General features: G+C 32.3%; 9 protein-coding genes across 15 annotated transcripts; 2 read left to right on the top strand and 7 right to left on the bottom strand.

The window, feature by feature from the left end:
• Positions 1–3583: 3583 nt before the first annotated feature.
• LOC122602436 (uncharacterized protein At2g29880-like) lies at positions 3584–5332 on the bottom strand. Its single transcript, XM_043775116.1, has 2 exons — positions 5055–5332; positions 3584–4219 (listed from the first exon to the last, which is right to left on the bottom strand). Exons 1-2 carry the CDS (start codon positions 5298–5300, stop codon positions 3680–3682), a joined length of 786 nt encoding a protein of 261 aa, XP_043631051.1. The 5' UTR covers positions 5301–5332; the 3' UTR covers positions 3584–3679.
• A 6061-nt stretch (positions 5333–11393) lies between these two features.
• On the bottom strand, positions 11394–13933 carry LOC122601674 (pentatricopeptide repeat-containing protein At1g31430). Its single transcript, XM_043774415.1, has 2 exons — positions 12161–13933; positions 11394–11936 (listed from the first exon to the last, which is right to left on the bottom strand). Exons 1-2 carry the CDS (start codon positions 13931–13933, stop codon positions 11928–11930), a joined length of 1782 nt encoding a protein of 593 aa, XP_043630350.1. The 3' UTR covers positions 11394–11927.
• A 4637-nt stretch (positions 13934–18570) lies between these two features.
• LOC122599069 (bifunctional 3-dehydroquinate dehydratase/shikimate dehydrogenase, chloroplastic) lies at positions 18571–27632 on the top strand. 5 transcript variants are annotated; one of them, XR_006323858.1, is made up of 15 exons: positions 18571–18683; positions 18893–19134; positions 19778–19883; positions 21433–21660; positions 21971–22317; positions 22439–22502; positions 22613–22721; positions 22989–23132; positions 23988–24136; positions 24256–24418; positions 24525–24586; positions 25272–25414; positions 26050–26148; positions 26737–26824; positions 27373–27632. XR_006323858.1 is itself a non-coding variant. In XM_043771519.1 (12 exons), the coding sequence occupies exons 1-11, from the start codon at positions 18675–18677 to the stop codon at positions 24563–24565; spliced, it is 1602 nt and encodes a 533-aa protein (XP_043627454.1). In that variant the 5' UTR covers positions 18571–18674; the 3' UTR covers positions 24566–24586; positions 25272–25551. The 5 variants fall into 5 exon arrangements, 2 of the variants coding, with proteins under 2 accessions (XP_043627454.1, XP_043627455.1); XR_006323857.1 differs by lacking the exon at positions 26737–26824; XR_006323859.1 differs by lacking the exons at positions 26050–26148; positions 26737–26824.
• A 5001-nt stretch (positions 27633–32633) lies between these two features.
• On the top strand, positions 32634–36291 carry LOC122599073 (E3 ubiquitin-protein ligase MIEL1-like). Of its 3 annotated transcripts, XM_043771526.1 has the most exons (13): positions 33020–33130; positions 33218–33308; positions 34019–34106; positions 34208–34264; positions 34356–34388; positions 34473–34550; positions 34631–34674; positions 34769–34809; positions 35157–35239; positions 35323–35414; positions 35504–35573; positions 35666–35707; positions 35898–36291. In XM_043771526.1, the coding sequence occupies exons 3-13, from the start codon at positions 34044–34046 to the stop codon at positions 36024–36026; spliced, it is 732 nt and encodes a 243-aa protein (XP_043627461.1). In that variant the 5' UTR covers positions 33020–33130; positions 33218–33308; positions 34019–34043; the 3' UTR covers positions 36027–36291. The 3 variants fall into 3 exon arrangements, with proteins under 3 accessions (XP_043627460.1, XP_043627461.1, XP_043627462.1); XM_043771525.1 differs by lacking the exons at positions 33020–33130; positions 33218–33308 and adding an exon at positions 32634–32832; XM_043771527.1 differs by lacking the exons at positions 33020–33130; positions 33218–33308 and adding an exon at positions 33803–33896.
• Positions 36292–38123: 1832 nt separating this feature from the next.
• LOC122599072 lies at positions 38124–40408 on the bottom strand. Its single transcript, XM_043771524.1, has 4 exons — positions 40260–40408; positions 39953–40144; positions 38946–39194; positions 38124–38589 (listed from the first exon to the last, which is right to left on the bottom strand). Exons 1-4 carry the CDS (start codon positions 40347–40349, stop codon positions 38305–38307), a joined length of 816 nt encoding a protein of 271 aa, XP_043627459.1. The 5' UTR covers positions 40350–40408; the 3' UTR covers positions 38124–38304.
• A 1833-nt stretch (positions 40409–42241) lies between these two features.
• On the bottom strand, positions 42242–43872 carry LOC122599076 (CASP-like protein 1). Its single transcript, XM_043771530.1, has 3 exons — positions 43568–43872; positions 43330–43456; positions 42242–42831 (listed from the first exon to the last, which is right to left on the bottom strand). Exons 1-3 carry the CDS (start codon positions 43840–43842, stop codon positions 42601–42603), a joined length of 633 nt encoding a protein of 210 aa, XP_043627465.1. The 5' UTR covers positions 43843–43872; the 3' UTR covers positions 42242–42600.
• A 2836-nt stretch (positions 43873–46708) lies between these two features.
• Positions 46709–48503, bottom strand: LOC122599074 (CASP-like protein 1). The gene is made up of 3 exons (XM_043771528.1): positions 48197–48503; positions 47837–47966; positions 46709–47065 (listed from the first exon to the last, which is right to left on the bottom strand). The coding sequence occupies exons 1-3, from the start codon at positions 48427–48429 to the stop codon at positions 46838–46840; spliced, it is 591 nt and encodes a 196-aa protein (XP_043627463.1). The 5' UTR covers positions 48430–48503; the 3' UTR covers positions 46709–46837.
• Positions 48504–53726: 5223 nt separating this feature from the next.
• Positions 53727–54980, bottom strand: LOC122601673 (CASP-like protein 1). The gene is made up of 3 exons (XM_043774413.1): positions 54748–54980; positions 54056–54188; positions 53727–53954 (listed from the first exon to the last, which is right to left on the bottom strand). Exons 1-3 carry the CDS (start codon positions 54978–54980, stop codon positions 53727–53729), a joined length of 594 nt encoding a protein of 197 aa, XP_043630348.1.
• Positions 54981–61169: 6189 nt separating this feature from the next.
• LOC122601672 (CASP-like protein 1) lies at positions 61170–62159 on the bottom strand. The gene is made up of 3 exons (XM_043774412.1): positions 61918–62159; positions 61637–61766; positions 61170–61397 (listed from the first exon to the last, which is right to left on the bottom strand). Exons 1-3 carry the CDS (start codon positions 62157–62159, stop codon positions 61170–61172), a joined length of 600 nt encoding a protein of 199 aa, XP_043630347.1.
• Between the last annotated feature and the right edge of the window lie 8720 nt (positions 62160–70879).

The following is a 70879-nucleotide window of genomic DNA, read 5'->3' as shown; positions in this document are numbered from 1 at the left end:
TAGTGTAAATGTGTAAAGAATACGGGGTAGAATAGTTTGGGTTTAGCTAAATGTAGGGAAAGGTTTTGATATGAAAAATATAAAATTTTTATACACATTTAGCATATTTTTAACTAGCACGGTACTCGCACAATGCGCCGGTGTTGTGGCGGCGACGATGTGGTGGTGGGGGTCACTGTTGGTGGTGGAGGCGGCGGCGAGTGGTGTAGATAAGTGATGTAAAGATAATTGATAAAAGATTAATGGATATATTTTGGATAAATGACTGATATTGTAATTTAATCTTTAATGGTATTTTAGATAATTCATCCATAACTTCTAAAGAGAAGTATGTTTTATTTATTAAATAATATAAAAGTATAGATTAGGTGTATAGGAAAATTAAGATTAAGAAATAAGGGTATTTTGGGTATAAAAAAATGCTGAATTTCCTAAAATAGAAAAAGTCAATATGCTTTATAAGGGTTTATAGATAGTTTTTCAATTAATTTAGAAAAGTACTGTATTAATTAAATTAACGGTTAACATTTTTTGAAAAGCTCTTTACAAAAAAGCTTTTGGAAAAATTTTCACATTGAGCATCTTCGACCTATTCACCAACAAAAAAAAATCATAATATATATTAAATGTTCAATATCTATAATATAACTAATCAAGGGGGTTAGAGGTACACTTGACACCCTTAATCCTCTTCCTTTATCATAATCCTCCATCCATATTAATCCTCTAACTTTTTAATCTTTATCTAAATTAATTTACACTTTTTGGTTTTCCATCACCAATTTACACTTTAACCCAATCTAAAACAATTAATTTACACTTTTTGGTTTCTCATCACCAATTTACACTTTTTAACCACATTAGTTCATCTTGAAAATCTTAAGCCAACACATGTTAACCAGCATTTACGACTATGTGTTGTGCATGTATGGACTGTTTCAGAGTGGAACAACCCGAAGAAAATCAAAACGTTTGAGATGGTCTTTGTTGATGATTTGGTATGTATTTTTCAAATTATATAGTTTACATTTTTAGAATAGAAGAAACTGTAAATTTTTTATTTAACTAAAGTTGGAAAAAAATGGGTAAACTGGAATCAATATTTATATGGAGTTAATTTTCGTATGTTTCTTCTTTAACTTTCGTATTGATTAAGTTGTGATATATGACTTAACTAATCTAAATTTTGTATATGTAACCTATATTAACTCTTAGGATTTACAATTATATTTTTCTAACCTTTTAGATATAAAGTTTAAATTTGCTATGAGTAGAGTTCAAATTACTTTAATATATTGACTTTGATTATTTTGATATCGTTTTGAAAGTAGCTCAGTAATGGTGTATACTTAAGATTTACGATTATACCTTTCTATAAGCTTTTAGATGAAAAGTTGAATTTTGGTATGAGTAAGATTATGATTATGTTAATATATCGACCATGATTATTTTGAATCTGTTTTAAAACTAGCTCATTAATGGTGTAAATTTTTAGCCATTGTTATTCAATCAGGGTTAAATGCTACATATTGAGATTGTGTTGAATGTTTTAGTATGATTATTTAGCATGGTGGAACAATTCATCATTTTAGTTTGTGTATGACAGATATACTTTGGATCTTATGAAAAACATGATATCAATTTTAAATAATACTTTTAGATAAACCCTTTGAACCACGTTATGTTTAGGATTTAACACAACAGAAGATGGCTTTGCAAGGTTTTTGGCTCGACTCCTTTTTTTATCAAGAATTTATTTCCCTACCTTTCTTGCATTAGCCGATAAAATCATTTGATCCACGTTTGGAATGTCCTTGGTTGGGTTGTTTTTTTATCCTGAATAATTTTTCTGGATCTGTATGCAAAGATGTTTATTCGATTCTTATGGTTAATTTGTTTGGAGTTTATTTTTTAAAATTGGATTAAGTACATAGAAACACACTAAGAGAACACTATCATATAGAGCATTATCATACATGGTTCGGTCAATGGTCAATGGTGAATGGGGGAAAAATTTTAGGAGTATTTTGAACGATGGAGTGGCCATTCAGCTAGCAAATTTCCAAGTTGATTTTAGTATATCTATTTTATATATTTGAATTACAATTTTTTAGCTTTGATTAATATATTTTGAGACTACCCGTCCATTAGGCGGGCCTGAACACTAGTATATATACATATATACTAGATATTTTACCCCGCGCGATGCGCGGCTAGTTGAAAAGGTTATTTTATGCATTAATAAATAACTATTCCATAGGTTTATTATGTTGAAATTGATTATGTTATAGTTAATGCTTAATTACCGGATTACTCTGGTCATCTTTTGTCTTTTTTGACATGTCGATATCACAGTCACTAAACCTACTATAGTGATTACACACCAACATTTAACATAAGATATTTTGATATCATTAACAAATCAAACATAAATCGATAATGTAGCATGATATCTATATATTTATCAAACGAAATAATATATACAAAGTAAAAAAACTAAACATGACAAAAATTTAGTCATATAAAATACACATAAATACAATACGAATAAGTAAAAAAATAATAAGATAAATAAGAGAAAATCATTATAGTTTTTGCTTTCAGTTATGCTGAAAAGATGAAGAAAATACCTTATGTAGTGACGGGCAAAAAATAATCATAAACACAATTAGGAAATAAAGTATTTTATCTCCAACAATTAAGAAATTCATTCGTAAAACTCAAAATAACTACTCTTATCATTATAAAGTAGACATTTTTTTGTGGCTAGAATAACCAATTTTGGTTAAGGTTTCGGCCAAGAGAACGAAGGAGAAACAACAAAATTGTTTGGTTGTGTATAACCTAATAATATTTTTAAATAAATTTTAAAATTTGATATAGTCTTCAAAGTTGTATATATTTTAATAAATAATATTATTTATGTCAAATATCATTGCCAAATTAATAGATGTATTAGACGTCTTCTTATATCTTAATATGGGTTTTGATTTTTTTTTTAATTTTGTGTATATAGTTTTGATTAAGTTAAAAAATGTCATGCAATGTTAATCGTGATTTTTTATATATGTTTGATTTATATAAATATAAATTTTATATATATATGCTTTTTTATATGCCATATTTAAAATATATGTATAATTATATTATATTATTTAATGAAAATCTATTAGTGTGAAAAAAATATGGATGTGCCACATAGAATAAATCCTATGTGGCATGTTTAGAGATAATTTTAATTTGAGGTGGATGGCTTTAAAAAGCAAGGATTACTATTGTTTTATTATGTATATAGATATAGATATAGATATTATATTATCTTATTATAATATAATGCAATACCATATAATATTTACAACATAGAATCTTATTTTATATTATACTGCATTATATATTTATTTTTATCCTTTACTATTTGGTCTTTTATAATTTGACCACCAATCTTTTATCATGGTTTCATTTTTGACTGGTCCAAAACTTATGGTTTAACGGAGATGAGGAGGTGGCCGGCGACCCACGTCAGTGGGAGATCACAAGTTACTAAGAAGATGCATGAAAAAGAGAAGGGAGAATTACAGTCACAAATTTTAATAAGCTGAGACAGTAGAACTTAAACATAACACAATTTACAAACATCAGTTAAAAGGAACATCATCACAATACTAACAAACCAGTATGCCTAACTTATGGAACCATTTGCAACCAATTGTGCCATGCGAACTTTTCCATCCTCGTCCAATCGATCAAACATTTTGGAAAGTGCTGCACTCCTACCGATCACAGACATTGCTATAAGACTTTCATCAAGAATCAGACTAGGCAAATCTTTCATTTGAGTCACAACTTTGTCCATCATGTCACTGGCTACATTATTAATACCTTGATTTGCCCTCCGGTTTGAGTTCTCAATATAAGTAGGCCCAAAATCTTCAATGGCATTCTTCTGTTTCTCCAGTGATTCCGCACAAGTTTCATCATCACCGGCTCTTTTTAGTTTACTGATCACACTTTCTACAACTCCATAATATGAAGGAACATCCTCAATAACATGCAAGTCTTTAGCTTCCACAATTGGACTCACTTGGTTTTCTCCTACTACCACTTTACCTCCAAGACCATCTGTTTGAGGACCAGCAGCATATTCCCGACCATATATGATGCAAAGCTTGGCGTAATGGGGAAATGGTTGTTTTCTAAATTGACCAGCTTGTGGATGAATCTGTGAGGGAATTACGAATACAAATTAAATCATGTCATAGTAATATATTTTTATGACTAAATGATCATGTTATATTACAAACCTTGTTAATAATACTGATCCAATATGCAATTAAAAAAAATATATCCTAAAAGGGTACTTTTTATCCAAAAAGAAACAAGGTACATGAAAATTAGCAAGTCAAACAAAATGAATGGTATGAACGTCGCCAAAGTATATATAATCAAGTATTTACAATCTCCTAAAAACTGATTTGTTATAAAATACTGGATACTTATTCTAATGATGGTTTACATTATGTTAAGTTCATATATAGATACAATATAATTAAAAAACGACCCAGATGTTTGTGGGTTAACGGCTTAACGCAACCTAATTTGACCCGTTACGGGTTACCAGACGAAGTAACTCAGCCGTTTGCCACAGATATGGAACAAAAAATACATATAGCACCATCCTGCTTGAGACAATATAGGGATTCCTTGAAAAGATGTATTCATCTTAGGCTCTTATCCCTATTAAAGCTAAGTAGTCCCCTAACTGATAAATTGGCAGATACAATATGGAGCCTGATTAACCAACACAATAAACCATTTTGGCTAAAAATGGCCAGATTATACACTTACGAAGACGTTTTATCTTTCTTAGATTCTTAAAATGAATTCCTACTACAGAAGAAGCCAGGTTGTTTTCATTTGACGTATAATAAGAGTCAAATAACCGATAGCATCACAACTACTGGAAGTGCTTTTTTCTAATAATACGAGAATATCTTTTGCTAGTGTGTAGTGTCAAGAACAGCAGCAAACGTAAGAAAAGTTGTCTGAAAACTTACATCAAGGTACTTGTCCCATACATCCTTGTCTGCAATAACACAAGCTTTCTCCTGATCCCAACTGAATCCGTAGCTGCTGCGAAGCATGTTGCGCAATATGTAGAAGTTTACTTCTAAATTCCTCATCCTATTCTTTACAGTCTTCCATGTATATTTAAAAGTTGGATCCATCAAGCGTTGCACTGTGTTAGCATACTTAAAGTCGATAGTAGCAGGTACATACTTCCGCGATACATGTAATTCCATGAGTGCATCGACTAGCTTTGCATCTTGCTCTTTTCTCCAACAAGTAACGTCCATGTCTACAAGAAACAAGATGTACAATACAACGAAGAAGAATACATGTTTAGATATCCAAACTACAGTTCAGACATAATTAAAATTGAATCACATTAGCAGCCAAGACTCATAGTTATTAGACTCGTATGAGTCACAAGTCGAATCAAAACCAAATGAAAAAGATACGACTTGGACATGCTTTTAACTCGGGTTGTCTTGCAAGAGTCATCTTGGCCCAAGAGGATTACTAATAATACAAATCAATGAGCTCATATAATTAACAATTTTATAATCTTCATTCTTAAAGAGCCATAAAGTAAGCTTTTGATAGCTTTTTGGGAAGCCAATAAGCATTTAGTCCCAAATGGAGATACTCTAATTGTATAGCTTTGACCATATCTAGTATGTAGTTACCAACGGACATTTGACTTACGGTATACGAGGTGCTCTATCGACCAAGAGGTTAGAGCAAAACGTATGGTACATGTGACCCGAGATGCCACATCAGTGACACGTTATTTTTACATTCCACCACAAACACGTCAAATTTACCCCGTTATCATTCATCTTCAATCCGGGCAACCCTACACCTACTTATCATATACTATTATAAAACAAAATTTTAGTTTGTAAATCACTAAGTACTACATTGCGGAATCCACACATAACTTAATGGCTAATTGCATTTGAAAAAAACCATTAACATGGTTTAATTCTACAGGGGATAATACCGCACATACACATATAAAAAAAATATAATAATGCAAAATAATAATAAAACCATAAACCACTCGATCAGTCAAACACCTTATAATAAATAAAAATAATTTTAATCGAACTTACTTTCCACTAAAAACAAACTCAATATTGAAAAACCCCTCGATCAGCCACACTCAGTTCTCTGTTTGCTGCGGTCTGCCCCTCGCCTCGCTCCGTGTATTATTTTGGTTTGAACTTGTAATACATATGTATCTATATAATTATTAAAAAAATAGTAATCCAAGCTTTATAAAAATATCTTCAAAATTAAACCTATACTAAAAAGTTGCCACATAGAATTTTACCTACATGGCATCTCCATAATTTTTTTGACAATATTTATATATCTTTAATCAAATTAAATATTAAATACAAGAATAACTTATTACTTTAAAGTTAAAAACAGTAAATATTAAATAAATAAATAGAACTATATAATACAAAATTAACAATGGAAATCCTGTTAATCTTAAAAAAAAAAAAAACATAGTACGTGTATGGGGAAAAAAATGCAATCTTGGAAGTTATATCATGAAATCTCAAGATTATAGAGAATTATATATTTCAAGTTTTAGTAGTTGATATTGTTTACAAATTGCATTAATATAAAAACTATATATTTGTTTATCAAATTTTTATGTATTATTTTGAATGCTTGAAGAACAAGCAACACCCTATGGAATTGTAGCAAAAGTATTTAAGATCAATCTAAACCAACAATTTGAAACTTTTTCTTAACATAGTTTTATTATACATTATAAATATAATTGCATATCCATAAAATATAATTGCATAACCATAAGTTTGTTGAGTATGTTGCCTTTTGTTGTTAATATTATTGATCTTTTACATTTTATATGAGTAACGAGTGAGAATGACTTGGTATGATTTGAAACTTTTTTGTTGACTAGCTTTATCACTATTTGTGATTTGCAAGTGATAGTTGTTTACCAATCCTAGGATGGAGCCACAAAGAAAAAAAAATCGGAATACAAGTGATTGTCGTTAATGTTTTTTTTTTTTTTTTTTTATCTTATGAATTGTATAATTTAGAAATATCTACCAATTGGTTATGTATAATATGGTGATATAACAATAAAAACAACAAAACATCATGAACCAATCATGAATACATGTACATCTGAACTTTTATTTTTAAGTATTTTTGGACACTAATTATAACAGCTCGCGCATCGCGCGGGTAAAATACCTAGGATTAAAATAGTAAGAATCCTGGTCTTCTAAAGCCTTCTTTCAACTTAATGCTAGCTTTAAAAATTGCCAAATAGGATTTTGTATTACGTGACATCTTCATAATTTTTTTACTATATTTATCTTAAATTAAATACATTACTAAATTTTAAATATATAGAAACTATATACATACAATTTTTAAAAAATAAGTTACGTACGTAAATAAAAAAAGAAGCACCCTTTGTATGAAATTTTAGATCCACTAGATCTAAATTTGGTAAACATATTTGACAAACTGTTTATGGATTGTGGTCATTTACATATATGCTATATACAACGTAAAATTCATGAATATCCTTATTTGATAATATTTGCTTAAAACATATAATGTGTATATAATTTTTGGCATAACCATTCAAAGACCCACGAGTTATGGTCATTTATTCATCACCTTGAATCAAACGTTTAATATATTATAAGCAATTTACCGAAAATTGAAAGCAAACCGTCAGTGGTTTTACAGACTGTACACTTAGTGGTAGTCGAAGCGGACAAATATTGTGTTGTATATATCTACGAACATCATCATCCCTTAACTCAACCGTATAAACCCCATTTAAGCTTCACCTATTAGTATTGGTATGTTATACATTTATACCATCTTTTTATGGTTTCTAATTTAATACTCATGAATATGTTTATTAATTAAGTTTGTGATAATACATCAATTTTAAATTACCACATAGGATTTTATCCTATTTGGCATTTCCATACATTTTTCATAATATTTATCTTATAATACTTCTTCTCAAACCAATATAATTTATTTTATTAAATATAATATAAAAATATTAAATCAAAACTATATACATAAGATATAAAAAAAATAAAATCAAAACTCATACTAAATTAAGAATAAAAAGTCGTCCAACACAATTGTGTTGTTTCTCTCCTTCGTTCTCTTGGCGGAAACACATAAAATACAGTAATCAAATTGGTTGTTATTCTAACCACAAAACACAGTCTATAATATAATGATAATAACAATAGTTACTTGAGTTTTACAAATGGGTTTTGGATTGACGGAGATAAAATACCTTATTTCTTAATTGTATTTAGGATTATTAAGGGTGTGTAATCACCAAAGTAGGTTAAATGACTGTGATATCGATTGTGATGTCAGAAAAGATAAAAGGTGATTAGAATGTTCCAGGATTTAACCATGAAGGCATGAACTATAACATAATTGATTTTCACAAGATAAACCTGTAGATTAACTATTTACTAATGCATAAAATAACTTTTTTAACTAGCCGCGCATCGCGCGGGGTAAAATACCTAGTATATATATATATATATATATTTTGTTTTTTTTTTGTTTGTTTTTTTCTCTGTAACCCGTGCTCAATGAGTTTTATGGTTTGGGTTGGAAAAATAAGTATCGGGTTGTTAGTAAATACGAGTACTACTTTTTACATTTTAATTTTTAATATATTTTGTAAATAAAAAATATATAAATGAGAAGAGGAAATATGTTGTTGTATCTTTTTATTTTTTAAATCAATTTCGCTTGAAATTTTGTGTCTTGATCCGACGGCAAAAGGTGTAACATAGTTATATTAATCGGGTCCGTGCTAAAGATCTCCGTCGAAATAAAAATGTCTATTTTAAATATCCGACTCTTACTAATTTATCCGAATACACGACAGTTAATAAGTGTAAATTTTGTCCCTCACGCTTCTTATGTGGTTGTACCTAATCTTAAAGCACCTCCAGTGGTAAAAAGCTATAATAGCTTTTTTTAATTTACACATCTTTCTTTATTAATTATATTCTCAAAAGCTTTTTTCAATATATTTGTATTTATAATTAGTTTCTTCAAAAAGTACACCTACAATAATCTATTATAATAGAATAAAAAGGAAAGAAGGGTGAAAAGTACATTTGAGATGATATTAAAATGAATATTTTATATAATAAGTCATCTTTGAATAGCTCGAAGAATGTCAAGCTATTTGAACAAAAAGCTTTTGGTTGCAATAGTAAAAAGCCTTTCAATGACTTTTTTACACCAAAAAAGTCTTTCATCAAGTTATGGTTAGAGACATGGAGATGCTCTTTAGTAGGGATGAGCGTGGGACTAGTACCGTCTTGTACCGGTCCCGGTACCGATGGTACCGATCCCGAAAATGGCCAAAATCTGGTACCGGTCCCGATCCCATTTGAGTCGGTACTGGTCCCGGTACCGTACCGAGACGGGATCGGGATATCGGTACCAAATCCCGACTAGTCTCATTTAAACATAGACATAAATGCATTTCACTAATATATTAGTTCCAAGTGCTGGTAATATATCCCAATCACTTATTAATGTTAATGCATTTCAGATTCTAGCAATAATAGTGGCATCATGCCTCCAAACATCTAACTAAATGTCCAGATTATATGCATGACATTAATGTAAACTAAGATATAAATTATAATCAGAAACGAAACGACCACGAAGAATCTATATATGGTTTTAGTGTAGTGTTGACTTTTTCATATGCTAGTATTTGACTTATTGTAAAAATGTAACTACTCCGTATTATAATGTACTCAGTTTCCAAGCATTATGCTTGAAGCATACGTTCTAATAGATAAATATCCATCATTTATGAATAACAAGAGTAACTAGCTGTATACACTAATTTACTAAATGGCTACAAACACAAGATTAGCTGAAGACTTGAAGTTAACAAAACACAATCATCCATGTCCAAAGAAGCAATTCCAGAGAATAACATGAGTTTGAAGTTTATATGGGACTAATCGGGACTTTCTCGGGATTTCGGGATTTTCCCGGTACCAATCCCATTTGGTACCGATCCCGCAAACCTATAAAAGTGGGTACTGGTCCCGGTCCCACGTGGGACTCGGTACCACTTTCCGGTACCGGGACCGGAACGGTACCGGGACGGGACCGGGATTTGGTACTTTTTGCTCATCCCTACTCTTTAGGTACCACATACTTTTACATTTTATATTTTTATAAAAAAAACACCAATCTCTAAAAAAATTGGTATCACATACTAAATTTTTTGAATATTTATTGTATAATGAATAGATGATTAAGGTCATTTTTTTTATGAATTAAAATACTAATAGTTGAAAGGTATATACTTATGTTTAGGCATATAATACCCACATATTCTCGTTCTTTTAAATTAAATAGTATTATATTTGTTTTTACATGTTAATTTAAATATATTTTGTTTTTCTATTTTTGTTTTTATTAACGATAAATTTAAGCTTAACAGTATGCGTGTCATATATACTTTAAATTTCAAAATGAACCCATTAATCAAAAGTTTCATACATTAAGGTTAATATCATATATTCGTTTCTTAATCCAACTATATATTATATATATCTAAAGTATCAATTTCATGACATCATAATGGTTTATAAATATGCTTTGGGTATACTCCGTATATGATATGAATCATATGATATTATAGTGAGTTAGGTCCGATATATATGAAATTAACTTCTATGTATCTGCCCCTACATTAATCAACACACTTAACAATTTACATATCTCTGTTCCCGATGACATTTTTGCCCCTACCAATGACATATTTGCTCCTACATTAATCAACACACTTAACAACTAAAAAATATGGTCTACTAAAAATATATTTGGACTAATTTATAACATTTATCAATGAACTTTTAAACTAACTACACTTTCTTATATACATCATTCACCGCCGCTATCGCCATCACCATCACCATCACCATCACCATTTCATAACGCGGGCATTTTCTAGTGCAATCAAATGTGTCTGACTTATTATAAGTATTAATTTGGCTATGTCCGGGTTATATGAACCTTGACACTATAAATAGACCCGGAAATGGTATCATCATATTAAGCAGCATGAAACAAATACTCGTATTATACATAATTATTACCTCTAATATTATCATTCCAAGATTCTGTCTCCTGGTAAGGCAATTGACTACTTATATGGTCTGTTTATATACAAACAATAACAAAATACATAAATGACCATAACTCACTAGTTACCATTATCTGCATCAGCTTGAATAGATAAAGCTCTCTACATGAATAATAAACATTGAACAAAAGCAAAGACACTTTCATAACTAAACATGGTACAGTAGAACTGTTTAAAATTTTGACCCTCAGAAAATTCTAAATATTAAAATGAGATATTAGTTCTAATAAATACATTTGAACTCATCTAGCAATAAGTAAATCTCATGAAAATTCTTTACTTTATCCGTCAATGTATGTACATAACCTCCAATGAAACTGACTAGCCTCAAAGCTTTGTAGAATAATTTGCAATATCAAGCCGCCAACTAGCTTCCTGACGTTTCCAGATACTTTTGGGTCAGGCCAGAATTGTCCAAAATTTGCCTAATTGCTGGCTGCTGAATTGCAGATACCATTCCATGTTCAAGGATGCCCAAAATGTCATTTATCCACCAAGTTTTGATTAGAGTCTCGAGACTCCAAACCATTCCCGCCCACCAGCATTGCATAGGTGACAACATTATATGCAAGTTTACTTCCAAATTGGCAGAACCACCTGCTACTTTTGTGCTCCATAATCCGTGGTTGCAGAAACCTCAAAGTTTCTGGCCATAATAGGAATTATGTATCAATCACATATGGTCAAAAAGAACCATATATATACATATATAATCTATCAAGAATTTACTGAAACTGTATTTTCTAGGTCCAAATCATATATCTCAGATGCATATGACAGTTTTACTAATGAGTTCAAACTGAAATAAACATCTTTCATTTGGGAATGAGAAGCATCTCCAACTAGAAATTCATGGATATTTCCATTTACCTCAATAGAACTACATCCAGGCTCCTTTTTAACTCCATCAACTCTCATTTTGCTTCTTACTTTTTTCATATCCTCCCATCTCCCAACAGATGCATAAATGTGAGCCATAAGTGTATGAATACTCGAATCACTATTTTCAATTTCACTTAACCGGTCAGCTAACTGCTCGCCCATATCAACATCACCATATAATCGACAAGCACTAAGCAAAGCACCATAAACCGGAACTAAAATATCATCTTTTTCCTTTGGGATTTTGTTAACAATCTTTTCCGCTTCTTTCAATAGCCCAGCACGACCTAGTAGATCAATCAAACACCCATAATGTTCTATCTTTGGTTCAATTCGATACACTGATTTCATTGATTCGAAATGCTTCCAACCTTCCTCCACTAACCCCCCATGACTACAAGCATTTAAGACACCGATGAAGGTAATATCATCAGGTATGAATCCAGATTCCTTCATTTCATGAAATAACTCAAGTGCTTTGCGAGTCATTCCATTTAAAGAAAGTGCACATATAATCGATGTCCATGAAGCAGTATCTTTCTCACGTAACCTATAAAATACGTCCAAAGACTTCTCTATGCACCCGCATTTTGCATACATATCAATAAGAGCAGTCCCACATACAGCATCAATCATTATCTTATGTTCGTTCATATATTCATGAATCCACTTCCCTTGTTCTAAAGCCCCAACTTGTGCACACCCAGTTAACAAAGCAACAACCGTGAACTTATCAGGCTTAATATCAAACATTTGCAATTGTCGAAATAAATCCATTGCATCATCCACCTGATTAAACTGCACGTATCCATTTATCATAGCCGTCCATAGAACAATATCTTTAACCGGACTAGCATCAAACAACACTCTTGCCTCATCCAACTCTCCACAATTAACATAACCTGACACCATACTAGTCCAACAATTAACGTTTTTCTTCGGTAACCCATCAAAAATCTCTCGCGCCACGTCTAAACATCCACACTTACAATACATATCCAACAACGCATTCCCAATAATCATCGTAAACCCAATCTCCTCCTTAACATAACAATGTATCTCCTTCCCAAGTTCCAAATTTCTCAAAGCTACACAAGCCGAAAGCGTACTAACAACACTAGCCTCATCAGCCCTTACCTTACCATCTTCCCTCATCCTCAAAAACACCTCAACAGCCTCCTCAAACTTCTTACACTTAACACAACCCGATATCAACACATTCCACGAAACCAAGTCTCGTTCAGGCATTTCATCAAACACCTTCTTCGCATACTCAATACGACCCAACTCGCCATACATATCAATAACCGAATTACAAACATAAAAATCACCCAAATCCCCACATTTCAAAACAACCCCATGAATCTTTTCACCAAATGATTCAAACTTTAAACACCCAATGGACTTACACACAAAAGGGTATGTATAATTATCAGGATATAACCCATCAACCATTCTCATTTGATCAAATAAAGAAAGTGTTTTAATATAATCTTTGTTTTTTGCATATGATTTAGTAAGTACATTGTATGCAAATAAAGATGGGGTTTGAATTGTGTTGAAAAATGTTTGAGCATAATGTAAGTTTGTTATGGATGAAAAAGCCATGAGCTTGTGAATGGCATCTGCGTTTTGAGAAAGACCAAGAATCACAATCTGGGCATGAATTTGGGTTAGTTGGGACATGGTTTTGCAGTGTTTGAGAAGATGAATGCATGTTTTTTTTGTGGGGATGAAGTATTTTTTCAGTTTGAAAGACATGTTTGAGTTTTTTCTAAATTACACCGAGGATATAAAAGATGCATGTTATCAAACTTAAATAAATACTCTAATTTTTAACATTAAAAAAAAAAAAGTACTAGCATATTATACACATGACTTTTTTTAAAGCAAATATCATATGTTAAAAAAATGTGTTATTATATAAAATTTATGATATTATTATGTATATATAATTTGCTGTAATAATGTTAGTTATCATTTATAATAAAAAAAAGTTGTTTATATATTTGAATTGATAAGAGTTATGGGCATTTTTTTCGTGACTCGCCTGGAGAATTTGAATTCTCAGGGCCGCTACTGACGTGTTCACTCCTAAAGGAAGTCATAAATTGTAAAATCAGACGCTTTTGTGTGTGTTTTATTAAGTTTGGGCACGTGATAAAGGTCGGATGTGAAAGCAACAAACTATTATCAAAAACAACAATAACTATACTTAGGCCTTTGCTTATAAGACGGAGCTTCTTGTCTGCCAACTCAGCACCACATCACTCTGGACTCTACTTAGGACTCTCCTTGTCTATAAGGCGGGCTTCTTGAAAGTCCTTTGACTATTTGACCGGTACCCACCTCCGATTACCCCCCACGTGACTCCCACGTGAGGGGTAGACTTGTCTTTTCGCGCAGCCTCTTTCAGTCTCTTTCTTCCTTTTCCATATATATACGCATATATGTATATATCATATTCCAAAAACCTTTAATTTTCTCCTTCCTTTTTCTTTCCATTCGAAACCAACAACACAAGAATTCAAGAATGGTGTTTTGTGGGTGTGGTAAGCAAGCAATAATCATAACATTTTGGACTCCAAAAAACCCAGGAAGAAGATTCTATGCTTGTCCCAATTAGGTAAAATTTCTGCTATTTTTTTTATTAGGGTTCACTTTTTTATTAGGGTTCACTTTTGGGTCTAAATTGAATTGGGGTTTTTTTTTCTGAAAAGGGATCCAAATGCAAATTCATAGGATGGTTTGATCTACCAATGTGTCAACGTGCGACTGAGATCATACCAGGCTAGTTGAAATCAAAGAATAAATTGGAAGCACAAATTAAAGAAAAAGATGGTGAATTGAGGAAATTGAAGATGTTGTTGGTTGTTGCTACAATTGTAATTGTATGTGTTGTATCTTTATTACTAGTTTGAAGCAAATGTATGTTGTATTTTGTATTTGTCAGTTGTAATTGTTAGTTTTTGGAATGAAATCCAGTATGAATGTACAAATTGTTAGTTTCAAGCCTAAATAAATTTGTCAATGCAATTTTATTAAAGCATAATAAATTTGTCAATGCAATTTTAGTTCAAGCATGCATAATAAATTTGTCAATGCAATGTTTCTACATTATAAACAAAGCAGAATAATAAACAAAGCCTAATGTATGCAAAACAATGCAGAATGATAAACAAAGCAGAATGAAGCAAAATGAAGCAAATTTCATGACAATTTACATTATAAACAAAGCAGAATGATGATTAAAAACACTGCAGAATGATAGCATAATATCTTGACAATAATACATAAGTAGCATTACACCATAATTTAGCAAAAGACATCATACATAAGTAGCAACAGACATCATACATAAGTAGCATTACACCAACCAAATAAGTAGCAAAAGAACAACCAAATAAGTAGCATTACACCAACCAATTAAGTAGCAAAAGAACAACCAAACTACATTATTCCTTGCTTTTAAGCCTACACCTTTTTCCACCTGGACTGCGCACAAGGTTGCTGGTGCTTGCTCTTATACTAACACATTGTTGAGTTGGACCTCCCATAGTTGCACTAGATTGACTTGGACCCCCTGCAGCTTGACTAGGACCTCCTGCACCAACACTTTGACCCTTTGCAGATTGACTTGGACCCCCTGCAGCTTGACTAGGACCTCATGCACCAACACTTTGACCCCTTGCATATTGTCTTGGACCCCCTGCAGCTTGACTAGGACCTCCTGCACCAACACTTTGACCCCTTGCAGATTGTCTAGGACCCTTTGCAGCTTGATTGGGACCCTGTGCACCTTGACTTGGACCCCCTGCACCAACACTTTGATCACTTGCAGCTTGACTTGAAGTTGGATTGAATTGGCTTGACTGAGTTGCAACACCTCCTCCTTGACTAGAACCAGCTTCTTTGCATGACCTCTTGTTGTGACCCATTGTGCCACATTTCTTACATACCACAGACCTTAGCTTCCTAAACAGTTTCCCATTCTTGGACATTTGGATCTCTTCTGCAGTCTTCCTTCTCTTCTTTCTAGGCCTCCCAGTTGGAGTCAATACATCAATTGACCACCAGTGTAACCTAAATCCTCCATGATGTCATTCAACTCATGCACTGAAAACTAATCAATATTAATACAGTCAGCATAGTTGATCTTACCCTTTTCATATGTCATCTCTGGCCATTCTGTGAAAAATCCTCCATGGTGAAAAAACCAGCATAAGAATCTACATTGCAAATACAAGCCACAAAAGTTAGTACTTTGAACTTAATGAAATAAAAAAAATAGAAAAAAACTTAATATAACTAAAACCCTAAAAAAATACTCACGATAAATCTGATCCAGATTCCATAAGTGGTATATAATGGACAAGTCACGAATAGTATATAATGGACAAGTCATTGTATTTAGGGTTTTTTTGATCGATTTCAAATCATTGGAGATGAAAGGGGTATTTTTTAATTGATTTATTGTATTTAGGGATTGTATTTGATCGTAAAGGGGTTGGGGTTTGTGTTTATATAAGGAAAATAGAAAATAATTTAATATTACTGAAAGTCGCGGCGTGAAAAGACAAGTCTACCCCTCACGTGGGAGTCACGTGGGGGGGGGGGGTAATCGGAGGTGGGTGCCGGTCAAATAGTCAAAGGACTTTTTGTGAATCTTTTGTTCGTAAGAAGGATGATCCATGACGTTATTGAACCACAGGGACGAAAGGTGACTATTTGAGTAAACCACAGGGACGATTTATGTCGTTTACTCTTTCTTTAATGTTCTTCTTTTACGCTGCATATATGGGTACTGTTTTAAACAGCAACTATAATTTCCCCATGAATTATTGGATTTTATTATTATTAGACTTTTATGCATGGTATTTCACTTGTACTCAAGTCTTTGCGATATTTCTTTCTAATTTATGTCACTTATAATAAGAATGTTAAATTCAAATCACATTATATTTTAGGCAGTTTTCTATTTTTTACAAAAGTTTTAATTTTCAAATAATTACAACTCTAATAATAATATCAAATTTTACTTTTACTTGTATCAGTAACATTTATCGAAATTCAAAAAGATCTAATTATATAATATTCGAGTTTTGTGAGTTGAACATTATAATGTGGAACTTGAGCCGAGGTCGAGCTTAGCCTAAAGCCCTAAATCATTCAAGCTGAAGTCGAGCATACCGATCTCGAAAACATAATTGAACTATTCATTTCCAGGATTGATGAGTTATTTAAGTGGTCTCCACACCAGCAAAACACATGGAACTGCTGGAGGGACTTGAAGGTCTTATTATGCCTAGGGAGTTGCCTCAAATTATTCTTTGTGGGTCGGACAATATATGATGGATACCTAAGATCATCCCATCGCTATTTAATTGAGAAAGTCGGTCGGGGAAAAAGTGGAAATATAATAATAAACAAAACTTAAACCAACTGACGCAGTCGGTCTACCAACGATTAGTTGGGGTCTATAAATTCAAACGGTGAGTATATTTTAAGAGTTTTCTTGATAGTTCAAGACATTTTTCACAATAAACAAAGGTTTTGTCTTTATTTGCTTTTCAAATTTTGTCAATTCGCTTTTATCAAATTAAGAGGTAACATTACACTTTTTTCATTTTTTTATTAGTTTATAATATAATTGTTGTAAATCTAAATTAAATCTGAATTACATTAAAAAAAATTCGAAGTATATATATTCTCATTATTCACTTTTATATAAAATCATCATCTAATCCTAATACTTTTAACTTTGAAAAATCATCTAAATTCTCGAAAAACTCTTTATTAATACATCCTATAAATGTGAAAAGTTAAGTTTGAAAACGAGTGCTTCTTTTCAAAATCAAAGACATTATCAATGAGTCAGACTCATTAACATTATTTATAATATCTTAAAATAGATTTAAATAAAAAAAAATAACTCCAATTAAAAACATTATTATTTATTGAAAAACATAGTTTTTTTGGGCTGTGAAACGGAGTGTAAGAATTGGTTTTTGTTGAGTTGGGTGGATGTAAGAGAGAAAATTAGTTTTTAAAAGAATAAAATTGGTGAAATGAGTCGTGAAAGAGGATGACAATGCTATATTAATCAGGCAACACATCAAGTCAAGTCACTTGTGAAACACCCAGCCTTGACCTACAAATCATATGAAGGCCGCCAAAGTTTGGTTGGTATACACATATAAAACCAAAACTTCAATTTATTTTGATATATGTAGCTAAACTAAAAAAAAAAAAAAAAAGAAAAAAATGGTTGGTTAGTTTGTGATCCAACGTTCAAGATGAGCTGCCAACTAACCCACCCCTTCTGTTTCCCACCACTATCTATCTATTCATTCAGTCAGTCCACCAAAGTTTAAAAAACCAAATTCTTTTCTCAACTCTCCACCAACCCCCCTCACCTCACCTATATATTTTTATCTGCTCTTTCTTCATTTTCATTTATATATAAAATATATATATAAAATAAAAGTCCGCTTTTCTCGCAATGGAACTTGTAAGTCTTCTTCTGTATCTATTTTTATATTTATTTATATATTTATTCATTATAAAGTTTTAGCTACAGGTTTTTATCAATAATATATGTATCTTGTTCAGATTCATTTTAATAATATATATATATATATATATATATATATGTGGAAAGTGAATTTTGGTAAATGTGTGTATAGTTTGGGGATTGATTGGGGAATAATTTGTGGTTAGGTAACACCTCAAGTGGAGAAGATGGGGGGAAGTAGTAAAGAGATAACAAGGAATTCGACGTTAATTTGTGCACCGATAATGGCGGATACGGTGGATCAGATGTTGATTCAGATGAATTCTGCCAAAATAAGTGGTGCTGATTTGGTTGAAATCAGATTGGATAGTTTGAAAGGGTTTAGTGCAAGGGAGGATACTCAAACCCTTATTAAACTTAGTCCTTTACCGACGCTTTTTACGTACAGGTGTGATACTTTTTCAACTAACTAATCCTTATCGTTATCGATGTGGCTGTTTCGGTTTTTTGGTATCTTGTTGAATTGTGTGACCTATGAAGTATATGCATGAATATATTAGTAGTAGTTTATACGTAGTATGTTATTTTTGGGATTGCATTTTGGGGAATTATGTACTGATGTGATACTTTTTCATCTAAGGCATCTGTATCGTTATTATGATAGCAATGTGGCTGTTTCGGTTTTTGGTATCTGGAATTGTGTGACATAGCAAGAATATATAAGTATCGTATTAGCAAGTAGTTCATATGTTGTTTGGAATTGCATTTTGGGGAAGATTATATGATTATGGTGTTTGCAGTATGCAAATAATCAGAAAGTAGGGTTTTTTTCGCAAGCCATTTGAAAATGGTGGTTAAGACAACATGATTTTATGCTTTTATAAAAAAACTGCTCTTTAAAAGCAATTTCTGTTCCACAATTCTTCATTGCCTAGTGATTTGCGATTTTCTTTGTAGCTAAGAGCCTAAGACTTGCAATTTGTTGCAGCTAAGACTTACAATATGTTGATAACACTTGTTCCTTATTACATCATGTTGACCTAACAGTTGATTTGGCCCGAAAAGGTTTCTAATTTTGTGTTATATTGTAGACCAACATGGGAAGGTGGTCAGTATGATGGAGATGAACAGAGCCGATTGGCTGCTCTCCGGTTAGCGATGGAGTTAGGAGCTGATCACATTGATGTTGAGCTAAAGGTTCATTTCTGCTTGACAATAACAATTTCATTTGAAGTGAACAGCGTGAATATTCACATGTTTGTACTTGCGTTTTATAAACTTACTAGATTTACTAACAGACATCCAAGCTAATCAAATTAAGTTGTATAATTTAGAACCTGATAAATAATTTAGTTGGAATAAATTAGAGTCACAATGTGGATACTTGCTGCTATAATTGTATCAATGAATCTTACACTAGTTGGTAATAACATAAATTTTTATAATCATATCCACATCTGATTTACTTAAGTGATAGTAGACCTAACCTATATGCCTAACTTCTGCTTGAGGATGAAAAGACAATCAACTAACCAGGGAACTAAATTATTATTAAACTATATAGTCCCACATATTGCTTAATAAATGACCACAGTAAATTAATAAGATTTACATATGATTTTGTTATGCTAAGGTATTGCTTCTGTTATATTTCTTCCCCTTGAACCAATATTGTACATACCAACGCGGTTCCCTAAATAGAAGGAATATCTTTTATTCGTAATTTTTCTTTTAGATGCATTAGTTTTATATTGCTTCATTTTTTATTTGATCATGCCCATGCTTGTGTTTATAGTACTATCTTCAGGATTCTTTTCATTGTGTAATCTTTTTAATCCCAAATTCCAACAAGTGCAAGCACTACGGCCAGTGGCGGATCTAGGAATGGAAATCACGTGTGTCCAAATTTAGTTTGGGCCAAATTTTTTTTTTTCACGTACTCAATAACGGGTCTGGTTTTCACGAAACATCATATATAATAAGTCGAAATCCTTTCACAAAGCGAGTTTTTTCACAAAGTACCTATTAACAATTAAGTGAAATTCTCATAAGATTCTTTAGTTCTACCTTGCCATGACATTAACTCAACTTCTATTACGACCACTATCTTCAGTCCGATGAAATGAAACAAGTTTTTATTGATGTACAATTCTTACTGTAGGAATTGATTCTTGGTAAATCTTGTTTGGTTCCTCCTTCCGATTTCAAGCTTCCTTCCACGACTACTTTAAATCTTGCTAAATTAGTTGTTGGGGTATTCTTATTACACAATATCACTACTCGAAAAAATCTTTTGATAAGTTTAGTGTTTTAAAGATTAGAGATTTTGGATTAGAAATGAAAGAATAGTGACTAAAACTCTAAAAGTTATTGGTATGCTACAAGTGAACCATTAGGATTAGAAAAAGAGTTCATGAATCTTTATAAATTGTTTTAATTTTATAACTAACGGATCTAGGAAGTAGGAACAGAAACTAAGTGTATCTAATTATAATTTACTTAAAATGTTTTAAAAGACTTATTTTAGAATATACCTAGGTTCAAACTCTTGGATAACATGTGTCCTATAATTTTCTATATGCTTGCTAAAAAAAATTCCGATCTAACGTAGGTCCGTGGACCTAGTTGGTATCAACATGGAACCGCCCTTGACAAGGGCTATGATATACCACTACTGGTACCAATGGTTATCTAGTTTCAAACATTATACTTAATCAGATATCTCATGTTAGTTACTTTTATGCAGGCTGTTGATGATTTTAACAATTTAATCCGTGGAGATAAGGCTACAAAATGTAAACTTATAGTTTCTTCCCACAATTATAAAAATACTCCATCAGTAGAAGAGTTGGGCAACCTTGTGGCGAAAATACAATCAACAGGGGCTGACATAGTGAAGTTTGCAACAACCGCTGTAGATATAACTGATGTAGCACGGGTTTTTCAAATAACTGCTAATTCTCAAGTAAGCGGCGTAAGTCATGCAGCAAACATCCTAGCCATATATTTTGTTTGCTCGCTTCTCTTTATTTCAAGTTCCCAACTAGTTTAAATTGTTAGGTACTTGGGTTCTAATGTTGTATTTGCAGCAAATTAGAGTAACTAATATAGATAATGAGTATCGATAACTCGTGAATCCAGAGTATGAGATACGAGCGGGTAGTAGACGTTATTATATAATGAAGTATTCTTAGCCACTTTGTAGTTTTGCGATCCTCCTTACAATCTAAAACCTCTGGATATATATATGGTTGGTTATTGAAGTAAGTTGATCAATCTTCCAGGTTCCAATTATAGCAATGGTGATGGGTGAGAAGGGTTTGATGTCTAGAGTACTCTGCCCAAAATTTGGTGGATATTTGACATTTGGTACCCTTGAACATGGAAAGGTATCTGCACCTGGGCAGCCTACAATTAGGGATCTTTTGGACTTGTTCAACTTTAGGCAGTTGGGGCCTGACACAAAAGTATTTGGTATTATCGGGAAGCCAGTTGGGCATAGCAAATCACCTATGTTATACAATCATGCTTTCAGATCAGTTGGCTTCAATGGTGTTTATGTACATTTGTTAGTGGATAATGTGAAGAATTTTCTGGAGACATACTCATCTATCGATTTTGCTGGTTTCAGGTTGAGTTTAACGTATCTTGTTTCAGACAATATTTCAGTTTCTTCATTAGTTGTCTTTGAATCTTGTGGTCAAAGTATATTAGTAAGTTCAAAATGTATTTACCAAATTTATCGGATGCAGTTGTACCATTCCTCACAAAGAATCGTTACTTCAATGTTGTGATGAGGTTGATCCAGTTGCCAAGGTAAATTCTATTGTTATCTGTATAGAAAGTTTGTGTATTGAAACTGATTCGCATGGTGATAAATGTGAACTATGGCTTTTATATATTGTGTTACTGATTGGTTTTAACAGTCGATAGGAGCAGTTAATTGTGCTATCAGGCGACCAAATGATGGGAAGTTGTACGGCTGTAATACCGACTATGTTGGTGCTATTTCTGCTATCGAGGATGGTCTACGAGGTTTCTTTCTTTACTTCCTATTAAAGATGGCAAGATGGGCGGGTTCTTGGGTCTGGTAACTGGTCAAAATAACTTTGGTAGACTGTCAACCTATTCGACCTGTTTCTTTTCTAGCATTATATCTGTTTAGTTCATTTGTGATAAAAAAACCCATATCAACTCATTTGTAAGTAAATGGTCGAAATTTCTACCTCTATGTTCTATCATGTTGATTTCTTATAACACAACAGTTGAACATTGTGGATAGATACTGCTAATTATTTACAGGTTCAGGCATTCAGAATGGTGCAACTGGGTCACCCTTAGCCGGTAGACTATTTGTAGTAATTGGTGCTGGTGGTGCTGGAAAAGCACTTGCCTATGGAGCAAAAGCGAAGGGTGCAAGAATTGTGATAGCCAATCGGACTTATGGTTAGATTTCACTAGCTTTGGCATTACCATTCTTGATATCTGACTTAATCAGAACTTAAAATCATGCGAGTTTTATATGCATTCTTTTTCTAGTTCAGTTTGTCTAAAATTTAACAATGTGGTTCTCATCTTATTTTGGGGGTGTTTGGATGTGATTTTTACAAGTTATTATCTGATATTGAATGATCAGAATTAGATAATCAACTGTAATATAAAAGGTTTTGGAAGACAATGCTCAGATGAGGTACTTGAAATTGTCATAATAAGACACTTTAAGTAGCTAATAGATAAAATTCACAAAATTGACATTTTGGTGAAAAATATATAGATGGTTTGTGAAATGTAGGTAAAAGTCTCTTTAGGTAGGTTAAAAGTACGGATAAATAGGTCATTTTGAACTTTCCATAGTCCGTAGATAATTAATTTTGTTGCAGCTGGTATGAAACTAATTATAATAATCAGGGGCATGTTCTGTTTATAAAACATTAGAAACAGAAAACTACGTCTTGAAGTCACAGTAACGAGACGTGTTCATTTGGTTGGATCGGTTTATACTGAACCAAATTGGTGAAATCAATTGGTTAGCGGTTTTTCAAGTTGTAACCAAACCATCCAAACTACCTAAACCCAATTACAATTCGGTTGGTTTGATTTTACAAGTGGGTGTGTGTCTTGGTATATATTACTAAAAAGACAAATTCAACTTATCTGACAATATGTTATGTCCAAATAGTGAACACCCCCAAACAATTATTAGATAATCAGTTGCATAAGTCAAATCCAAACATCTCTTAAGATGCATATATATATATATATATAGCTATTGAAAGCTGTTACATTTTTGATATTTCTTAGATCGTGCTAGAGAAATTGCTGAGATAATTGGTGGAGAAGCATTGTCTCTTGCTGATCTAAATACTTACAGCCCAGAAGAGGGCATGATACTTGCAAACACTACTTCAATTGGTATGCAGCCGAAAGTTGACGAGACTCCTGTTTTGAAGGTTTGTCTAATCTACCATTCTTTATATATTTTAATTTTAATGCTTTGCAATTGGAAATTCAATTATGATATGAGGTGAATGTGGGCATGAGATCTGTTTTTTTTTTCTTCTTTCGGCAGGAAGCTTTGAAGTCTTATGCTCTGGTATTTGATGCTGTTTACACACCGAAAATTACCAGATTACTCCGGGAAGCAGGAGAATGTGGAGCTACAATTGTAACAGGGGTGGAGATGTTTATAGGGCAGGCATACGAACAATATGAGAGATTTACAGGCTTGCCTGGTAAGGTTTAAATTGCAAAATTATGATATAAAATGCATGCTACATTACTTGTATGATCTTACCATCCTCCTTTTTTTACAATCTTTTTATATTTTTTCAACTGCAGCACCTAAGGAATTATTTAGGGAGATTATGGAAAGATCTTGATTGTCTTGGGTAATCTTCTAGGTATGTACCTTTTTTAATTGCATCTTTATTTATTTTGAATTCTCTAAGTATGTAGTATGAACCAAAAATTAGGCAAATAGTTAAAGGCCTTATGTACATTCAGATTTTTACAATCATATGCGCAAACAATAAGATTTGTCAGTTAAAAAAGGGTATTTGTTTGGTCCTCACCAAGTCACCAACTTACATAAAACATAAATCATTAATAATATTTGACATGATCAGTATTCGTATGTCAAGTTCTTCATGTCTTCTTTTGTCTCACATTGACCATCTATGTGGGTCAATTTGCTTACGGTTATGAAATTGACAAATTTTTTTGTTCAAGAGTCACATACTTGAAGGGGTTAAAAGTAAAGCCTTTAAAGCTTTCCTATATCTTGGCAATTTTTTAGTAGCTAAAACAGGAGTGGATGAAACGTAGTTTCTGTTTATGCGATAATGAGAAGCTTGGTTTCCAAAGTGTTGACCTGTTTTCAGTCATTTTACCCACCCATTATGTTAAGTAGTTACTAGTAACTATGATTTAAATTAATAATCTGATTATTCTGGATTAGGAAATGAAAATTTTGTATATATCATGGTTGACGTTTGACCCATTTTACTTGTTCTAACTTTGGCATTTTCTTTACTGTACTCATTAGACACATCGAGATCGAATTTAACCCAAATTTGACCCTTTTAGGTAAATGGGTCCACATTGACTTTGAATGAAATGCCCTGTCTTCTGCTGAAGTTTGGGTACTTGTATACAGAATAGAGACACTAACACTGGAGGCTTCAAACCAATATGTGTTGTGCAAAATGATACACATATGAAGCATGCAGGTGGTGATTACAATTCTTGTTATTACATCATTCATTATTGTATCAGTATTTTTGTCTACGAAAATAAGGATTTTTCTTATTGACAAACCATTGTATTCTCAGTTTTCTGATGCTAATATTGAATTTATTTTTATAAATAGTTTTGATATTATTCCGAAAATAGGTGTAGATTGATAGGAACACCCTTAGGGTGTGTTTGGTAGGGTGAAATGAGAGGAGAAACATGGAAATGGAAATGAAATTGTTTCCATTGTTTGGTAGGGTTAAGTGAGGGTGAGAAATATACACACGGAGAAATGGTTTTCTCTAAGAAATCCATCACACACAACTTGATTTCCTCGTAATTTGTGAAGAAATGAATTTCTCCACATTTGTACTACAAAACTAACACGGAGAATTCAAATTCTGTACCTATTTAACATTCTGAACATGGTATAAATTGAAACTCACGAATCACGATGACCAACACATGCTACATAGTATAAGCTCGCCTCCTTTTTGAGTTTCCATGCTAGAACCAAAGATCTGATAGTGTAATCAAGTTTAGAAAAGGAGCACAAATATTTGGTCGGAAAATAGTGGAAACTTACCGGAAATTTTGCATATTTGAGAAAGGAATTTTGTGGCTTTTACAGATTACGAGTGTAAAGAAGAGATTGATTTTATGAAGTTATTGTGTTGATTAGAAGAATAAAAGAAAATATTTGGTGGTTGTTCTTCTCGTCTCTTCGCTTGTAAGTTGACCGAATGTTCTACCAGTTGCCCTTTGTTTATTTTTTACTTAATAAATTTAATAGTTAAGAACTTAATCATTCAGTCAAATTTTATATTTCTTTTTTGACTTAATACTCATAAATAACCGTCAATTACTTATATTTTACTTAATATATACAGACATTTTTAATGCATTTAACCATTTAATACACTCAACACTTAATGACTAAAAAAGAAACAGTTATTTAATGATGATGGTAAGCAGTAGCGATTAGCAAGTAAAGCCGACCACTTGTTATACGAGTACCTTTCTTACTAATTAATTGTTTATGTAAATTTTTTATTTTTATCGATTTTTTAAAAATAATTAAAAAAAAAGTGATTTCTACTCATTTTTCTGTTATTATCAAAGAAATGAATTTATTGAATTTCTTTGTCAATTTTATTGAATTTCCTTTTACCAAATATACCCTTAGAAAATGTTTGGTAAAAAAAATAAGGGTAGAGAAATGAAATGAAATCATTTCTTTTGTTTGGAAGAATTAATAAACACAGAGAAATAGATTTTTCAAAAAATGACTCTTTTTATTTTGATTACCACCAAATAGGTGAAGAAATGTGGAGAAATTGGATTTGTGAAGCAAAATTTCTCCTCGACTTCATTATGGAGAAATTGACGGACTAAACAAAATGAGGGTATAAATACTAAAGCACGTGACATTCACATTTCTTTTAAAAAAATTAAAATAAAAGTCTTTGCAAACCCTATGTTAAGTCAATAACACCTCTTATCCTCTTCTGATTTCTTCTTCCTTATCACCTTGTTACTACTACTAATTTTAGCTTTCTCTGTATCATGTGTATTCAAGAATCAAGAGTTAATTTTTCATCTTAGATCTTAGACATGATTTGAGATTATTTTATTTTTGAACAAACATTATCTGAGAATTAAATTTGGTAGTTGGTTTGTTATTAACCAAACATATTTTGCAAAGCATCAAAAGTTAAAGCGTAATAGCAATTTCTGTAGAATTTCGGTTTTCCCTAGGGTAAAAAAAAATCGCCAATATTAGAGAGAAAAAACACACACTAAACCATCTATTATTATTATTATCTTCTTCATTATCATTATTACAGTATATTTTTATCATTTCAATTCTCATTGTTTGTTTTGTATCTACTGTATTTGGTTTACTCATCTTTTTGTTTCTAATTAATATTCTGTACGTTTTCACTTCATTCAGGTTGCAGTCTATGATCTGGTCCTTGATGCTGCTGCTGCTGCCATCTGCGACCAGTTGACTCCTAAACAAATTCTCAAGACCTTCAAAGCGATCCCTAATTTTTATCTTTTGAACCACCGCAGTCCCAGTTTGGGCTTTTGCTATAAATCGTACTCGATCATTATGTCGACAAGTAAATAAGGTTCCACTTTGTTTCATTATAATAGCTCTTAGGTATGTTATCTTTTTCTGTCAATGAAGGGTATCCTACCTTATAACTAGTACAAGCTTTATTATTGTGTCCCAGTCTTTGTCGTTATCTTAAACCCATTACTCCGTATTTTTATCTTCTTCTCACTTTGGTAAGTTCAACTTTGTTTCATTGTGTCCTGCATTGTTGAAACTTCGGTTAGGCTTTGGCCTGACAAATAGGAAGAAATAGAGTGTTAAATGTAAGGTAAAACAAATTTCTTGTTACAAGTTGCAACATGCATGTTCCTCTTCTAACTAACTAACAAGATTATAACATAACCCATATTGACCCATGTGACCATACATAAGGAAATGGGCTGAATTTGCAGTCTTGAATATGTTTGCTAACTGTTCATAACCTTGGTGCCTGACCAGAACCCACCCAATCCGTGAGGCATTGTTGGCCTTTAGGTCGGTTAAGATCCACCGCTTTTTTAGTTATGTAACAAGCTCTACTAGTACAACTTCAAAGGAATACGAACCAAACCTTCTTGGTGATCAGCTACTCTGTGCATACTCAGGATTAGATCCAATCAACATAACAATGCTCGGCACAACTCAACAACTTCAACTTTTGAGCAGAGTTGTTGATCTTTTTTTATAACTTTCTAGTTGTGTTATTTAACTGCAACTTTCTGGCCATCCGGAAGTACCCCTCTATGTACTGACCCACATCCTCCTTCAACCAAGAAATCTGCTTGCAAGAATCCTACAGTAGCGAGCTCCAGCTTAGCGTTAGTGAACCACCTTGGTGACATATCGACAACAAGCAGGGGCGGTACCAAAGGGGGGCAAGGGGGTCCAATGCCCCCCTCCAAATTTAAATTTTGTCATGTATTTTTCATAGTTTTTTAACATTTTGTCCCCTTTTAGATTTATTTTTCATAAGTTTTTTAAGTTTGTCCCCTTTGGAATTTTTTCCTGGTACCGCCTCTGACGACAAGAAAGATGTATCATATTGTGTACTTCGAGATAAAGGCGTCGTTTCTCTAACATTACCATATATACGTCGGGGCTACTTGTTGGAGTAACAACCAGTCTTGGAATGGAATCAAGAGATGAGTTCTTTGTTTGTTTTCAGACGATTGATTTGTAGACGAAAATGGACAGTGTCAGCTTTATTTAGTTCTCTTCGCTGATCCAACTAAATTCAGACAAACAAATTTTGGCTGTGATATCTTCTTTCATGATCACAAATTCACAATGTCGCGTTGCGAAGTCTTCCAACAAATATATAACTAAAAGCAAATAAACGAAAACAAGAATATAAAACAAACAGGCATAAACATGTAAACAAAAAATAATATTAAAAAAAAATAAAACTCCGAACATAGTCCGGATATGACATAATGTAATAGGAGAATCATAGGATAATGATAAATATGCCTAATAATGTGCCTAAAAGTATGCCTAATACATTTAAATTTTGACACATGGATTCCACATATTCTCTTTCATGATCTTTACTATTGAATTTGCCATGTGTCAATTCCTCCTCATTAGGCATACTTTTAGGCCCATATTTTAGGTACATTAATCATTTTCCATTAAATAAACTTGTTATGAAAAAATAATTGGAAGCTTTTTAAGGCAAAAAAGATGTCCATAAAAATCGTCACGAGAATGTTTAATTAAAGCTTGTTTTACTTATATATTTTTAGAATTTTTATTTTTATAAGATTATTTTATTTTATTAAAATATATGTGTTTAAATATATATGAATCGTAGTCGTTGTACTGATTGGAATTCTTTTGAAATATGTGACATCACATCACATGCCCATCCACACTTTTTGAACCGCACATATGCCCCTCGGATCGTAAACGAAGTTCACTTTTTTTTCTTTGAACGACAAATTAAGCATTATTACTATTAATCGTAGCTAGAAGCTAACAAAATTACAATATATTTTGATGAGAAGAAAGAAAGGAAATTCAAGTTATAAATTGAAACTACACCGCCATGTGGACCGGTAAAGCTAATTGATTTTCGAGCATATTGAACTAGCTAGCCCACAAATGGAAAGCTATTTTGTGTGAGACAATTCAGTCATTTCACGCTTTCCAAATCAACCAACAAGCTTCATGCCAAGGTGATTAATTAAGTTTATTACTTTAGCTTTAATTCTGACTGCAGGATGTTGTTATTAAAGTTAACTGATTATTTAAAACTCATAATGTACGTAGTTGAACTTAGTCAGACCTTATGATTAGTGTGTCTTTGTTAGAGATACGATAAATATAATGACTTTGTCTTTTATTTTCATACTAAACTATGTTTCGAATGAATACCTTGAGATCACATTTCATACATATATAGTCGTAGGCTCGTATAGTATATGGGAAAAGTGAATATAAGGTTGTACGACACCTAAGTTTAGGTGTGGAACCCTCACATACTAATTCTTTAATATTTGTTGAATTTTAATTATATCACATGGCCCTCATAATTTTTATGGATTAAAAAAACAATATGTGAGTGTTTTACACCTAAGCTTAAGTATCTAAGAGGGTGCCCAATGGGCTCGTTTCGGAGCTTGTCCGCCTGCCTCAGATGAGTCCACACCATTATTGGGTGGGACTCATCCCTGGCTCGTTCGCTCTAGTCGTCCTTTGGTTTCGTTCCTCCAGGGACGAGTTACTTCACGTTTCTTTTCTTTTTTTCATTTTTCTTTCCTATATATATATATATATATATATATATATATGTTTATAAATACATATGTGTGTGTGGCATCTGTAAAAAGAGAAAAAACAACCATCACAGGAGCCATTTTTTCCGGCGGCCGGTAATGCTCGAAGAGGAAGAAGAAGAAGGGTAGCCAGGTAGGTGCGTTTTTTTTTTTTTTTCAACTTTCGTCTTTTTTTTTCTTTTTTTAATTTTTCAGTTTCTACCTTAAACTTTTATGTTTATTTAAAAATAACCCTAAAAATAACCTTCTTTTTATTCTCTAAATAAATATACTTTGTATTATTATTATTATTATTATAGATGGTTAAAAGTGTAAAGTTTGGGGGTAGAATTAAATAATTGATGGATACAAGACTAGTACTTAAGGGATGAGTGTATTATGTGCATTTTGGGGGGATTAGTCCTTGAAGTGCTTTTTGCTGATATGACGCTGACAGAGATTAGTCCTTGAGAGATAAGTCATGACCATTGGGTAGCCTCTAACAGCCTTATATTTCCATCCACATACTATATAATGGTTTCACCATATTTTTAGAACGTTCAAAGCAAGATAAAACATTAGGAAAGTTAGAACAAACTATTAGCTAGAATCGCAACATGCACCTTAACTAACTAGATAAATACCTGGTCGGTGACCGAGTTACCAAGTAAACTTAAAAGCTTTTTACTCAAAATTAAGTTTAATATGAAATTGAGAATAATGTTATGATAAAGTCTTAAATCTTGTATACTTTTTGATATAACATACATAGAGTGCGTTTGCTATATATTAAGTTTGTCTTGTGAGGATCCACATGGGTTCGAGTCTCACTTTTCACATTTGTGAGGGTGGATTAATAGGGTTTTTCGAGAGTCTTGGTTTCCAGGCATACGTGTATTTAAGAGTAGGGGTAGAATAGAATGCCGTTCTAAAAAAAAAGTTTGTCAATGCTCGCCCGAAATTCGACTTGAAACTGACACGGAAAACTGGGTTAGGGTTGGAAAATCTCGACCCGGTAACCCGCCAACTGATTGTTTTTGGTCTGGATCGGGTTGACCTTTTGGGTTAATAGCTTAACCCGTCAACCTAAAAATATTTAAATATATATAAAACTTTTTATTAGGTCGACTCACCAACTCATTTCATCCGACAACTCACAAACCTATTTGACTTGAAATCAACAATGCTAATTGCCAACCCATATGACTTGAGATTAACTCACCAAGACGCGTCAACCTACAAACCCATATGACATGTAATCAATCCAACAACCAATTTAACTAACCTATCCGATTTTATTTTATTATTTTTTTTGGGGGGGGGGGGGGGGGGGGGTGGTGGTTGGATTTCGCTTGACAGGTTGGCACACTTTGTTTGAGATTTCCAAGTTGATTTTTTTTGGATGTTCTAAAGATAATTATATGTTTATATAAAGTTATTTACCCGTATAGGTTTTGTTTGAGATTTCCATGTCGATTTTTTTTTTGGCCGTTCTTAGAAAAACTTATATGTACTTTAGTAAATCTGGTTTGCCCTAATGGGCTACAAAGACATTCGGGAAATTGATTATGCCATGAATGTTATCGTACACACATTTGCTTCTACTTTTAGCCAAACAATGTCGAAAATCAACCCACAAATTAGTTAGTGGCTATTTGTTTCAAGTTAAATTTCATGTATCTATGTTTTTATTTCAAGCTACATCATTATTTATTTTAAATAAACTTTATCTACAAATGCCCGGTAAATGTCGAGATATGCATTTTGTTTATATATAAATTCAATTGATAAAATGCACATTGATTTCATTAAAACTCTGTAACTGAACAAACTATGGATGGTGATAATTAAATTAAGAATTTGAAATATGGATTATATTAGACAAAGCTTCGGTTGGTACTTCAATTCAAACTTCAAGTCAACAGTTTATATAATTAGCTATAACTTAAATAATAAGAAGTAATCATAATTAAGAGACTGCATTAAATATATAAAAGAGTTCCCATTTATAAAATATTTAAAGTTGACTATTAATTTGAAGGGTTAAGATTTATTTAACAATTAATTTGAATGGTCAAAGATGAAAAGATAAACATATTATTTTTTCTATGCTATAGCAACAATATATATATATATAATTAAGACATGAACTATAGAAACGGACCCATAACTTATATTTCTTTTAGGAAAGTTACAAAAGCATGACCACAAGCTACTCAACCGTTGATTTAAGGATGAGATCCTATTGGTTAGTTATTCGGCGGCACACTCTCCTTATCCACTATTCCCTACACCATATTACTTGCCACCATTATGGGCAATCCATGCATCATATTTTATACTTGTATATTTTATTACTATATATACACACACACATAAATAAAGCCCATTGAGACTTGTGTCCTATATATGATCATATATCTAAACATATCTATTTTCTTTCCAGATCAGGAAAGTGTTTTTGTGCCCTCTCTAGCTCAATATTCCCATCTCCCCTTTCAGCCTCCATGGAAGGCACCAATGAAGAACGTTTGGATTTTGGGAAGATGGGTTACGGGTATTATTATTTTTTATACGAGTATATAGGAATATTAATTTATTTCTCTATATTATTTCTAACTTATTTGTTTGATGATGTGCTATATCCTATATATTCTAGCTATATATGTATATTCTCTATATTTTACTTGTTTTGGTGATGTGCTATGTATGCATATGTATATGTGTTTATATGTAAGATCTAGATCGACAAGAGATCCATAATGGATTAGTGATAATACCATCTTTACCAACGAACCAATAACTCAATTGTAGAAAGTATGTCACACAAGTCTCTCGGTGGATGCAAGAATCAGGTTCGAGTCTTGCCGAGGGACAAAGTTTTATCTTAATTGAATGTTGTGCCTTTACACAGCTTAATTGGGAAATTTTTTTCCTATAAGGTATTGAGCATGAGGGACTCTCTGGCGGACCCGGTTAAAACACTAGATCCCTGTTGCGAGCAAATGATCTAAACTTTTATAATATCGTCAGGTTTATGTTTTGAGTTGGTTATGGAATATTTGAATAGATCGAAGTTATAGTTTGTACTTTGAACAACTCTTTTTACATATATTTGGGCTGTTGGATTGGATCCTTTGAAGTTGGCATCTCGATCTCAATTCAGTTTCTCTAAGTTAGTAAGCGATCGAGCAAAATAACGGGTCCTTATTTTTATTTGTTGGTGGACCCATAGATATTTTCGAAGAGTTTTAATCGGTTCTAACTTTACCAACTTTAGTCATTTCAACTTTAAAGAATTCCAATTCAGGCTGTATTATATATTAGTAATAAAAATAATTTGCACTAGACAACTAGTTCTACAAAGTTATAACTTTGATCATGATTATGCATTATATGCATGTACAATCAACTCATCAAGATCGACTAATAAGCTACATATATATGTGAGAAATAATATGATTTAGAATACTTATGAAGTTGATTAACACACTTCTCACAAATACTTAATTAATTAGCTTCTTAACAAGATCTAAGCCGATCTATGGACATTGTATGGAAAAATGATGTATGTCCTAAGCATGTGCTTAATGGACGCGATGATGGATGATCTTGACTTTAGTAAGTTCATGGATTAATGCCAAAGTGTTTATTAGTCGTAGTTTTGGTATAAGTACTATCATTATTCATATGTCGCGATTCTGTGTGACTGTTTCTGATGTTTTTTGGTGGATACGTATCAGATGCAAGCACTATAGAAGAAGATGTATGATTCGAGCTCCTTGCTGCAACGAGATCTATGATTGTAGACATTGTCACAATGATGCCACGGTAAAACTACTTTCTTTTTCCCATGTGATTTAGTTTCTTGTTGCAAATTTTTTTCGGTCTGTATGTATTTGTTTTTTGATCTTTTCTGTTTACGTGTTCAGAATTTGTTGAAAAACTGGTACGATCACCATGAACTTGTACGATTTGATGTGGAGCAGGTATGTTTCCAACCCGCAATTATTTCATCAGTTTTCCAGTTGTGTAGATGTTAAACCGAATAATTAACTGAAAACTTAATGCTTGTTGCAGGTGATTTGTTCAGTTTGTGACACAGAGCAGCCGGTATATACACATATATACTTCCATTGAATCGATCTAAAATGATTGCTTGTTTAAATGCCCTGAATAATCTTCTTTATAATCTAGGTTGCGCGTACCTGCACAAACTGTGGGGTCAATATGGGGGAATACTTTTGTGAAATCTGCAAGTTCTACGACGATGATGTATAAAGCCAGGAAAATATATATCTTGTATATTTTACGCGTATGGTTTGGTTTCACTGACTTTGATTGTCGTAATGCAGATCAGCAAGGGTCTGTTCCATTGTGACGATTGTGGTATCTGCAGGTTAGTGGACTTAAAGCAAGATTGTATTTATTTCTTCTTCGTTCTTTAGATTGTTCAACGCGTCATATCATTTACAACATCTTTTTATGTTCAGAGTTGGGGGCCTTGAGAACTTCTTCCACTGCAAAAAATGTGGTATGCATAGACAGATGATTATCATACTTTTTTTGGAAGTACTGGTAAAATGTCTTCTACTAAAATGAGTTGGCCCAGTTGTTCCAAAACAATTTTTATCCAGAATCTTTTAATAAGATTATTTAGGAGGTTTTATGTACAAAAAATACACTTTGGGAGACTTAGGACCCATTTGACCCATCTTTCTTATCCAATGCGTAAGTTATCTGTTTGACCCGTTAGGCATTAGAAATTACATGAGTCTGACCTGTTTATAAGTTAAAAATTTAAAAAGCCAATTCTTTTCTAGCCAATATTTTAACTTCAAATTTAGTTGATTGGCCCGTTTCTCAACTTTGAATTCACAGGATCTTGCTATTCTATCGGATTACGTGATAACCATTCATGTGTTGAAAATTCAATGAGGCATCATTGCCCCATATGTTATGAGGTTTGTCTCTTTTCTCTATGGCTTTAATGCTCTTTGCCTTTTGTGAATATCCGGAAACTTCATTGCTACTGGTTTGTTCACAGTATCTATTTGACTCGATGAAAGACACCGCTGTCATGAAATGTGGGCACACGATGCACCGTGAATGTTACAATGAGATGATAAAGCGAGATAAGTAAGTATTCATATGACTAATGTCATAAACGACGTTGTTGATATTCGATTCTTTGCATGTCCTGTTAACTTGTACCGTATTTTAAACAGATTCAGCTGTCCCATATGCACTAAATCAGTGATGGATATGTCAGCAGCGTGGAAGCTGATAGATGAAGAGGTGGTCTATCAAATTGACACTTTTTTCCATGTTATGAATCTTGTTCATTTTGGTTATTTGATTAATTTTGATCCGTACTTATTATATTGCAGATTGAAGCTACTATGATGCCATATGATTACAGACACAAGAAGGTATAAATCAGTGATATTTATAAAAGTTTTTGCAGTCTTTCATTTCTTTAAGTTCGTTTGGTTAGAAATACATTCAACGACGTCTTCAGTATGTTTGACCCATTTTCCTTTCATCACAACCCAGATAAACCCATTTTTAATTATATGGTTTGAAACTACCACCTTTACTAATAATTACTGTATTTTGCAGGTCTGGATACTTTGTAACGACTGCAATGACACTACGGAAGTTTTCTTCCACATATTAGGACATAAATGCCGCCATTGCAGATCTTATAACACCCGAACCATTTCTCCTCCGGCTCTACCCCAAGAATGACCAAACTGTTGGTTGTCATTTCGTATATCTTCTGCCGGGTTTGATTCGTATATCTAATATATTACTGTTATATGTGTGAAATTTGAACATTATATTATCATTTTGACGTTGGACACGGGTTTTTGGAGTGCCTTTAGAACATTATTTTCTGCCATTTCTTCCTAACACTAGTGTGGATTGAAGTCATCGTTACTAAATCATCACTTGGTTTCGTTGTAAACTATTACTATTGTAGAACAATTTTATGTCTTCTGTGTTGTCTTTATATCTTGGTTTTTACAACTATGTCAGTATTACCAATGCATAAATCCTTAAGCCTATATATTAGAATAATATATACAAATATTCGCGCACTGTTATCACACATTTGTCCCTAACGAGACATAAGCCACAACTAAGAGCTTCATGTCACTGTAACAACCGCCAGACCAACAACCTACCTATTGGTTCCTCGAGCCTATAGTTTTGCATTGCTGTAGAATTAAATTTGATAATAATAGACCACATGCCTCAAAGTTAATCTTTATGTGACCTATTCGGAGCTTATGGGTTCTACATTTGTGCAACATTGATAAACAAATCGAGCCGAACTTAGATGGTATAGTGCATGCCTGGCCCTTGAACGCGTCAAACGCATAACATTCAGAACTAAAATGTTTACCTAAGCTGGAAACATTTCAAATGGCTAAAAATTTCACCAAGTGAATTGTAATTGGACTTACTCAAAGACGGATGCTATGGAATAATAGAGTTAACCCACCAACTTCTAAACTGAGTCTAACAGATCAATTCAAGTATAAATGACAAGTTCAACTATTCTAAAGTGCATATTAGAGTTCTTTTTATAGAGGAAGCAAAACGGACAGATTGGATAATGAGTAGAAATAAGTTATTACGGGTTAGGCTGACCATAAAGAATTTTGTGGTCATTTCATTTTTTTCTCGATAAAAAGCTGACCATAAAGAATTTTGTGGTCATTTCAATTTTGTGGTCATTTCATTTGTGCACTCATGATACACTTCGCTCGACGTTAACCTGCTTGGTCTTTTTGTAACCTGTTCGAATCATTCGACTTTTTCTGTCGGGTATTTCATTAGTATGACGTGTTCAACTCATTTCTTCTAAGCAGTTTATTTGGGCCCATCTATTCTCTATTTACCCGTTTTGACCTATTAAAGATAAGACACAACCCAAATCAGTCCGACATGGCTCAAAAATGCCACATCTATATATGAACGACCTGACCCAACCCACTTGACCCTTGCTAATAAATAATAACTGGTTCGGTTTTGACCAGTTTTGGCCCATTACACAACCCTTTATCCTTCTTTATTCTCCTGAGTCCTGTCTGACATCATATCTGGATGGTGTTTATATTCTCTCTCTGATCTGCAATATTTTGATAATTTACCATGAATATATCATTTTCGTCAGCTGGGATCCACCCCAAATGGGTCTGAAAGACGCCATAGCCATAGTGCCATACTAATAAAAGATTCATGATACTAATTTGGATACATATGAACATGACAAAACCTTCCTAATAGACAGACGCACATGTGTAGTTCTCCCACCAGATAATAAAACCATCTAGAGAAAGATCACCAAAATAATTAAAAAAAACAAACAAACAAACAAACCAACCAACCAAAGATATATTATAATTATAATATCCGGATTAAATATATACAAAACTGGATACATATTTGGGCAGCCTATAAAGTAGTTTTCTTATGAGGGGTTTGAAAGAAATTGAATAGTTGGGTGGTCTACTGGTCTCAACATGTATAATGTATTACAATGACACTTTTTTTTTTTTTCTCTACTTGTATAAGGGTGAGTTTTCAGAACTAGTAAAATACATCTTGTATCTCAGATAGCTACACTTACACAATTGTTATCGAACAAGTGCTATAAAACCCTAACTCCTTCATATCCCTGTGCTATTTCTTTTCTTATACAGTCGATAAATCACAATACATACACACACCTTTCCACCAGTGGTAACAAACCAAGAAAACATTTGGTTCCAATAAGGCAATTAGGCCAAGTAATTACACATTGTTTCTGATTATGAGGTTTGAGGCACCAAGATATACATGATCAACCAGAATATATACATCCATTCAGGCAAATCAATGTACACAGTGTCATATGTTGTTATTGTAAGTTACAACATTTACGATTGCTAGATATATTTTTGAACGATTATGCACATAATGGATTATATACAATTATACATACACACAGACGGATAACCACACATAGAAATCTTTTTTAACCTGATGTTTCTGCGGTTCGGCTTTGGCATGACCACGGAGAAGTAACAGGTTTAGCAGCTGAAATCTGAACACGAATCACCTCATGAATTGCACCGCGATAAAGCACACCAAGAACTTCTTGTTCTTTTGTCATTGCGAGATCTCTTAGGGATGTTCTTCTTGAGATAGACTCATCACGCAGCCTAAACCCATGTAACCACCGCCCAAGCTTCCACCATTGGACACATACTTGCCGATAAGAAATCTTGCTACTATATAGAGCTTCCATCACATGCTCAGCCTGCAAGCAATTCCATAAGCCACATGTAAATGAGAAAATACCCGATACAAGGACATATGCGGTTCTATTTGTGTATATAAAATGAGCCAATATCAGCAGTTTGGGCGAATTAGTTAATGGTTTAAAACAAGTTCAAATGGGTGTTATTCGTGCAGGTCTGGGTTGACCTGCAAATGAGTGTGTTGTTCAAGTTCAAATGAGTGTGTTGTTCAAGATGCCAAAACTGCAAGGTAAAGTTTTTCTCTAAAACTGTAAAGAAACTAACGTACATATAAACAACACCAGTATCACATATATCCATAAACTTAACTAATGGGACAAGAGTAGATAACTAGAGATTAATATTGTTCACTTACAGGCACTCCAAGCCATGCAATACAGTAGTGCAGACCAGCCAAATTAAGCAGCACATGAAGATTTTCTTTAAAAAAGAACAACACGACGTCTCTGAATCCAAACTGCATAGACTTCATGTTTTGCATTGCAACCAAATAATGATTGACCTCAATTGATTCCGAGGATATGCATTGTTCCAAAAACGCAATAACGGCATCTGCTTTGCTAGCCATCTCATGATGCTTATTGACATAAAATCCCCTCCACCCCTACAATCACATGTTAAACAAACAAAGGGAGATGAAGAAGATCATAAACAAAACTCTGAAAAAGAACAATACAAGCATTATGAAACTACAATCATCGAGTAAATTACTTTCGTAATTGTGTTATATTTGCTAAAAATACCAAAAGTATGCTTGTCTGGACGCTTTCAAGAAAATCTACAATGGTTTTTCCAAGTGAAACTACAACACAAGCATAAAAAAGGGGTAAATGAGTGGGAACACTTTGGTCTCATGTATCGTCATGGTAGCGCAAATTGCATAGAACTCATGCTTGGTAAGTCACCATTCTCACACATGGATCACAAAATATAGTTTCTCCACTTGCCTTTGACAAGTTTCGAACCTATGAGTCTGTGCAGCCTTCATCTGTAGGCCCATGTAATAAGCATAATCATAAGCATCTTGTGGTTTTTTGTGCATTTGAACAAGTAAAATGATTAATTTGCTATGAAGCTATTCGTTCACTCACTTACTACACGGACGATATGTCATGAATTACCTAACATATAGACTAATAACTAACAAATAGACTAATAACAAAAAAGGAATTTACTTTTAACATGCTATACATGAAAATAACCATCCCCTAAAATAATTTTCAACGGCGTTACTGCAAACTCCAACAAAAAAATAATTTTCCACTGGAGCAAACAACCATATATACATATAGCGATATACATATACATAAGAAGTTAAACAAGGTATAAATACATATATTATGTATAGATATAGAGAAAGACCTTCAAATTGGAGTCCAAATGGAGTTGCTGCAGATGATGTGGATTAAATTGAGGAACATCAAAACAAAGATGTTGTTGATCAACAAACAGGGCAGGCCATCTATGTTTACATAGACCCGCCCATATATGATCCGACCCACATAGCTCCCGCCAAAACCTACTACAGCTTCCCAATGCACATATCTCCATTTCCTAAAAGCCAATCAATTTATAATACCCAATTAAAAAATAATCACAACCCAATATCCATTAATTCATAATAAACATAAATAAATATATACAAATAAAACGTTTATTGGAAAGAAACCTGAAGCAAAGAAGCGATTTTGAAAGCAATATCGCTAGGAACAGAGTTTTGTATTGACAGATTATTATTATTATTATTGTTGTTCTTCATGTTTTTAGAAATGAAATGAAAATGACTATTTTTTTTTTTTTTTTGGAAACGGATGATGAAGATGGAAAAGGGGGGTGCTCATGTGTTTGAGCTAAATTTCTGGTGTGATTGCGTGGAGGTGTTAAAATTTTAAGAAAAGCACACGTAACCCCACCAAGGGTCAACTTATCATTTAAAAATTAAAATTTTATGTAAAGTAAAAAAAAAAAACTGGTCAAATTTAACAGTTAACACGATGTATTGTCAATATTGATATACTTTATTAATAGTATAAGGTTTTATAAACCAAGGCCTTTATACCAACCAACGCATAATTAATTAGTGTGATAAATTGGTAATTTAGCTACAAAGTAGTTGTACGTTGTTTGGTCATTTGAGTATAGAATTGTAATGTCGTATGTCTTTTTATCTGGTAAAATAAGTTGAAATGTGAATAGCAAGTTCGTCTGCTTATAATTGGAAAATGAGTTAATGAAATATGGTAAAAGTGAAAACGGTTCACTGACTTCGACAAAAGGGTTTTGCATTGTACAAGATATGATCTGCGTCACAAAGGACCTGATTCCATATAAAAAAGTTTTTTATAGTATTTTAATTATTCACGTTTTCATAAAAATTATTCACGTTTTTGTAAAAAGTTAGTGTTCATTATGTCTTTCAGCTAAGTGTTGGTCACAAGTTCAAAACCTTTGAAAGGCATATTAGGAAGTCCTTGCCAATGTGGTGGGGCATGTAGGTTTTCTCTAGCATTTAGCTGGTTTCCTCCAGAACGGTAGTGAGACTTCCACCGCTAGTCATACCTTTGGATTGACTGTGCTGGTCACGTGGTCGATCTCTACCGGACGATGAATAGGCATGCCGCTGAGTTCAATCACTATTGCTGTTCAAAAAAAAAAAATAATAAAATAAAATAAATGACCTTTAAATGAAATGTTATATGAAGAAAGTTATTCAAATTTTACATCAATCTTTTCTGTAATTTTGAAAAATACATATCCTAGGTCAATCATTTATCACCTTAGCTCGTTATTCTATGCTCAACCATTAGCACCATTCTATGTCGATTCTTATATCGAACAATTTTTACTCTTAGAATAAAAACGGTGAGAGCATTTGAAAACATCATTTTGATGCATTAAAAGTGTATAAAACTAGTGCATAACTAATTATCAAGTGTTTAACAATACATTGATCCGTAAAAAAAAATCACGTTTTTTTATTGGATGCATCATTTTGATGAATAAAGATGGATACACAAAATAAAAAACATGATTTTTTTAAATTTTGATAGACCAATGTGTTGTTAAACACTAAAATAATGATAATTAGTTTACACTATGTTAGTTTTATGGACTTAGGCTATCTCCAATGGGGGAGCCCTTAGGTGCCCTTGGATATCCTTCGCCGTTGAAACTTGTCCAATACTAAAGATTTTTTGAAGGATGCCCTTACTTGTCCTTACCTAATATATTTTTGTTTTTTAGTGGAGGTAAAAAGATATGTAAGAATATTTGTATGATTGAAGATAAAATTATAAGATTTGAAGGATTTGTAAGGATGTATAAGGATATGTAAAAATATGATGTGGCGGCTCAAAGGGCATCCTTAACATTGGAGATAGTCTTATAATGCATCAAAATGTAATTTTTAAGTGTTCTCACCATATTCTTATTTGATTGTCCATATATATATATATATATATATATTGGCCGGTTTAATTTTTTGCTGGCCCTAAGCGTGACCATAGTCACATGTATTGGATTTACTTTTCATAAATTTTTCAATTTTGCCTCTTTAAGATTTCTTTTTAGTACCACTTACATTAAATCGGATCTAGGTTCACTTCAATACGATATGATACAATAATAAATTTAGATATTCAAGTACAACTGTTCTGCAAATGGAAATGTATACTTGGCAGTGTAAGACCCAGCTACATACAATTACCGAATTATGTGTCCACAGTACGTCCATTAATAAGGACTACACCATTTCTTCCTTAAAATTTTCTTCTTACAAGTCACAATTTCATCATCACCTACTTTTAACTTCAAATATTCCAAATAAAAAAAAACAACTCACCATCTATCACCACCACCGGAATCCTCTTTGACACGTACGTGAAGGTTTTAGACGGCCGCCTAGCTAACCTATAAACATTACTGAGGCGGCCGTGTTATTAAATAAAATGTTTATTTATATACGTATATTCATAGTACGTACATCATTCATTGTACGTCGGCCAAATTAACTATCGCCTAGTCATGATCTTCTTTGTAAGAGTGTAAAAGGAGAGCCAAATGAGCAATATAAGTGCTATGCTGGCCATGCCTGACAAAATCATAGAGATTTGTACATGATGACAAAAGGACCAATACTTGTTGCATATCTTCTTCCATCCAGATTGATGGCTCCCTTTGAGTCCTAAGTATGCTAGCGCTTGTCCAGCTCCAAACGCTGCGGATACACTAGCCGCCTGTAGCTGCACGTGCGTATAACAAAGATTATTACTGCACGCATGCATTATTTTGACACAATTGTACATAATTTGCGCGCTAGTACAAACATATATATAGATGCCCTACTAGACAAATATGTTTTTTTTAGCAGTTAAAACAACTGTTTTGAGTGATTTTTGAAACGATCTAAAAGCTTGTGTTTGTTTATGAAAAGTTAAGAATATAGTAATATACTTGCAACTTTCTTACTCTTTGCTAAATCACTAACCTACTTATATTATGGATCTTATTTTATCGTAGGTAAATATTAAATAAAATAAAACACATACTTTTAATTTCATATCAAAAGTCCACCGTTAAATTTTATCTTAAGTCACCTAAACTATTTAATAATACTCTTCATCTTAAAAATACTGATAAACAACAATTGCTCTTATCATTATTTAATCAATCAGAAGCTCAAATTTCTTCAATTTTAATTTGATGTTTTAGTTAATCTTAAGTAGTTAATAAGGGCTTACAGTATCTAGTATCACCAAATAAAGCTGTAATTTCGTCGAATATCCTCCTCTCTTCTGTGCCAAAAATGATAAGTAACCAGTGATGATGCTGTACAAGGTTGATATGGAAAGTGCTACTACAAAGTATCTGAATCATAAGACAAGCAACAAGCTAGAGATAAAATGTTTAACTATTGATCGATTATGACATTTTTACACCATAGATATATAGGTATGAATTTAATAAATCACAAGTTACTTGTAAATTGAGGAATGTTTCCAATTTGCATCCCATGGTATTGAAATGCCAGGCGAAATTTGTACCATTTTGGTTTGTTTCGAAGTCAGCATAACAACGACTGCAGCCACACTTGTGATAAACAATACGGCCCTCAAGGCCGTATCAACCACCCCGTGGTTCCTGGCACCATCTGCGCCACTACTAGCCTTGTACTGACTGGGTGGTGGCGCAGAGCTTTTTACAGGTATCTCCATATCAACCGCGGCACGTAGAGGAGCAGTACTGGATGCCATGGCCACGGGATGGTAAGTAGCAAAGAGAAGGTTGTGTTTGTGCGATTGGGAATACTACATTGTCATTATATTTATACTAGACTAAATTAATTAATTTCTTTTTGCATGGTAATCTCGTGCAATATTAGTATTATTTAACTATTTAATTTCTTTTTTGCTTTTTGATACATCGAATAATTATTTTTTAAACCTATTAACTACCATCACCTTAACTTTCAGTCGTTCTGTGGTATATAACTATATAAAGTCAAGATAATCATACTGTAACGTTGTTAGTTTAAGACAAAAAGAAAATTCTTTCTAATTTTTAAAGACACTTGTGAATATTTCGGCATCATGATGTTCAATATAAAATTATTTTGTGTCAGTTGTTTAATGACTTGAGAATTCAAGTAACGTTTAAATGGACAGTATGCGGACTTCAACCCAACGTTTCAAAGACTACACTACTCGTTACCATTACCCCATGTGATACCCTCAGGGACTTGAGGTTGCTGCGAGAAAAAAAATCTCTAGACTCTAACTAAATTGAGACGTCATTCAAGTGAAATATCATCCGATCTAAAAGCAGCTGTTCAATATAGAACTTACTTTTCCTAATATATTGATACTAATTTTAATATTAATAAATAGTACTTAATATTTTTATAGTAAATAAATAAGAAACATGAATTTTTTTATTTTTTTATTTTAGAATGACGTGTTAGTTAGTTAATTAGTGGTTCAAACCTTAGCTAGCACTGACAATGTGACATCCAAGCTGACAGTACGTTAGATCTTGTAACCCGAAGGCACCCCTATAAACCAAAAGTGAGATAACACGGCTCGCACACGTTCAAAGAGGTAAATGCCCAAAATCAAAGGAAATTGATATTTGATTTCTAGTCTTTAAGCCAACATTCTCCCACCTAAAAGCCCTAGAAAGGAAACTTCAAAGACTGACAAAAGAGAAAAGTAAGATAATTCTTTCTGGCCTTAACTGAAAGTGAGAGAGGCCCAGGTCTACATACAGGTCTTGGATCAATAGAATTCTCCAATTGCTAGGGGCTCCAGGTATCTACTTGATCTAATTAAGACCAAGTGGAAAATAAGAAACATGAATTAACTAATATATCTAAAGTTTTTGCTAACAAATCATTACAACCACCTAGACGCGTATATGCCTGTGTGACACGGCGGTGATGCATAGTGGTGGCGACGGCGGTGTGCGATGACGACAATGGTAGAGGAGATGGACGACATCGGTGAATGTAAAATTAATTCATGTAGATGAGGTTACTATGGTTATTTAATTAAGAGTGGAGAATCTATGTTGTAAATTATTTCATTAATGATATTATAGATATATATATTATGTGAAAATGTTTAAATTAGTGGATAAATAAGTGCGATAATATGGTTATTTTAAAGTCTGAATTACTTAAAAAGAAAAAAAATAGTTTGTTTTATATATAAGAATAGATTACTTTTAATGAGGACTTTTTAATATTTATACAACAATAATCAGCATGCCGCTTAGCATTTTATTCCATAGATAGATTATACAAAACACAATCGTGGACACTAATTTAATTTCAATGAGAAATCTTTTAAAGCATGTCTTCTTCTGATTTTGGCAACGATTTCTTTTCTTTAATATATCCAAAATTTCATTAATATAGAAACTAACAAGAAGCTAGCTAGTATACAAACGACGTACAAAGACAAATTACTAGAAGAAATCAAAAATTAAAGTGACACTATTTTGGCCACGTAATAAAATGTTTGGGAATCTATTAGTCTTAGGCTAAAAAAAAGGCAATGGGGAACCCTAGCCCCGGTACCACAATTGGATACTCATCGACTCACCCCGTATGAGCTATATGATGCCGGTAAAATACCTCCTTACAAATCCTTATACATCCTTATAAATTCTTCAAATCCTATAATTTTATCTCAAACCATAAAAATATATTTACATACCTTTTACCTCCAACTAAAAACAAAAATATATTAGGTAATGACATGTCCTTAGGTAAGGACATCCCTTAAAAAATCTTTAGATTTGGACAAACTTTAACGACAAATAATATCTAAATTAAGGCATTATCTAAAGGCACCCTCATTAGAAGTAGCCTTTGGAAATTGGTGGTCTGTTTGACAAGGTCTTGTTGATGAAGATATAGTCATTTTCTATCTTCCAAAAGGAATCGGTTGGGTGTAAATCCATATTTCACAATGGAAAAATAATAAACGTGTATATAAGGTTGTGGGTCATTTCTATCAGCATATAGTTTTAGTGTAAAACCCTATTGAACTTATATTGTGTTTGATGAGTTAGGAATATAATTTTTACAATTGGTATTAGAGCCACGTTCAACTAAATGTTTATGTAGATGGTTCCCCAGTTAGACCTGATTCAACGGTATTAGTGGATCTCGGTTTGCCTTTTACCGAAAAAACCCCGGTAAAAAGACGGTGTGCTCCAATGGTAAATGTCGGTGTTATGAAAAATGTGGGATCATGGGCTATGGTTAAAGGGGAGACCCAATTGCAAAATTTGGGTTTGAGAGGAGGATTGTTGGGTGTACATAAACCCATCCACTCCCTCTATCACCATATTATTTCAATGAAACCCTAATGAACTTATACTGTTCTTGACGAGTTGAGTATATAATTCCTTACATGATTTTTTATGGGGGAAAATAATAATATTTTCTTATAAATTGCGTTAATTAGTTAATATAAATAAATGGTAAATAAACGATACTAGTGTATATATAGTATATACTAAAAGTAGCTGAGTAGTAGCTACGTCCTCTAAAATTTTACTACCTCACATTTATGGCCACTGATGTTTTCTTTTTAAGTTTTAAATAGATAATCGTTCAAATCAACCCATACAATTTTGACAAATAATACAAAGAAAAACATATACAAATTAAATAGAGTTTCATACAGGAAAAACGAATAGTATACTTAAACCGGTAGATGTGAGATTCGTTGGTCAAATTAACTATCGCCTTGCAATCTTCTTGGATAGCGTGTACACGGAGAGCCAGACGAGCAATAGCAGCACGATGGATGATACGAGTGACAAAAAAATCGACACTCCAAAGTGAACACAATACGTATGGTACCTATCACATATCTTGGTCCATCCGGTATGAGAGTTACCTTTGAGTCCTATATATCCTACTCCTCCTGATGCACCTGTTGCCGCAGCCACAACACCCAATAACAGCTGCACCATACATAGAAATGAATTTTCAAGTGTCACTTTTCGTCTAGTGTACAATTTATTTATGCATTAATGTCAAATCTGTTACTGCAAAAGGCAGGGGCGGCCTAAGCACGGGGTGAAATGGGCGACCAATAAAAAATAAGAGATGATCTGTACACCACCTGTTTTTGACCGTACACCACCAAAGATGCTATATAGTGTTGTACTGTATAACACTCTAAAGCATATTTGGTGGTGTATGGTCAAAAATCATGTGGTGTACAGATCACTTCCCATAAAAAATTTGTATGATTGTTTGCTATGTTTATCCATGCAACTTTCAAAAATTGTTGTTTTTAAAAAATAGTTTAGATAAGCGCCTAGCTTATATAAAGGCCTTTTTTGGGCTCGTCCTGGACCATAAGTCCCCAAGACGACCCGTCAAGGTGTAAAAAATTATATCTCATACATATATCAGTACCAGAATCCTTCCTCGATCTACGGCTTGTTTAGTTACACTTGTTGGAGAATGCAATGGATTTTGCTGACAATGTTTATAATATGTATAAAAAAACTTTAACTGTATAGACATAATCGGACTTTGTTCTTATAAAAAACATGTATTAATTGATACCTTGATAGTTAATCAAAGTATACATGATTATGATCAAGAATTCAAGATGTAATAGTGAGAATTACTCTACATAATCAGCTTTAATTAGTATGCATGAAGAGTACTAGCTAGATCGAGTTCATGCTTAAGAAATGAGTATAGATGAAGAACTAACTTACAGCATCAAACATCACAAAATGAAATTGCATCTTAGTAGAAACTCCTCCGGAACTTATCAATGCGAAAACCGATAACACACCAGTGATGATGCTATATAAGGTAGCCACAGAGAGTGCTGCCACAAAATATCTGCATCATAACACACGTTTAGTTAACAGTAGTACTCCAAAAGATCATTAACAACCGTTAGTGATTTGGACCAAATCTGTAGATGAAGTGGAAACTTTTGGACCAAAACAATAATTTATGAAAGGTAGGAATGAAACCAGAAATTTTAAGAGCACGAACCGACAGGAACCAAAAGTGTAATTAACTCTAAATTAACACATATAATACGAGTTAAGTTGATAGATATTTACATGAAAGCTGGGGAGTAATTGAACTTTGCATCTCTAGATATTAGGAAACCGGGTGCAAAAGGAATCAGTTTGGTTTGTTTAGAAGTGACCATTATAATGACAGCAACCAAGCCTGTTGCAAATAGCAACACCCTTAAGACCACATCAGCTAATAGACCGGTACCAGTCTTGTATTCCGGCGGTGGTCCTTCCGACTTTAGTGGTGCCTCTTGGGTGTGATCAACTGATGCCATGACCACCGGAATTTGGATATGATATCAGTGAATATAAGTTTTTTTTCTTGTGATAGTATAGTTTGATGTTAGCTACAAAATGCATATATTTATAGTAGATTCTGGTCAACTCATTATCTTGCACGGTAACACAACTTCATATCAAAATTAACATTGATATTAATTAATAAGAAAGTGATTTTGCCAATGGATTGGTGAATTATTATTGGTAAAGTTTTAAATTTTTTTTCATAGTTTGAATTAGTAGTAGATTATTGGAGGGTTTTTGAGAATCCTGAGTTTTATCACTTATGTGTGTGGTTTAAGCTTCACATACTATTCAATTGGATGTCATTGTAGTGTGTCAGATATTAACTACTAATTAATTGATAACTCTTTGAAAACAAAAAAACAAGAAAGTGATTTTAACGTTGCATTTATAAATTAGGTTCTAAATAAGTCTATACATGGCATACATTATGTTACCCTCTTTTATCAATCATACCTATACCTATTCCAAACATACGACCCAAATCTAATTATTTTTCCTTACGTTAAAGAATGAAGAACAAAACCCACCATAAAAATGTTCCACACCGAGCACTACAACGTGAAGAACCACGCTGTATGCCAATACGCGACGCACCTTGAGCATACCGTATGCTCTAAACCTTAAAAAAAAAAAAAATTAAATAAAAATAAACATTTGGCCGGGTTATCATTATTACGGTTGTATAGAGAGTTAACGAATTATAATTTAACAAATGGTCGAATCAAGGATATATTTGATTGACCGGTATCTTGTTTTTTGTAATTCCATATCCTATACATTTCTTAATTTTAAATAATATATACACAGTTGATCGAGACGAATGAAATACGAAGCTAACGTTTTAGCATTATTCTATGGGATTGACTAAGATTTAGTTCACACACGTCAATAGCTTGTTAAATTAAAACACTTACGATAATAACGAATGGATGAGACCTATATATATATAAGTATAATAAATAATTAATTAATTGTGGTTGTAAGCCTCCATACCAATAATGTTGACATATTATCTAATATTATATTGATAATAAAGAATTATATATCATGATATGATACTTAATTGAGAAAATCATATCATAGATAAGGCCGGGTCGTGCCATTGAAAGCCATATCGTAAGCTGCGGCTGTCAAATATATACAACAAGATCCTCGCTTGTTATGGTTGGTGCCTTGGTGGCAAACCAATATATATGCACCTTCTAATTATTAGTGATCGTGCGTCTTAAACTGGCATGAAATTTTGATATTGCTATTGCTATGTGGTATATTAGATAAGTGTTTGGAAATACAAGCTTTGGTTCAAGTGTTGAATATAAATTAGTTCAAATTAATGTACTCAATTTATGATCATTTTTTTTTCTTTTTTAATCTTTGTATTAGAATGGGATGTAAACAAATCGAGCTTTTAACAAGATACTTGACTTCGACTCATTTAAGTCAGGTTCCAGAGTTTTTGAACTCGAGTTGAAGTTGAACACAAACATGATTACTACTCAATTAGTCTCACGAGTGAAGCTTAATACTTTAATATTAAGCTCTGGTCGTTCGATAGTTCGTTTAGCTATTAACGAGCAAGAATGCAAGATGTTCGAGCTTCACGGATCACGATCCCATTTATAAGCTCAGTAAAAGAGAGTTTTATGAGTTTAGATTAGTTTACTCAGTTCGAGTAAGTAGACGAGCTATTCGAGTCTGAAAAAATCGTTAAAAAAGTAACTTTCAAAAAGTAACAAGTCGTCTTATTTTTTAATGTCATTAAATTTTATCAAACAAAAATTATTCGAGTCCGAAAAAATCGTTAAAAAAAGTAACTTTCAAAAAGTAACAAGAAGTCTTATTTTTTAATATCATTAAATTTTATCAAACAAAAATTTCTAGTAAATAACTAGACGACACAGATTACAAAGTCACAAAACAAAAATAACACTTAAATTCAACAAAACCATTAACGGTGTACATTATAAGGCCCATTCCTTATAATAATTAGCCCAATCAACAAAAGTCTGCCCAACGAAAAAACCAAAATAACATTTAAATTCGAAAAAATAATAGTAATAAAATAAGGCCCATTACATTAAAATGTAATTAATTTAATATAAAAATCAAACATCAAATTTAACATCAATTTCGAAAAAAACAGAAAAAGAAACATCAATTTCGAAAGATACATATATTCATAGACTAGCATGGGTTTATAGTGTAAATTAATTCATTAAAGCCAAATTTAGTAATTTATAAAAACTTTTTTCATAATGCGTATTTATTAAAGGTAATTTAATACTTTTACATATAACCATTTTCTAAAACTTTCTAAAAATGAAAAGTGGATAGTTATTATAAAGGAATATCGATATATCAAGTTTTCATAGTACTAGTACCATGTATTAATTTAATAGGGTCTTTGTAATCCACTTAATCACAATTCAATTATATTAAATAGATATACCAAAATTAACTTGGAAATTTGCTAGCTGAATAGACACTTCATCGGTCAAAATAGTCTTAAAATTTTTTGTCCATTCGCCATTGACCGATCCATGTATGATAGTGCCCTGCAAATAGCAAAAAAAAACACATGAAAAAAACTAGTAAATTCTATTAGTGTGTTTCTATGTATTTAATCCAATTTTAAAAAATAAACCCCAAGCAAATTAACCATAAGAATCGAATAACATCTTTACATACAGATCTAGAAAATTTATTCAGAATAAAAAAGGAAGTCATCCAAGGACATTCCAAACGTCGATCAAATGATTTTATCGGCTAATGCAAGAAAGATAGGGAAAGAAATTGTTGATAAAAAAAAAAGTCGAGCCAAAAACCTTGTAAAGTCATCTCCTGTTGTGCTAAATCCTAAACATAACGTGGATCAAAGGGTTTTATCTAAAGGTATTATTTAAAATTGATATCATGCTTTTCATAAGATCCGAAGTATATCTGTCATACACAAACTAAAATGATGAATTGTTCCACCATGCTAAATAATCATACTAAAACATTCAATAGCATCTCAATATGTAGCATTTTCTCCTGATAGAATACAACGGCTAAAAAATTACACCATTATTAAGCTAGTTTCAAATAAGATTCGAAATAATCATAGTTCATATATGAAAATAATCATAATCTTACTCATAGCAAAATTCGACTTTTTATCTAAAAGCTTATAGAAAGATATAATCGTAAATCTTAAGTATACACCATTAATGAGCTACTTTCAAAACGATATCAAAATAATCAAAGTCAATATATTAAAATAATCAGAAACTTACCATAGCAATTTTAGACTTTATATCTAAAAGGTTATAGATTTATATAATCGTAAATCCAAAGAGTTAATATAGGTTATAAATACAAAATTTCATAGCCGGCTGGGAGGACAGGCAGTCTAGGCGCAAGCCTTGGGCCCAAAAAAGGTAAGCGGCCCAATTTTCTTCTGGGAAAGGCCGTATACGATAGATTCTTGGAGAGATTTATATGAATACTACTTGGAGAGGAAGCTATGGAAAACTTATAAATGATGGAAATCAGTTAGATATGTATTCGATAGTGGCCGTAAGTGGGTCCATTTCATTTATATAGATGAATTTAGCTTTAATTTTTCATTTACAACCTTTTAGTTTTTCAAAACAGTTTAATTTAACCCTTTCTTTCTTTTTTTTTTTTTTTATGTTTTTAACATACTAAATATAACTTTCAATAGTGATACAATAATTTTCATCACTCGACCCCGTGAACGAAAAATTCTAGCTCCGCTTCTAAATACGAGAGGATATACGACATGATAAAATCAGGATTTTAGGGGCCCAATTTTAATTCTTGCCTCGGGCCCAAAACATTTTTAACATTCTCGGAGACGGCCCTGCAAAATTTAATATATAATATTTAGATTAGTAAAGTCATATATCACAACTTAATTAATACAAAACTAAAGAAGAAACATACGAAAATTAACTCCATATAAATATTGATTCTAGTTTACCTTTTTTTTTCAACTTTATTAAAATAAAAAATTTACAGTTTCTTATATTCTAAAAGTGTAAACTATAAAATTTGAAAAATACATACCAATTCATCAACAAAGACCATCTCAAACGTTTTGATTTTTTTCGGGTTGTTCTACTCCGAAACAATCTATACATGCACAACACGGAGTCGTAAATGATGGTTAACATATGTTGACTTAATATCTTCAAGATGAACTAATGTGGTCATATATTTTTTTTGTTGAAGAAAAAACCATAACGAACCACAAATTAAATTAAAAGAAATAATAATAACAATAACATAAGAATTGAATATTAAAAAATAATAATAATGATTAATTGTGTGTAAAGTATATAGAAAGAAAAAACCTTTTGTAGTTGATCGTAACTTCTTCTTTTTTGTCGTGCGTGAGTTATATTATAGATTACCAATAAAACCCGAAAAGTGTAAATTAATTATTTTTAAATTGGGTGAAATTGTAAATTGGTGATGGAAAACCAAAAAGTGTAAATTAATTATTTTTAAGTACAAATTGTTGATGGAAAACTAAAAAGTATAATTAATTATTTTTAAATTAGGTTAAAGTGTAAATTGGTGATGTAAAATAAAAAGACATAAGTTAATTATTTTTAAATTGGGTTAAAATGTAAATTGTTGATGAAAAACCAAAAAGTGTAAATTAATTATTTTTAAGTACATATTGTTGATGGAAAACCAAAAAGTATAATTAATTATTTTTAAATTAGGTTAAAGTGTAAATTGGTGATGGAAAATAAAAAGACATAAGTTAATTATTTTTAAATTGGGTTAAAATGTAAATTGTTGATGAAAAAACAAAAAGTGTAAATTAATTGTTTTAGATTGGGGTTAAAGTGTAAATTGGTGATGGAAAACTAAAAAGTGTAAATTAATTTAGATTAATATTAAAAAATTAAAGGATTAATAAGGATGGAGGATTAGGTTAAAGGAGAGGGATTAGGGGTGTTAAGTGTATCCCAACCCCTCTTTTAGTTATATTATAGATAGATAGATGGATAATAGATATAATAATAATATTACACGTAAATTCATATAAAAAATACTTTAGAAAGTATACTATAACTTTGATTCTCTCCTAATATAATTACAACCACAGATACAAACACAAGTACAGTCGATGATTTTAAACAACCCCGAGGAATTTTACTAATATAATCTTTTATCGACAAATTAAAGGATATGAGCAAGATAATACACATCTTAATTAATCTATAAGATATTGACAATGTTAAACAAATTATCGCCTTGCAATCATCTTCGAAAACATATAAACAGAGAGCCAAACGAGTAGTAGAAGCGTTATGGAGGATATGAGCGCTATAATAAACGACGCTGCATAGTGCACACAAGGAGTAGTGACCTTGTCGCAGAGCTTGTTCCATCCGGTATGAGAGTCTCCTTTTAGTGCAATGTATCCGACTGATCCTGCTGCACCAATTGCTGCAGCCACGATACCTAATAGCAGCTGCGCCATACCAATTATGTGTAATTACAGTATTTATTTAGCGCGATATTATTGGGAATAATAAAGAAATTAATTAATCAAGTATGGTTCAAAGAGCTCACAGCATCAAGTATAACAAAATAAAACTGCATCTTTGTGAAGTTCCCTCCTCCGGGCTTCATCAACGCCAAAACCGACAATACACCAGTGATTACGCTATACAAGCAAGCCACTGAAAGCGCTACTACTAAGTTTCTGCACCATATATCATAACTATTGCTTTTAAACCGTGTTAATTAGCGAATAATCTTTCAATTAAGGTGTTAAAACTACAAAAGTAAGTGTCCACAAGAAAAAATCACACTAATTTGCAAATGTATAATACAATAATTGGTACACTTTTCAAGAACAGTTAACATTCACACACCATATTTTATTTGAACCCACAAGCTCTCAGTCGTTGACCAGCTCAAATACCTCAAATACCTCTAGTATGAGCGGTGTTAGAAAAAAACTAAAAAGAAGACAAAATTTAAATATGGATGAGAAAACATACAAGAAAGGCAAAATTAAAAAATTCATAGTAAATTTCATATTGTTTGGGGACAATGGTCAAGATCCTTGATTTTCAATGATAATTATTGAATCTTGACCCTTGATTTTCAGTCAATGGTCAAGATTCTTCGAACTTGACTAGTCAAGTTGGAAGAACTTGAGGGAATCCCATTTCATCTTAGAGGCGTATAATAGATTTGTGACCAAACTAAAACAAAAATATTGAGTTCAAGTTTGGGAGGCTTGAGGCATTACTTACATGAGCGCAGGGGAATAACTAAATTTTGTAACAACACGTACTGTCACGCCTGGAAGCAATGAAACCAGTTTGGTTTCTTCAGAAGTGACCATGACGATTATTGCAACCAAGGCGGTCACAAACAGCAAGATCCTCAAGGCAACATCAGCCACACGGCCCGAGCCCATACTACTACTACAACCACTGATTTCGATTGAAGTCATGATCTCAAGTGTGCGGCCACTGGATGCCATGGGTGTTGGGTTGCCCGAATGTGGATATATAAAAGGGAATTTGAAATTTATGTTTATGTTAAATGTATGGTTTGGCGTTAATTACAGAACTAATGCATATTTATAGTAGATTAATGTTGATTAGATTTGGCAAAGCAGCAGCATGCATAATGTTATGATATCCATACACGACTTAGCTGAAATAGACACACACTAATTAGTCCAATAATCCCATATTTCATACTGTATGTATGTATTAACCAAGTGGTGTTATCATTGGCTACGTAACTTAATTAATACGAGTACTAGCTAAGTAGCTAGCTAGTTTGATAATATGCACTTAGCTAACTTCGAAATATTTTAATTTCAAAAGTTTGAAATAAATAAGTTCTAATTAAGTACTTCATTCGTTTCATTTAATTTTAAAGTTTATTTTTATTTTAAATTTGGCCTTAAATATTTTTTATTGGATTATATAATATTTGACGAAAGTTACCCAATGAAAACATATCTAAATCTCGATCTATTAATATAACTTTCAACAAGTATTATGCAATATAAATAAAAATATTTTTGATCAAAGATGTAAAAAAAAACTTTAAAAATTTAAAACTAGACACTTTTAATGGGACAGAGATGGTAAGTAAGTAAGTAACTGCTCAGTGCCGCCTTCCGCGGGTTTTGAGCCCCAATACCTCGACGGTGTATGGGGGAGGTTAAGATGTAGGCAGACCTTACTTCTACCAAAGTAGAGAGGTTGCTTCTAGTTTCTACCTAAATGGTAGGAAAGGCCCTCCAACCTTTGCATGGGATGAGGATCGAACCCATGACTTCTGTCTCCAGAGACAAGAGTGTTTACCACTGATCCAACCATGCTACTAATGGGACAGAGATGGGTATATGAATAATGAGACCGTCTTAATCAAAACAAAGTAAAACTCAAATTGATTTTCTGTATTTGAGAGGGAGGGTTAAGGCCTCTCTTTATAAGGACTGGAGTCCTGGAGAGTCCTGACTGTCACGTCAGCAAGACTCCCCTCAGGACTCTTCCTGCCTATAAGACAGTTTCTTCAGGACTTCTTTGCCACATCATCAATTCTTTTATCATTTATTTAATTAACAAAACACCATTCAAATATAATAAAAAAACACATTTTATTAATAGCACACAAATTACATTACTTAAAAATAAAAGACAACACAAAATTAATAAAACATAGTACTAGATAAAAAAAAACACGAAATACATAATCATTAAAATTATTCTTCATCTTCATCATCTTTGATTGACATTTTCCCAAAGCCATGGTAAGCGCTTTTGTTTGCCCACCACTTGTCGTGTTGCGGACATTTGACTTCCCAAGTACTTTTGTCTTCCCCGCAGTTGTCGTGATACGATTCGGCCTAAGTGCACTGGTCACCCAACGTGTGACCAACGTTAAAAACGTCATCGACCACCCTTTTTATCTTCTTGATCTCATCCTGCAGAAACATAGAATATGTCTCTTCGTGCTTCGAGACCTTGCGGCCTGGTGATGTGTGAAAATCTAGTTAAATTAAAATCCTTAAAAAATACTCCGAATCGAATACCACACACAATCGGGCAGTGGACCCGTCCGTATGCAATATAGATTAAAGCAAATAAAGGTTCGTTCCACGGAGACTACAAAGAGCTAGCGAGTTTTAAGTAGTTAAAAAGATTTTGGTTTTTTTAAAGACACCACGTCATCTTGATTTTATATTAAAAAGTTAGTTGATTGAAAGAGTTAGAAATTCTTAAGAATTTATTGAAAAGAAAATTGTCTTATATCAAATAGGATGAGAAGATCATCCACTTTCAACTCCGTGATACACTAATTTAGGTTGCATTTAAATTAAGACCCAATCCAAATATGTTGACAAGATAACCTAGACTCAAACAAAGAAACTCACTTGGTGGCCGACAAGCTAATAACTCTATTCAAACCCATTAACTAACTAGTTCAATCCTAGAAAATTGGCACCACAAACGTTTAACAAGATTTACCCCAATTAATTAATTTGTTTTGGTTAAGTATTAACAATCATGTCTACTTGAAATTAATGTGACACCATCAACTATTAAATCCAATTAACAAATCGTTTCCTATAATTACTATGCCGTTTACTATCACTCCATGAACTAGCACCAATTACTCATAGACAAATAATTGAAATCAAACTTATATACTTCCGACACAATCGACAAAGCATGTAAGAATTACCAACAAGCATAATAATATAGAACAAGAAAACTAATTCATTAAGATCACGACATAACGTTAATAAAATCAACTAGGATTAAAAATATGCAACCATAATCAATGTATTACTTCATCTCAGTGGATGACGAATTATTTAGCTACTCATAATCATAAACAAAGCACAAAGAGAACAACCCTTAGACCTTGATGGACGAAAAAACTGCTGAGTATTGCCCCAAATAACCCTAAAATCGACTAGAGGTGATTGTATATCGAATGGGAGGGTTTTGGTCTTGTATTTATAGTGAAAAATCAAAAACCATTCAGCCGACCTATTTTATGCGCCGTACATAAGCTCTATGCGCCGCACAAAACCCACAATTTCCATATTTCAGACTTTCCATACCCGATATGCGCCGCACGAGCCTCCTATGCGCCGCATGTCAACTTTTGCCAAATTCCCTGACCAAAATTACACATTTCTGTGCGCTGCACACCACATTCATGCGCCGCATAAGCTTCTAGAATTCACGAAACTTGTATTTTTCAACTCGTCTTCACTCGTACTCGTCCAAGAATCATCCTAATGCATCTTTTAACCTTCCAAATGCTATTTCTAACCAATGCACCTGTTCTAAGCCTGCTATCACTAACAATATCATCAAAGCATCGAATATACATATAATTTGCACATTACTAAGCTTAAAACGACTTAGAAACGATATGGGAATGTATATATAAATGGACATATCACCTGGTGCTTGTATTGACTCAAGCTCATACTCGCATTGTCGCCTTTTCCTCCATAGGTAGCCCATTTGGTTAGATACTTCAGTTTGAAGAAGGGTATCCTCTTTGATATCAGCCATGATTCGTGTTTTCATCTCTTGTTCGGTCAGACGAGGTCGATGAACATTCTTGTTTGATGATGAGGACGCCATTTGGTTAGAAAGAGTGAGTGAGTTTGTAAAATAATGAAAATGGGTATGAGGATGCAATTGAATTCTGCTATAGGTTGGTATTTATAGCCCGGCAATCCAACTAGCCGTTCAGGGACTGAAAGTGTAATTTTTTTTGAATTTTTGGCCGTTTGAGGGACTAAAACTGTAATTATTTTGAATTCGAACGTTGGAGGGACTAATTGTGTAAATATTTTAAATTTTGAACGTTGGAGGAGCGTCTTTTTGTTCAGCTATAAATATTGGCTCTTTATCAGATATTTCTTATCAACTCTCAAACTCTTATACGTCTTAAATGGCTTCCTCATCAAATGTATGTCGATCATGTAACCATAAACCACCAATGACTGTCGATCAAGTGAATGACAGTATCATGGCTGATATCCTCGACCACCAAAATTCCAAAGAGGAACTTGTTGAAATTGGTAAAAAACTGGCAACGAAAAAAAAATGGTGTTTTGAACAAATCCGTTATATACAAACCGGGCATTGTACTGATCTTGAGTGTTAACACTTCACTTATTTGCAGGGGAAGTACGACAAAATTCAACTTGTTATTGACCAACTTGCTAATGCGGATTACACATTCAACGAGTTCATCATGAATGCCAGAGCAGTCCATGAGATGAAGAAATAAGTTCTATGAACTATTATGTTGTATGTTTCTGTTTAATAAGTTTGTATCTAAATTATGAATAAAAGTCTGTTTTTATTAAATTACAAAGTAGGCATTACAATACACTGAACACACCTAATTAAAAAAAATAGAACACACATAAATAAAATACGAAAACAGACTTAATTAAAATACTAAAACACAGTATTCCCGATGCGCCGTTGCATACAACAACTCATCAGAATGAATCTCTGCATTTAACCTCGTTTGAATGGCATGAAACTGCTTACATTCATTGCGAATTTTGTTGTAGTGACCGAGTAGTTGAGATACGTTACGTGGACCTTCAGTGGTGCGCGCGTTGAAGGTTTCAGTTATCTTGGTCCAAGCAGTTTTTTCGCTTCATGTGTTAACCATTTCAAATGCTTGTATCCAACACCTGCATAACAAAAAATCTTTGGATGTAGTCCACACTTGTCTTGCCATTTTAAAATTGAATGGTTTGGAGAAAGGAGTTGAAATGGTGTTTTGTTGTTGTTTGATTGTTGTAAAATAACAGGGTTTAAATAGATAAATAAAAAAGATTAAAAAAAGTTAAACTAGCCATTGCATTAAAGAAGTTTTTTTTTTAATATTTGCTGCGCTCCGCTCCTCGTGGCCCCACATCCATGTGTTCTTCATAGTCCTCCCGAGGACTCTTGGCTAAGGACACCGCATTTGGACGCTCGCTGACAATAAGGACTTGCATCCTAGTCCTAAAGGACTCTCCGGAGGACGCGTTATAAGAACCGGCCTAAGAGAGGTCAAAGCGCCCTCGTGGAGGGCTCAAGGAAGGCCTGATCAACATGAGTGCACACCACTGGGCTTGATTTTTTTTTTTTTTTAGAACAGCTCACTGGGCTTGACTTGTGGTCAGCTCATGATAAGGCAAGTCGTACGTGGTTGGCAACACGAGTGGCTGTACGTATGATAGATACAGCCAAGTTGAAAATCAGGGGGCATTTTTTATACATATATAAATTGAAGGATAAAAATGTAAAATCAGGAAGCATATTTGTGTGTGTAGTACCTAAGCTTGGGTACAATTTGCTGTACCCATAATTTTCCCTTATTTTATATATATATCACCATCCAAATCGAAAACATACTCAAAAAATCCATACTATATCAACATCATCATGCGGACTTTTCTTTTTTACTATTCGTCTAGCAACGGTTCCAACATCCATAATGTGTTTTCTTGCTCAATTATGGTGACCCACTGAACGTTCATGTTCCGCTTGCAAGTAAATAAATACAGATCGTTTTAGAATGAAAACGATATTTTTACATGAGGTCATATAGGTTTTTTCTTCAATTTGAGAAGGGAAATTTTAGAAGAAAAACATATTTTTACAAACTTATGTGTCAACATTATTGAGAACCAATAGAATTATTTTTTATTTCTTTTTCTTTCTTCTCCCTTTGTTTGATTGTTCCACGTGAGTTTGTAAACATTTGTTTGCCGTTCTAGAAATACTCGTTCGAAAATTCACATGTCATACGTCAATTGGCATAAACGTATCATGTGTCGACCCAAAATAAGTTGTTCTTCCATCTCCCACTTTTTTTTACATGGAGGCCAGAAATAAGTATAAGTAATTATTAAGTATGGTGTAGAAATAGAACTATAAATAAACCTGAAAAGGGGACAACCTCTTACATGTGTTGTTTTAAGAGGGGGTGTTTCGGACTACATTTTGAAGTGATTTTTTATTACTACGTGTATAAAACACAAAAAAAATTTAAAAAATGTTTGGATGAAAGACTGATTATTTGTTATGGAAACGAAATTCTGCAAAAATATGTTTTTTCAAAACACAATTTTAAAAACTAAAATACTATTCCATATATGTGTTTCAAATTTAATTTTTTCTGTTTTGATATATTACAAAATAACCAACTGATCATACCATCATGCCTCAAATATATCATGTGCTTCACGTGTGTAGATCTCTTGGGTATCAAAATGGTACATGAAACCAGAACATTACCATCTATTTACCATTTTTATATTACAAAATAATTGTTTGGTTGTGAATTTTAAGATTCAAAAAAAATAATAATGCAGTAGTGAATTTTAAATACAATGTAATTGTTGTATATTTTTCCTAAATTAGGTACTTAACATTAACTTTGGAAAGAACATAGTACACATTCCAATCTTTTATCGACCAAGGAAGAAACAAGAGAATACACATTTCAATCTTTAATTAAGATAATTAAATGTCATGATAATTATATCTAGCAATAACGTCCTCTTTCAACTCTGTATATATATATGATGTGAGCATGTGAAAATGGCATGTTGCTGCTAAATAACATTATATGCAGCTCATATATTATATCAGGAATTTTCACGATGACAACCAAATTATCGCCTTGCAATGATCTTTGAAAGCATACAAACAGAGAGCCAAACGAGTAGTAGAAGAGCTATGGAGGATATGAACGATAGAATAATCGAGGCTGCATAGTGCACACAAGTTGTAGTGAACTTATCACAGATTTTGTTCCATCCGGTGTGAGAGTTTCCTTTTAGTGCAATGTATCCAACTGATCCTGCTGCACCAGTAGCTGCCGCCACGATACCTAATAGCAGCTGAACCATACATACCAATTATATATGTGTTTATTTAGCGCGATATTAGGATGCAAAAATTAAGGACACATAGTGGCGGAACCACGAATTTTATTCTCAGGTTGCCGAACAATTTTCATGATACTAACAAGCGTAAAATTAAACTACAAAATTAGATGACAATTACCTTTAAAACTAAATAGATACATAAATATAGTACTAGAAATATAGAGTTAAATAAGTATGGTTCAAGAACTCACAGAATCAAGTATAACAAAATAAAAGTGCATCTGTGTGAAGTTCCCTCCGAGCTTCATCAACGCCAAAACCGACAATACACCAGTGATTAGGCTATACAAACAAGCCACGGAAAGCGCTGCTACCAAGTATCTGCATCATATATCATGACTATTGCTTTTAATCCGTGTTAATTAACCAAGAATGGTTCAATTAAGGTATTGAAGCTACAAAGATAATTGTCTGACCAACAAGATTTGTTAAGTCCAGAAATATAGAGTTAATGTGTTTGCATATGACTTACATGAGAGCAGGGGAATAGTTAAACTTTGCAACAAGAGGTACTTCCAGGCCCGGAAGCAACGAAACCAGTTTGGTTTGTTCAGAAGTGACCATGACAATAATTGCAACCAAGGCGGTCGCAAACAGCAAGACCCTCAATGCAACATCAGCCACACGGCCCGAGCCCAAAAGACTACTAGTACCCTTGTATTCCCCTGAAGCCATGGTGGCATGTGGAGGAACTGTGGTGCCAATGGATGCCATGGGTGTTGGGCCGCCCGAATGTGAATAATGTAGAATTTGAAATTTGTGTTTATGTCAAATTGTCAATGTATGGTTTGGGGGTTAAATACAGAACTAATGAGTAATAATGTATATTTTTGGCAAATTAGTCTTGATGGTGGCACAGCAGCATGCATGTTAGGATATCCAAAAATGCTATATTTAATTTGATATTGTATCAACCAAGTGGTGTTATCATTAGTTAATGAACTTAATTAGTACTCGTTAGATAACCCTTAACGGGTGTTTGGTATAATAGAATGGAGAGGTGAGAAAGGGAATAGAAAAGACTTTCCTTGTTTGTTTATAACAAATAAAGGGAATGAGAAAGGAAAAAGAGAAATCAATTTCATTCTCTTCATTCTCTACAAATTGTAGAGAACGAGTGAGAATGGAAAAATTTTTTATTTTTATTTTTACGTTGTTATATGTAATAAATGGATTATTATTTAAAATTTTATTTTTTTATATATTCATTCTCTGTGGTTACTAAACGACGGAATCCATTCTCTTTCCAAATATTAATTCTCTTTCTTACTATTTCCATTATCTATTACATTTTCATTGTCTATGATTCTCTTCTACCAAACACCCCTTTAAGTATTTGGTTTATTATTATTATTATTTTTTTTGTTTTGAAAAGTATTTGGTTTATTATCTATTGTAAATATAGCCATATGGGTAAGTTGTGGCTCTCTAATTAGGGTTGTATTTGTTCAACAAATAGATTAAAAATTGATTGACAAAATTACTCTTATAAGATGATACGTCTATACACACATTCATCAATTCGGCATAAATACCCACTATACACGAGTATGCTCTATTTATACGAAAAGTATATTCACTTTGACCAGAAATGTCAAAATATCATACGAGAAATATCAATGTATACTTACCGTATAATGAGTGTTTGGATGTTTAAGTGAATCAGGGTGTTCTTGTAGCAGGACCCTTAATTATAGGTAAGTTACTCTTATATGACAACATTATAAAGTCATTAAATTAACCTAAAAAGTTTATTACATATGACGTCGAGATAATGTTTTGTGATATCATTTTTGAAAAATTATTATACAAGTAATTAAACCTCATTTCCTAGCATTGATATTACATTAAAACTATTTAATGAAGAATTTGAATAGCCAGATTTCTTATACGCAAATATTTTGTGTGTGAGGAGATACTGATCATGAAGCTGTTTCTTCAATTATAATACTTAGTCGTGGACGTAAGTAGCATTTAGTCGTATTAATTTATGATCATGCAGGAACATACGAGCCGAGTACATATTAATTAACTAATCAGTTATGACCCTCAAAAAAATCTGGACCACGGACGATGGGTTTGCATGATATATATATATAAATTGAGCATTGTAATTAATTTAATTTAATACGGCTCTTTTAATTAGGTTGAGGATTAAATGAGATCCATTATTAATACTAGCTAGTTTTTATAGCGGATGATGATCGATTAGGACCGATACCGAATCCAGTGAATGACTTGTTTGATTCAAGAAGAATTCTAGTTCACATTTGAATGTTTCCTTTTTGCGGTAAATGGTAATTAAATTACAAATGGATCGACAATGGATAATTATATTAAAACTAGCTAGTTAATTGGTTTATATATAAGCCCCTGCGTTCAAAGGCTTCAATTCTCATATTTGTATTTGTTATCTATAATATAACTAAAAGAGGGGGTTGGGGGTACATTTGGCACCCCTAATCCATCTTCTTGAGTCTAATCTTCTTTCCTTATTAATCCTCTAATTTTTTTAATATTAATCTAAATTAATTTACACTTTTTGTTTTCCATCACCAATTTACACTTTAACCCCAATCTAAAACAATTAATTTACACTTTTTAGTTTCCCATCATCAATTTACACTTTAACCCAATTTAAAATAATTAACTTACACTTTTTGATTTTTCATCACCAATTTACACTTTAACCTAATTTATATTTAATTATACTTTTATATATATAATTTACACTTTTAGAATATAAGAAACTGTAAATTTTTTATTTAACTAAAGTTGAAAAAAAGGGGTAAACTGAAATCAATATTTATATGGAGTTAATTTTCGTATATTTCTTCGTTGGGCGGATAATTTTTGGAGTATTTTGACCGATGGAGTGGCTATTCAGCTAGCAAATTTTCAAGTTGATTTCGGTATATCTATTTAATATATTTGAATTCCAATTTTTTAGCTTTGATTAATATATTTTGAGACTACCCGTCCATTGGATGGGTCTGACCACTAGTTGATATATATAGTTTGGTTATGCAATTTATAAATTCATATATCTGTTACGAAAATTGTTTAGAAATACTGGATTTGGTAAGCCTTCAATTTATATAAATAAAGCAGATAAAGACAAAAAAAAATATATTGTTCATAAGCAACATTTTTAATGGTATTGTTATGTAATGAAAATGATTCCGTTTTTATCGGGTTTGAGTTATATGATAAGTTGTTATATCAATCGTGAAAAAGTAGGCATTATATATATATATATATATATATATATATTGCCACCGGTAAGTGGGAGTTTTATGAATTTCTGTCCATTGGATCAAATTGATATGTGATCTCAGTCATATAAACTCTTCCTTTTAAATTGGAAGGTTAGTTAGCAGATAATAAAAACATGAGCTATTAAGTCGGAAGATTTGTTAGCTGATAATATAATATAAACATGGATAAAACATTGTATGTTATAATGTCATCCATTTAAAATGGATGAGTAGTTAATCTTAATCGTTTAATATAAACGTGGATAAAGGAACAAAACACACAACTAATTCACCTATATTTCAGCCATATTATTCTTTTCAGATATTACTTTGATGAAGTGTGAGTCAATAGCTCTGATGAATCACGTGCGTTAAGTCAAAATTATTACGTGTGTAGAAGTTGTGAATAAGTCTTCATTTCCACCGATAGTTTGCATATAGTTGTTCCTTTATTTCAATGTTTGTTAGTAGAATAACGGGTCAAGGATTTCCCCGATTAATTAGCTCACGTAGTGGTTAAGTAGTTGTGCTTCATTCTTTTTTCCTATTTAAACCCATCAATATAACAGTTTTAGTATCACTTTATATGCAATAGAAAATATCACTTGGGCTTCCAATTTAATTTGCGATATGATAGTTCTTTGTGTCTTTGATATATAGCAACATAATTTGTGGCCGATCTTCATTGATCTAATATTATTACTTTACATTCTTTACTAATGCACTGCAAATATCAGTTTACTAATGCACTACAACTATTAGGGGGTGGGTGGAAGTGAGTTTATATGCCACGGGTATGGTGAGACCGAGCAGCTCCACCGCCACTACCCCCTGTGGGTTCGTCGAACACCAAAAGACACAGGTAGAGAAGCCGCGCATGAAATCTCCCTCAAAATAGTCACATGACCGTTGCTGCTGTCTATCGATCAACTGCATCTTCCTTTGTTGTTGTCTGTCAACTATTTCCTTAGGAGAATTCTCTGCACAAGCTCGACTTTCTCCACCTTTATCATCTTTGGATGATTCAAATGATTTTTATCTCTTCGAAAGCTGAGTCCTTTGTGATCATTTATGTTTATGTGATTAACTTTAATTTGTACGTGTATGGTGTATATTTATGTGATTGCGGAGAATGAAATCCGCAAATGGATATGACCCGAACCAAAAGGAAGACCGTTAAAAGCTACATAATTAAAGAAACTTCATTAATTTCTGTTGATTTGCATGTTTGATCAAGTCATCTTCGGTTACTGCATCTTAGGAAGTATAGTGGTAGCATTTAGGAGTTTTTTTCCAAAATAGGATAATGGGAAATTTTATTTACCAAATTAGTATGTTTTTAAAAATATTTACCATTTTGGTTTAAAATTTAATTTAACATTATATAGTATTATGGTATTACATCAAAATACATTAAATTTTTACAAACAATTATTTTTATATAACCTTCACCAATGATCTTACATTATATTTTATTATATGAAATTAATTAAAACTTTGAAATTTAAAACTACTAAAAATAACTAATGAGTAAACTCTTTAAATAATCTTTTTCACAAACTATTATTTTTATATTATCTTTTTATAATCTTCGTCAATCATCTTACATTATATTTTATTATATTTTTTATAACTAATAAGTAAACTTTTTAAATATCTTTTTTAGAATTTGATTTGTTACAGAAATAAGATGACTTTGTAGTTATATTTTAGACACTGAATCATAAAAGATAAACTTTGCATAAGATTTTGAGAGTTACCCATGCCGACCCATTTAGCCAATTTTAATAATAAATGGTTTTCTAAAAATTAAAATTTTGTAGCGGTATTTGAAAGTCGGATCTTGAATCCGATTACCAGATTATTCAATTCATTTTAACCAGAAGTCCAGATTATTCATTTCCTTTTTAACCAAAAGTGTAAGTGTTACTCATATTTATATATTTGTAAATATGTAATTCTGATAACATTTTTGAATCTCATTACAAAATTATTCAGTTCAACCGTTAAATTTAAAAATTAAAAAAAATATATATATTCAGTTCATTCTGACCAAAAGTTTCAATTGTTTTTTGTTTTTTTTTCCAAAACACAAAAAAAAAATTGACAGTCATTACATGCGTATAAGTTCTAAGAAAACCAATTACTGTTATTGTTACTTTTATAAAAGTTGAATAACAACACTATAGCGGGTAAAGTAATGTTAAATTAGTTTTAAACTTAATGAAAAAAATTGTTAACTTAAGTTCCAACCCAAAATGGTAAATATTTTTAAAACTATACCAATTTGGTAAATAATTTTTTCCACTACACTAGTTTGGAAAAAAACTCTAGCATTTAGAATTAGTGGTGCATGTTTTTTATTTTTTATTACGGACGTGAGTAGTGGCTTTATGCCCCATGCTTATAATTGCTTATATAAAGTCCTTGTAAGTTGTAGTCGTATCTCTAAATGAAGTATAGATTGATCAAGTCTATACTTTAAAAAATATGGGTAAACTTTTACCCAAGCCTACCAAGGTTGAAAGGTGGTGACATCGAAGCTAGCGGATGGAAATATAATGTGTTCATTGTATACGTAGTGTCTTTTAACAAATCCTATATATATATATATATATATATATAATTTGTTCCAAAGTGAAAGATTAATAGATGGATACTGATGCATAAAATTTGTTGCTTTTTAATTTCAATTTTGTCCATTTCAAAAGTTTAAACATAAAATATTTATTCATTTGGTTTTCAATATTAAAAAAATAAGTGAATATAAATCAGATTGTCATGAAGTTAAAACATTTATATAAAATTTTAACCTTAAAAGATTCATAGCTTTAATATTACATCATCAATTTTTCATTTTCTATCGAAAACTTATATTTATTATGAGTAAGTTTATTATATATGTATATTGTTTCCGGTGCGTGTGTTATTTTATTAAATCCTGAACATTCATTTAAATTTTCTTTTGATCATAACCGTACAAATTAGTCCATTTAATACGGAACGATAGTTACTTGGATAATTCAAACGTGGCCTAAAATTTTACCAAACGATTCCTCACTAACTAATTCCCTTTTTTAAAGTATATTTTCAAAAAAAAAAAAAAGAAGCAAAATCCCTTTTTTAAAGGAAAAGATCGTTGAGTTACATGCATACAAATAGTACATTTCTCATCATGATTTTTAGCAACCAGTAGATGTGGATTCAAGATAAAAACTAACATTAAAAGCAACATGAAGTTCATAGTAAGAAATTAAGATCACCTACGCTCTGTAGATAATCTTTCGATAAATCAATAAATAGAATACAGAAGATCTGGAAGGAAAAAAAATATATGCCGTCACCACCAACGCAGCTGTCGTCCACCTAGCCATGCCACCACGGTGCCTCGCCGGTGCTACCACCGCTTCCATGCTGCCGCTACCCTGTTGCGCCACTTCTTAGATCTGGTTAATATAGTTGATTTGACTTGATTTATGTTGTGAAACTGATTTTGGGTTTTCTTTTGTGAAATAATTCTCATTGATTTTAAAGATGGTTGTTTATTTCATGGTGGAGTGAGATTAGACCCACAAACACAATCGCCCCCAAGTAATCGACCACAATGGCACAATGACCATCTGATCAAGGAGGGTGTTTCAGTTTTTTTCTTTCCCCTTATATAATTACATTTCATTATTTATAATAATAATAAGTATTACTGTATTAATGTTTCTACTGATATAAAGTTGTGCTTGGAGAGTTGGAGTTGATAGAATGTTTTTGATGACGAGAATGTTATATTTTTGGAGATTAGATTAATATTGGATGACTCTGAATAAGAGTTGAGATGATGAGGTGGGATTAGAATAAGAGAGGTGGTGAGGTTAGAATAACTCTAGATATCGGTTCATTGTTAATATTTATTTGGGGATAGTTTTTGCTAAAAAGTGTTAAAGTGACCAGTTCATATATTTTTATTTTTGTGTATTTATTTATATATTTAAGATTATTGTATTTCATCTTGAATACTTATGATTTTATGTTATCTCTCATATTTTTCAAAAAAGAATTTGACCTATCCAAATTACCTCTTTTTTAGTTTGAATATCATCACCTAATATACCTATAATATCATTAAATCTTAATCACTAATTTTATACTCTCTCCTCAAATCTTAACCCCACATTTTTTCTCTCTCATTCATAAATCATTTTATTCATCAAGTTCATTCAAAATCTTTTATCTCAAAAACCGTGATCGATAAATTATAAAAATTATATGGTTGTTTTTAAAATTTCATGATATTTCATTAGAGATGTCATTCGATATACTTTTAACGAATTTTTAAATTCAAGGGCGGAGCCCGTCGAGGTAGATTACCCTCATCACCAATCATCCCTATGACCTATCACCCCCTATAATCGATCACCTCTTATGACCTATTAAACTTTGAGCTATCACTCTACCACAATGGATGTAGCCACAATTATATCTATATCAAACAGAATTTAGAAATAAAAATTGTGATTTAAGAAGTAGGTAAAGTTAGGATGAATAAAATTGAGATCGAAGTCAATAAACAGAAGACACCAAGTGCAAAGGAACCATCTTTGATGAAAGCTAAGAAAGAAAAGATTTAACTTAAAAGGATGAGAAAGACCAAATAAAAAAAGTGAAATACTTGATATTTAAGTGGAACCCGAGCTACGCACGGGTATTGTTCTAGTTTTTAATGGTATTGTTATGTAATGAAAATGATTCCGATAAATCTAAAACCTTAAAGAGTTGAACACATGGAATCTACTATTTTTTTATTCTAATTTTATCCCTTGATTTTTTTATATGTTATAATCATATGATTAAGTTGATCTTAATTAGGCACATGATTAAGTTGATATATCATTATTAAATTTGGGATGTATATCACTACACTTAGAATCGTTTATGTATAATTTTCTAAGAGATAGTGTGCCCCACAATTTTTAACAAAGAAATTTTGCATACAATTGGTATTGGCACAATGATATCTAGTTAGGTCGTGTTAAGCTAGGTAAAAAACTTGTCATTTATGGATAAAAATTATTACCAAGGTGGTCTAGCTAATACCCTGAAGTTTTGATTTCTGAGTAGGGGTTTCAAGTTCGAAACAACCTTATTAGAAATATATATATATATATATATATATATATATGCTTAGGAGGTTAAGGAGATAGTTCAAAAAGTCATAAACCTAGATAATTAAACCAATTACATCTGAGTTAAAAAATTCGTCATTTTCAAAATACTTTGAACAAAGAAAATTGCCTACGTACATATATATCTATATATAATAACTAGCTTGTAAAAAATATCTAATAAATATTTATTGATATTATTTTCCATTTTCTAAGATGCAACTTTTCATCATAAAATTGGTTTGTTCGTAAATATTACGTATGGATGTGTATATGTGTAATATGGATGTATATATTTATTGGATAGAACCAGCTGATGAGACTTTTCGTTTGTTTTAATTCTCATGCAAAGAAATGTCAAGATAATTCTACTATTCATGAATTGACAACCTCACCACGTGAAATGGTTGAACACAATCCCTCGTTATCATAAAAGAATAACGATCGAAAATCAAATTTTTTGAAGTCACGCAATGATAATTAGATATAAATATCAATATCAATATCAATTAACAGGACGAACACATCAAAAACACTACGAAATGAAAATTGGTAGCTCGGTCTTCATTGATTAGGAGTTTTTCTCTGGTTTTTGTAATTGACACGATTTTTTTCACTCTTTTTGTGATCCTCGCAGTTAATGTCACATGATGAGTTTAGAATTTTTGTTGATTTGTTTTAATTCTAGATTGTAATTGTAATTGTACATTTTGACAACTAGTATTTTGCTAGCTGTTTTGTTTATTAATACATACTAATTTTTATCATTTAAAGAAAAGAATCAATTAACTAGATGAGTTAATTTGAGAACACTCCATTTAAAAAAAGACAAAAGAACAATTTCAATAGTTGATTTCTTTCCCTCTCTTCCCATTTTAGTATGAACTTTTTTCATTTTTAGTAATTCTTACTTTTTATTTTTTTAATAGAAACTCATTAAAAAAAAAAAAAATTCTGATATGATACGGTACGCGTTTCGCTCTTACGAGTAGTAATAAAGGATAGCTAGCGAGGTGAATAG

The sequence above is a fragment of the Erigeron canadensis genome, chromosome 5 (assembly GCF_010389155.1).
Source record: "Erigeron canadensis isolate Cc75 chromosome 5, C_canadensis_v1, whole genome shotgun sequence".
NCBI lineage: Eukaryota > Viridiplantae > Streptophyta > Magnoliopsida > Asterales > Asteraceae > Erigeron > Erigeron canadensis.
The sequence above is the reverse complement of the archived record's forward strand: the minus strand, read 5'-3'. Positions and strand labels throughout refer to the sequence as shown.

Bases quoted from the DNA above. Each gene is read 5' to 3' on its own strand.
- LOC122599073 (XM_043771525.1), top strand. From the start codon at position 32,783: ATGGAAGGCACCAATGAAGAACGTTTGGATTTTGGGAAGATGGGTTAC. The intron at 34,551-34,630 runs GTATAAAGCCAG...GTCGTAATGCAG, and splicing joins GCAAGTTCTACGACGATGAT to ATCAGCAAGGGTCTGTTCCA. The intron at 35,708-35,897 runs GTATAAATCAGT...TGTATTTTGCAG, and splicing joins ATGATTACAGACACAAGAAG to GTCTGGATACTTTGTAACGA.
- LOC122599072 (XM_043771524.1), bottom strand. From the start codon at position 40,349: ATGAAGAACAACAATAATAATAATAATAATCTGTCAATACAAAACTCT. The intron at 40,145-40,259 runs GTTTCTTTCCAA...ATTGGCTTTTAG, and splicing joins AAATCGCTTCTTTGCTTCAG to GAAATGGAGATATGTGCATT. The intron at 39,195-39,952 runs GTCTTTCTCTAT...ATGTGATTGTAG, and splicing joins ATTTGGACTCCAATTTGAAG to GGGTGGAGGGGATTTTATGT.
- LOC122599074 (XM_043771528.1), bottom strand. From the start codon at position 48,429: ATGGCATCAGTTGATCACACCCAAGAGGCACCACTAAAGTCGGAAGGA. The intron at 47,967-48,196 runs GTAAATATCTAT...GTTATGATGCAG, and splicing joins AATTACTCCCCAGCTTTCAT to ATATTTTGTGGCAGCACTCT. The intron at 47,066-47,836 runs GTAAGTTAGTTC...TGTATGGTGCAG, and splicing joins ATTTTGTGATGTTTGATGCT to CTGTTATTGGGTGTTGTGGC.
- LOC122599069 (XM_043771519.1), top strand. The intron at 22,318-22,438 runs GTTGAGTTTAAC...TATCGGATGCAG, and splicing joins ATCGATTTTGCTGGTTTCAG to TTGTACCATTCCTCACAAAG. The intron at 24,137-24,255 runs GTTTGTCTAATC...TTCTTTCGGCAG, and splicing joins ACGAGACTCCTGTTTTGAAG to GAAGCTTTGAAGTCTTATGC.
- LOC122599076 (XM_043771530.1), bottom strand. From the start codon at position 43,842: ATGGCATCCAGTACTGCTCCTCTACGTGCCGCGGTTGATATGGAGATA. The intron at 43,457-43,567 runs GTAACTTGTGAT...CTTATGATTCAG, and splicing joins AAACATTCCTCAATTTACAA to ATACTTTGTAGTAGCACTTT. The intron at 42,832-43,329 runs GTAAGCCCTTAT...ACGCACGTGCAG, and splicing joins ATTTGGTGATACTAGATACT to CTACAGGCGGCTAGTGTATC.
- LOC122601674 (XM_043774415.1), bottom strand. From the start codon at position 13,933: ATGTCTTTCAAACTGAAAAAATACTTCATCCCCACAAAAAAAACATGC.
- LOC122601672 (XM_043774412.1), bottom strand. From the start codon at position 62,159: ATGGCATCCATTGGCACCACAGTTCCTCCACATGCCACCATGGCTTCA. The intron at 61,767-61,917 runs GTAAGTCATATG...TATATGATGCAG, and splicing joins AACTATTCCCCTGCTCTCAT to ATACTTGGTAGCAGCGCTTT. The intron at 61,398-61,636 runs GTGAGTTCTTGA...TGTATGGTTCAG, and splicing joins ATTTTGTTATACTTGATTCT to CTGCTATTAGGTATCGTGGC.
- LOC122601673 (XM_043774413.1), bottom strand. From the start codon at position 54,980: ATGGCATCCAGTGGCCGCACACTTGAGATCATGACTTCAATCGAAATC. The intron at 54,189-54,747 runs GTAAGTAATGCC...TATATGGTGCAG, and splicing joins AGTTATTCCCCTGCGCTCAT to AAACTTAGTAGTAGCGCTTT. The intron at 53,955-54,055 runs GTGAGCTCTTTG...GGTATGGCGCAG, and splicing joins ATTTTGTTATACTTGATGCT to CTGCTATTAGGTATCGTGGC.
- LOC122602436 (XM_043775116.1), bottom strand. From the start codon at position 5,300: ATGGAATTACATGTATCGCGGAAGTATGTACCTGCTACTATCGACTTT. The intron at 4,220-5,054 runs GTAAGTTTTCAG...ATTCCCTCACAG, and splicing joins TATGGGACAAGTACCTTGAT to ATTCATCCACAAGCTGGTCA.